Below are 69904 nucleotides of genomic sequence, written 5' to 3'. Positions count from 1 at the left end.
TATTTTACCAAAGTAAATATATAAATCATGTTTCCCAGCAACATTGTTGTATTGTGTAAACACTGACGTCATTTCCTAGCGCGACGATTACACCGGCGCGGTACTGTATCTACATAGCAGACACTGGCGATCACGGCGGTGATGGTGCTAAAAACATCATCTACATGCTCAGGGAACCGACGAGGATTGCAGACAGCGATATAAGCGCCGTCGATACGTTAACATTTAGGTAAGTGTCGTCGTTTCTTTAAGGTTAGCGATACCAGTCTCATGGTGTGGTCGAATAGTAGAGCGTTCGATCTCTAGCCCGAAGGTCTCGAGTCCCTTGGACGTGTTGAATCCACCCAGCTCTGATGGGTACCTGACTTACGTTAGGGAAAGTCATTGTGGCTGGGCATAGTGCTGAACACGTTATCCCTTCATATGTCAGGGTCGCTGAAACAGGTCTACTCTATTTCACCTTCCTCGTGGACCGTAAGGTTTGAAATGATAATTTACTATTTTTTTAACCTAACTGGTTTCATATATATATATATATATATATATATATATATATATATATATATATATATATATATATATATATACATATATATATATATATATATATATAGAGAGAGAGAGAGAGAGAGAAAGAGAGAGAGAGAGAGCTTATGTGTGCGATTATGACCAGAGTTTCTTCCAAGCATCTCTTCTTGGGGGCTCCGCTTCCCCGAATAGTCTACCGCCCCTCCCCCCGAGAATATCAAGCCCCCCCCCCCCCCCTGGAGAAAAAAGTCTGGAAGAAACACTGAGTATGACCCTGTATATCTCTGTATCTGTAATCGCCGGCTCAGGCTTTATACACGGTCCTTTGCTACAGCTGGAGCGAGCAGGACGCCGAGACGTTGATGATCGCCCCTGACGGAAGGCTGTTCATCATCTCCAAGGTCCACGGCGGTCAAGGCGCCATCGCCCAGTTGCCCAGCTCGGCCTGGGGTCAAGGCCGGGTCAGCCTCGACATGGCGCAGACGGCTAAGCTTAAGTTGAGCACGACGAATAACGACCCCCAGGGTGGGGACATCAGCCCGGACGGCCGAGAGATGCTGATCGTGGCGGAGCAGAATGTGTACTACTTCAGGTAACCTGGGCCCTTTACGGCCAGGGCGTGTAGACAGCGACATGACGAGATGGGGGTGGGTAGTCCAAGGCCGTATAATCAGTGACATTACGAGATGGGGGGGGAGTAGTCCATATCCCGTCAGGTCAGGCTGTATAGTCATTAAATCACGAGTCACGAGATGGGGGTGGGTTAGTCCCCGTCCCCCATTGGGGCGTATATTCAGTGACATCATGACATGGGTGGGGGGTAGTTAGTCCCCACCCGTCTGGGCGTATAACCAGTGACATCATGACATGGGGGGGGGGGTAATCCCCGACCATCAGGGTGTAAAGTCCAATAAATTGCGAGATGGTGTATATTATATTTAATATATATTTAACTCTGCCATTTAATGGTACAATATATAAGGTCCACTAGATTCCAAAGCCTAGTTTAAAATACCTTCAAAATATCAGGAGGGTTTAAAGATTTAAAATCTCTGCTTTTTTATTGAAGTCATGCATTTCTTTTTATTTAATTTTTGTTTGTCGAGATGGGTTTATATATTTTACTAAACCAAACCAGACGTTTGTCTTTGTTAAGCTAATCGATACTTTCACTGTTTATCAATTGGTATCGGTGTATTATAATGTGATTTTGTTAGGGATAGGTAGGGCGATGATGATTACGACAAGATTAATTGTGTGTTAAATAGTTTGTTACGTTTATGGAAATGCTATGGTTAAGTTAAAGAACAGCAGCGGCATCTCAACAGCGACTCAACACTAGCATGCTTAGGGGTTGTCCATAAATAACGTCACACTCATAGGGAGTAGGGGGCCCGTAATTTTGTGACGGTGTGTGATGAGGGGGAGGGGGGGGGGTCAGATTGTGTGACGTCACACTTTTGTATTATATAAAAGCAATGTTATAAAACGAGTTTTAGCCGTTATTTTGCGTTTTAGAAAACTTTTAATAAATTTTAATAGGAATTTATTAAAATACTCTCTATTTACAGAGTTCAGAAAATATTTTGGAAAAATACCGATGTTTTAAGAAAAATTCAACTGCAATTTTGAGGGGGGGGGGGTTTGTAGGCTGAGGTGTGACGTCATTTAAGCGGGAGGGGGGTCTGGCTTTTTGTGACGATGTGTGACGGAGGGGAGGGGGAGGTAAAAATCGTCCAAAAAAGCGTGACGTCATTTATGGATGACCCCTTACCATCATTGTGTGCTGTGTGCTGTAACACTACAACACTTATGTTTTTATTTCAGTGTCCCCAGCGGAGATTACATACAGGCTGTCCGCGACACCCCACCAGCCAGGGTCAGCTCCTACCACCCCCAACCCGCCACTGAGGCCATAGCCTGGTCACCCAATGGGCGTGGTTTTTACGTCATGGCTGAGGGAGCTAACCAGAAGATCTATTTTTATCCCAAACTTACCGGAAGTCTTCCTGTCGGCTGATTACACAAAACACCGATCATGAAATTGAGAGGAAAATGTTATAATGCGAACAATTAATTCCACGGATGTTTTAAAATCTGGAAGATACTCAATTCACAACTATTTAAGGGATTTGATTCGGTAAAAAAAATATGAATATTGTGATTGGTCTTTTTTTTTCTTGTCGTTCAATCTCAATCAAGAGAATGTTAATATTTAAAGCTATTAAAAATATGTTTAAAAATATGTTGTGATTTTTAGTGGTTGAAAGCCGACATTCCGTATGTGATACGTTTATATTTTGATACATTTTGATAGGTGACCGGAAAGATGCGCAAGGGAAAACTGCGCACAGGGCATTTTTGTTTTCTTAAGTTAAATCGAGTATTTATAGAAATGAACAAAGAGTGACTACGTGTACTCTGTAGCATAATAAAACATATTTCCAGGAAATACGACAAAAATAAAGTGTATTAGTATAATTAATTTGTATTTGTGCATTTTCTGTTTGCGAACTTTTCCGTTACGCAGTTTCCGATTGTGCATTTTTCTGGGAGCCCCTTTCATCTGTTGAGCATTCTAGTCCGTGTGTGCAGACGGAGTAGAGTTAGAGTCTCCTTTATTGAGACAACGGTATATGAATGGAGAGTGTTACTAGTAAAGCAAGCAGACACTTTTTAATTTACTTTCATAGGTCAGGTACCCGAGGGCACTAAGTTAGACAGGAGCCGAATATGCGCCATACGGCCCGGAGCCGAATGTGCGCCATACGTCCCGGAGCCGAATATGCGCCATATGGCTCCACAGTTGAGAGATTTACCACATCCCAATCCACAACACGACAGTCCTCGAACTTTCCTAGACGTTTGTTATACCAGGGTCGTATAGCCCACGACAATCTCTCAAAACATTGAAGCTGACCACACAGGGCTAAAGGAAAATAGGCATACCAAGAAAGACCTGGAGACGTAACCTGGAAGAAGACACCAAGAAGATTGGATACACCTGTGGACTGTCGGAGAGACTGACCCAAGATAGAGATGCCTGGAAAGCTCTTGTTAACTGCCTATTACCCTGAAGGGGCGACAGGAAAATCTTACCTTATATGGACCACTGTGTCTTGATGTGTCACAATCGGGAACAATCCTTTATAACCAAATCTTGAGTGTGTCTGGTCATGATTGTTACATTACTGATTGCTTGATGGCTCTCACTTAGAATAACAAGAGACTTCTTCAATTTAACTTCAGTACTGTACAACTCACAACAGACAGCTCATACGACATGTCTTGTCACCAGCTACATGTTAGTTAACTGTATGATAACACACTCGTTACACATCAAGACGGTAAACAGAGACTGAACATTCAAGGGACATAACTTAGATATATATACATAATACAAGGGGCGTAACAATTACTACCCTGACATTAGGTAACAATGATTAATATATCAATAGCATTTGAAAGATCGGAAGCTCTAAGTCAGAAAGATTATGGCACCTCAAGACGAAAAAAAAAAACAGAACTCAAACACTTCAAAAAGCAGAAGAGTTACATTAGGTTGAGGAAAAAGGCGATTCAGATTTGTTGCATTACTATTGCTATTGATTTATAGTCGAAGTTTTGAAAAATAGACTTCTGCTTGGCTTTCCTGACTAAATCAACTGTTTTCAATTTTGCGACGTCCTAATAACTGTCAAAAGATTGCAGCTAGTAAAATGTTAGCATGAGCGTCTTTTGGAAAATCGTTGCCATTTGTCTCAAAATTTTAAAAAATATAACGTAACCAAATCCAAAAAAAGCATAAATTACTTACGTTGAGTGATTTTTCAAAAGGAATATTACGTACGAGCCGACTTTACGCCGCTATTTAGTTGTTTTATTTTCTACTGTTCAGTAATTCATAATTTGTGAATTCGACATTACCAACGCTGCCACTGAAAATATTTGCTTTAAAACACTATCAGTAGCTCGTTAAGAACGATAGCCCCTCCTTCCTTTCCCCAACCCCTAACCCCCCCCCCCCCCCCCCCCCCCCCCCCCGTGAAAGTAAACTCCTCTTAGTTACCTCCCCTAAGTTTAAAATCGTTTCAAACTAAATTATCTGCCCCTAATAGGTGTCACTAAACCCAGCTCTACGATAATATTTATATAATATAATATTTAGCGTGAACCACAGCTCACCAGACCATGTAGGGGTGGGGGTGGTAGGGAGCGCGCTTACAGCTTGGTGTTTTCTATCGTCTCCAAGAAGAGAATTATATATAGATACTATGTCATTCAAATATAAAGCAAACTTTTTGTTATGAAGGGTGTCGCCTCAAAAGAGTTAGCCTTGAATAGGATAAATATATAACTATTTGTTTTTAAAATGTAAGTATTGACTTACGTTCTATAATAGTACACACCTATTTCAAGGGTTTAATGATATTTTTAAAAGCTTTATTCGCCTTAAAATTTACTTCTTTATAAATTCATTATTTTAAAAAGTATAGCCTATATATATTTAGACTAGTTCCCATTCGATAATAACAAAAGTGAATGTATTTTTAAATGTTATTTTATATACTAAGTGAGTCATTAAAAATTAATTTAAAGATTACTATTATTCAATAACAAAAGGGAGATAACAGGAATAAATGACAGCTGTAGTGAAATCAGTCCGGTGGCCGGGATTAACTTATTGTTTTCACTCTCAAGAGAGTCGGGCGTTAAAAGGTAGATAACTGAGTAGAGTTGAGATCGCATTGAAGCTACAGACATTGGTGTTACAATACATCAATACATGAATTGTTCCTTGTGTGGAGCGTCAAAAAATATAACTTTGGACATTACAAATTGTGTTTAAAAACTTAAATATCATTTTACTTATATATTTCTACAATTCGTAGATAAAAAACATAAGACAATAACATAATCGATTATTTGTTTAGATAAAATAGTATATATATATATATATATATATATATATATATATATATATATATATATATATATATATATATATATATCCGTTTCGACGATGTATAGCTGGGCTGCAAGATGAGAAGTTTCAGATGTCATCTCTGCATCACGTCCACCCTCCTCATAGACCAAGGGAAGGTTACCTATATATAGCATGGCATCAACTGGGTCATTAGGGCTGCTGAAAAGAAAACAGAGTTGGTTATCCTATCGCCTAAGGGGCTCCCTTGTGTTTGATTTCTGAGCTTTCCCTCCCAAATGGGCTTTTGTCCCCCAGCTAACGAGTCGCATCTGCTCGAGGGTTTGAACTTGGGACTTGCCCGAATATTTGATTAACGTTAAAGGTTGTGGGTCCATAAATGATGGCTTACTCCTGGTGGCGTGGGCGTTTGTGACGCTGTGTGACGACGGGAGGGGATGGTTAAGAATATGTGACATCACAATTTTTCAATTTAAAAAGGAATTAATTAATTTAGTAATTAAGTAATTTTAATGTAGGCTGTCAATATAGACTCAGTGGCTTAACAGATCAGTCCGGGGCCCGTAGACATTAAAAGTATGCATTTTCTATATACATTTCATTTTGTTTGGGGGGGGGTGGAGATGGGCGTCCCCTGTCTTTTAATGCTCACGGGCCGGCTGAACTATTACCTCAACTGCTCTGGGGCCCCGGAAATCTTGTGGACCCGGCCCGTACGTGGACTTGGCCTTCCTTGGTTAGGCCTAAATTGTTGTAATTACACTGTAAATATGTCAATAATTAGGAGGACTCTTGGACTTTCCAGTTCTTGTTTTGTTGTTGTTTTTGTTGTTGCTGTTTTATTTAGTGCATACATCTTGGCCTATTGTATTCAAATTCCGAACAAAGTTTCCCCGGTTTTCACTTTAAATAATATAGAGAGGACCCCATTCGCATTATAGATGTTTATTGTTTCAGTGCCGTTATAGTCCTTTCTCTTAGCCGGTAAACACGCCACTATTAGGCCTACTCTTTCACAAACTATATTTTGTGTCATTTTGAAAATTAATTAATACTGATAGGCCTAGGCACTGCAACAATAATTAATTACGAGCCATTAAAAATAAACTTTTAATGCAGAAGAGCACCATAAACGTGTCACACAGAGATCGGCGACCTACTTGTATGTAGTCGATTCTAAATAAATGTCTAAAAGTACTCGAGTACTACTTTTATTTTATGCTTTTTATTCAAAATTGAAAATTTACAGAGTCAGAAATATATAAATTGAGTAAAAATATTTACTGTTAAAAAAACGTAGCCGAAATTCGCAATTTCATAATTGAATTAAAGCAATTTATTTTTATCAACTATAACGATACTCGGTATTGACTTCTTCCACTTCCAACGTCAATAAACATGGCGAAAGGTAGGGTTTTGACAACGTAGCTATCCACTTTAAAATTTTATGTCTATTTGACTTTAAAAAGTACTTTTCTATTTGCAAATTATATGTTAGATCGTTTATACATTGTTTTTATTTGGGGTGGTTGTAAAACTATTCCACTTTTGAAGTTATAACAAAAGCCGGCATTGGCATGCTCAATAAATTAATTCTCACTGTAAAAAAACGTCACGTCACACAGCGGTAGACTACTAGATCTAGACTAGATCTAGAAATCTAGTTCTAATAAAACTGGTTTTTAAGCTAAGCACATGGAAATCTAGATCTATTCATTTGCTAAGATCTAGTAGAAGGTATAGATCTGGCTAGAGCTAGTCAAGTACTTTACCTACGGAAAATGATTAAATTTTGTAATGTAAAAGATTGTCATGTTTGGTCAATTTGGAAAATTGTGAGGGTAGTCACCAGCAGTGTCTAAGCATTCCTCATTACATCAACAGTAACACCATCTTGCCTATTTAATACTAAACAAAGAAATGTTTGCCACTGCAAGCAATCTTACATATTATTATGTAAGCATCAATAGGCCTCCATGTTGAAAAAGTCTTTTAAGTTAATAAATTATGAGGAACTGAAACTGGTGGTTGACCAGTTATTAAGTTATTATCAAATTATAGAGAATTGCAGTAGGCACTAATTTAATAAATTAAAGTATGATAAAGATTGTAATAATGACATACACAAGCAAACAAAATTTCTCTGCATATATTTTGCAAAAAGGGTGAGAACTCAGTGGTTTTATTTAATTTATTGGAAACAGTGATGAATAAAAACATTTCTTAACTGTTGATTTGAGCAGATGTTTATTTTTAAATGAGGTCTTTTACAAAAGGCCTATGCTGGCCGGAATAAGATATGCATGCGCAATGGAGAGAAACTACAACTTGCCATCGCGGCGATGTTTTGATGGTACTGCGCATGCGTGTGTTTACAACCGCAGAATCCTATCCCAAGCCCAAATCATAGGTCACTGCGCATGTGCAGAATTATCTTTTGCCGACTAAGTGGAGACGTTGGGGAGAAAAATCTTCTTCCTAGTAGTCACTTTGTTTATAAAAATATTAATGAGATTGAGAACTGCAGGGCTTTCATTAATCGCATAGAATTCATAAAATGAAGACATCTTGGAAGCATAAAACTGAAACATCTATTGTTTGAATAAATCAAGAACAGTGGCTAAAATTACTTGAAGAACAAATAACTCTACTTTCCATATATGAACTTTATATTTTAATATTGTTTTTACGCAAGGCATTTTATTTTTATAGCACTTATTTTTAAAGCTAAGCATAGTTAAGTAAATTAAACTGCAAATGACTAATAATTGTATTTCTTTTCAGTATTATCTATTATTGGAGTTTTGGCTATAGCTGTTGTGGGTCAAGCCCTCACCCCATCTTCATTTCTTACAACCCTTGATCAAAACAGATTAAAGTCTGTGTTTGAAGCTGCAGCGCCATATGGTGACACACAGTCTGCACATTATTCTATCCTCGGTTTGAAATTATTAGGGGCAACCATCCCTAATTCACAGGTAATTTAGACCTTTCAATTATTTTAAATATTTATATAGAGGTCTGGTACACACACACACACTGCAAAAAAATATACTTACAGTGACATTTGAAGAATATAAATATTTCAGGTAGTGTGACTCACACACACAATATTTTCTACTGTTTGTGTTTAATGTAGGGCTATTTACTATGCATTAAACCTATCTCTTTACAACAGGATTCCTGTAAAACACTATCCAAAGTTATTGATGGCAGCAGTGTAGCATCAATCTACTATGCAGCCACAGCAGCTAAAGCTTTGGGTAATTGCAAGGTAAATGTGTTCTTTGAAAATGTAAACTATCATAAAAACCTATTAATATTTATTGAATTCAAGGCTTAAAACAGTGATGTTGAATTATTAAACTTTACATGTTAATGAAAATTAGTGCAAGCTATGTTATAGCGCATCAAAATCATTTTTGTATAAATTATAATTACATTTTGTATCAATTTACTTTCTAGATTGAAGTGCCAGAGTTTAAGAAAACATTGACGGATGCTATCAAAGAAGATGCTAGTGTCCAAGATATTGTGTTTGCTTATTTAGCACTAAAAAGTTTGGGTCTTCCAGGTAATATTAGTTTAATGACATATACTCATAAGTTGGTAGCATTTGTTTATTTATCTTTATTCCAGGCTGTTGCCTAAATATAAATTTTGTTTTTTAGCTGATGATGGGGCAGTATCTAAAGCTCTCTTGGCAGCACTTAAGACTGATGATTCCCCTACCAGGTATGCATTGATATTGCAAACTTTATTTTTATTTAATTTTAGCAAATAACAGTTAATGCACATTTCATTTATTGACACCTTTTGCAACTTAATATGTTGTTCATGAACACTTGTGTAATGTATTTCCAATAAAGCCAATGTTTGAAATGTTTTTATTTTGCCTATACTAAAGTATTAAATATTTCTTCTGTGAGGAACACTTCTGACTCATCTACCATTCGTGTAATTTTTGTGTTTCAGTCATGGTTATGCCTTTTTAGCAGCAGCTGAATTATCTGGAGATATCAATAAATTTGTTGACAATATTGAAGATGTTGTGGCTCAGGCAGATGAAGTGGATGATAAATATTTACAAGTAATATTTACTTTATAAAAAAAAATTATTCTGGGTAATTTTAGTTCTTAGTTGATGTATTGAAGTTAATTCTTATTAATTATATATTCAATAAATTTTGTCATTTTTTTTTTTTTCAGTTTGAAGGTGGCCTTTTTGCCACAGCTTTAGTTGTAGACAGTGCATACAAATTGGCTGAAAAAAATAAGAAACCTCCCACAATTGCCCAGGTATTTTAAAATTCATATTTGAAATATTTTTTTATTCCTGAAAAAATTAAAAATTGAGTACCAGCATTAATACATTGTTATTTTGGATTTTTTTTTAAGGACAAGATTTTGAAGTTTGCAAACTATTTCCTGAGTCGCAAGCATGTTCACCAGCTTAAATCTGCCTACCAGTTCCTTGCAGTCATCAAGACTCTTACAACCAACAAGGTTTTTTATTTTATTTTTTTTTGTCTTTTCTGTTTCATAAGTTCCATTTTTAGTATTTAGCAATTTTATGGTATAACAGCTTACTGTAATAAGATTTCTTTTTATATTTTTTTCTAGTTTCACATTCCAGTAGCTGTATCACTTGCTAGCCCGGTGGCTGTTACTCAGGTTGATGCATCTGTTAAAGTAAGTCCACAAAGTTTTCATTGTCTTCTTACAGCTAATTAACCCATTACAGGCCTGCTGTCGCTCAGAAAATAATTTTGTGTTGTACAGTCTGGTGCGCCTTCAGTCGCCCGAACCATGTGTCGTACATTAAAGTAAAAGTTATTATTGCTGTTAAAATTAAAGTGATAGTTTTCACAAGTTTGCAGTATCCATTCTCGCTAAAAGATTTTCTCTAAAACACCCTTATGAAGTGTTAGTCTGCTGATTTTCACACAGCTTTTTCTTTTTGTGATAATCAGCTCTCAACTTTTTATTTCTAGGTCCAAGTAACCGATCTCCTGGGTGGAGCCCTTGGTGAAATGACTGTAACTGCTGATAGTGCCAGACATTTGGAAGATGGAGCTGTTGTCCTCAGCAAGAAACAATTTACACCATCTGGTTCTGACAAGTGGGTGATTTAACATGTTTGTTATTTGACATTCACTTCTACTTGAGTCAGACAGTAAATTATTTAAACACACACTATCAAATATCCGTACCATACACACAAACATTCTTATATCCGAGTTGAAATTTAAAACAATTTTTTTTTTCTAATAGGTCTCTTTATGAGTTAAACTTCCTTGAAGCTAAACCTGCTAAAGGATTTTACAAGTTAACCATTAGTGTTGTTCCTAAAAAGAGTGATGCAAAGCTTATTGGTACAACTGGTGCAGAGGTACGGGAAAAAAAAAAGATTTTTTTTTTTAAATTTTTTAAGCAGCAGTTTGAACGTTAAAAAAATTCTTTTGAAAAATTTGTTTTGAAGCCCATTAATAAATTTACACTTTTATGACCTATAGCTTGAAGTGAAAGTTACTACCAAAGTTGCAATTGAAAATGTTGAAATTGGAGTAGCTGATAAAGATCAAGCCACTGCAGCACGTACTACAAGGTATGTTTTGTATAATGTAATAATCCTAAAATACTATACATATTATGCATTTTCTATTGTTAATTTATATTAACATTGCTAAAACACCCAGTCATTAACTTTAAAAACAATCCATCTTATTTAATGTTGATTTTTTTGTGTGCAAGTGAAATAAATGTTGAATATTTTCAGTTTTGTATTTCTATCAACATGAAAACTAGAGATTACATTTATATTTGAATTTTTACTATAAATTTTAAATAGCACATTTTTATTTGATCCTAGGCTTGTCCATCCTAGTAAAGCTGCCACTGTCATAGAAGCAGATTATCACCAGAAAATTGTCATGAAATTCCAACTCAAAGACAAAACTTCTGGTCAGCTAATGACTGCCCACCAAGCTTTTATCCGGATGACCAATATTGAAACCAAACAGGAAATCATCTTTGTTACTGAATCTGATAACAGCCTCACTAGCAAGTTTGATCTGGTAGGTTGCTTAGTAAACAGTTGTTAAAGTATGCAGGAATATTTTTTAACCATCCTAGTTTTTAAGAAAAAACTTAACAAGAACACCCCTAATAAGAATAGCTTGCTTTGTGACGCAATTTTGAAGCATAACACAATTTTTTTTTACCAGGATGTTGGTGCCAGTGCTAAAGAATTTGGATCTGCATCAGGCAAATATAGCATGGAACTGATAGTTGGAGATGCTGTGATTGAGAACCCATTCTCATGGCTTGTTGTAGGTTTTATTTTATTACTGCTTATACTACATTGTTCTTAAAGCTAATATTAATGTTGTTTTATCTGTTTTAACTGATCTTCTGTTTTTCTCTAGGCTGATGTCTCAATAACCTTTGCAGAATCTAGTGAACCAGCTGCAGACAGTACTAACCAATATGCAAAGAAACCTGAGATTAAGGTATAGAACTTTTCTTTACAAAATTCTTAAATTGCTGTATTATTATTTTTTTATTAATAAATTTTCAACAAGAGAGTCAATAATAATGTTTAAATTGTGTTCTTTAACAGTGATCAATGTCCATGTCTTTTTGAAAATCCAAGTTAAATTTTAATTCTAGCACAAGTTCAATGAACCCGAGAAGAGACCACCAGCCACTGTTTCTCTTGCATTCACTGCCCTTGTTTTACTGCCTCTGCTTATTCTTCTCGTATTGGTGAGTCATTTCACTGTGTTGATGGGTTGTTGTTATTCTGTTATTAAAACAATGTATTTATACTATCATTGTTTGAAATTAACCATTGTTACAATTATTGCAGTGGATCAGAATTGGTGTTAACATTTCAAACTTCCCCGTTTCACTCAGTGCAATTGGATTCCATGTTTGTCTAGCAGGTAGCATTTGTGTTTTTGTATAGCATCTGTAAATTAAAATGCTGGCTATCTACTTAAATTTTTTACAATTGTAAATTATTTTGTATAATAAACTGAACTGTTAAAAATAGTTAATCCTTACCTAATTTGGTTTCTAATACTTTTTGTTGTTCACAGCAATATTTGGCCTTTACTACTGCTACTGGATTAAATTAAACATGTTTCAAACATTGCGTTGGTTGGGTATTTTAGCAGTTCCAACCTTCTTCTTTGGCAACCGTCTTCTAAGTGCTTTAGCATCTAAAAGGTGAGTTTTTAAATTACTGTAACCATAAATTTAAATATGGACATGGTTAAGATATATATAAAATATTATTAAATCCCTTAAAAAGCATATATAATGATCTATCACTTTTCATATTTTGAAAAGAAACTTATTAAAGAATTTGTAAGACTGGTTAAATGTGATGTCACATTTAACATCTCTACCTTTGTCAAAGTCAAAGATTCCATTCGATAGAGAATTAGTAAAGAGTGTCTCTAACAAAAAAAAACATAAGTTTACTTTAGTCAAGTCAGAATGAAGGGGAGCAGAGGGTAGAAATCTGTAATTGTTAGTGTCATACGTAATGACTGCGTCCTTAAATGTATTGTTAGATAAAAAGGTATTCATTTAATGGAAGAGATAAGTAGTGATAATAACAGATTATACATCCTCTCTATTACTTTTTCTTATTATAAATTATACTAACATATTTTGCAATAACACTGCTGTATGCATACATTTAGGGTGCTGCTTCTTAGTGGTTTATCACTTCAAACAATTCCCTTTGCGCAAACTACTACTCATTATAAAACCATGAAAAAGAAAGAAAAAACGAGATGAAAAGTATGAGTTATCCAAGTGTTGTTTGTTTGTGTTCACTTTGTTTTTCATGTTACTTAGTTCGATTTGATTTTCTAGTAGTGACCTTATAAAGAAAAAGAATTGAATTATGTAAGTGAGAGTTACTAACAGGTGTTGGTGTTTGATGAGAAATTTTTTTATCTTTTTCTGCTTTGCTGGGTTTTTTATCAATTTTTTTCTCTTGGGTTTTGACTGTTATACTGGTGATGCTTGTCTTGTCTTATAATTAGGGTGGGCGAACCAGCTTACGTACTCTATAGTATCAGAATTGAGATTTTAGTATCTAATTATTACATCCTATTCCAATGTTGTTGTTTTGTTGGGTTTTTTTTTTTTTAAATGAATAAATGGGATTTTCTATATCAGAAGGTTCCAAACTGGTTAGTGGAGATTATTGCTGAAAGAGAGAGCCGTGAGTGGGGATTTACAATTTACAGTAAAAATCATTGTTTTTTAAAAATCTTGATTAAATGGTTTCCTGAACTTTTTTTGCCACTTTTATGTCATATTGATGTAATTCTCTAAAATATATGTTGACTCTACATTAGCTGCTGTTTCACAACATATATTCTAAAGTTAGAGTAAGAATTGTTGTAGATCATTAGAATTCATATTTTCAAGATAAAATAGTACATCTAGTATATTTTTAAAATACAACTAGATAACTTTAAGTAGCAGCATTTAGCTTTGCATCATACAAAAATTACATATACTACAAGACCCCCACATACAATAACTATGGATAATGTATATATTGTTGAACTATGGTTAAATTATAATGTACTAAATTTATGTGAATGAGGGGGCTAAAGATGTGTATAAACACAAATTTTGGAAACCCCTAATCTTTATGTGATGAATAATTTAAAATAGTTACACACTTACCAAAAGAATATTTTAGTTTTCACAATAACAAATGAAAATATTAGATCTCTTGATTTATGATATGAACTTAAGCCAACGTTTGTATTCCAATTAATTTCAACATTAAACTTCAACTTGTTAAAAAGATTTTCTAAAGACATTTTTGGTGTTATTGTATAAGCTATTTTACTACTTATGTGCATTTACTTTACTATTTTGCTTCAGGCTTAAAAAACATGCCTACTTCTATTTACATGTTTTCTCCCTTATTTAAATTTCATAGTTTAGAAATAATTTTTAAAAAGAATTCAATTTTTGAAATAACTTGAAAACTTTTTTTCCCTAATGTACATAAAAACTTAAACAATACTTATTTATTTGAAAAGATTCTTAAGCTAAAAATGTATTACTATTAGCATGTAATCTTGGTAAGGACTATTTTTTGTTTTTAATTGATGCAGACTAATTACTGCAGTCCTAAAACAGGTATGATGAACATTTTAGCCCTCCTAATATTCAATATTTATAAACTTTTTTTTTTCAGTGCAAAACATCCCTAATTAGTGTAGAAGTACTTTCATCATATAGCACAGTTTCAACATTTCCTGTAACATCAACACAAGGTGCATTTGAAATCATGGACATAAGTATTTCATGACTTACACAGATGAATTTTTTTAATAAGGGTTGCTATCTCAGCTAGTGAATGAAAGGATAATATTCCTACTTATGGTTTAGTGAATTTAAGGTTATGCTGTGTTGTGTGTTGATATGTAAACAAAATAAATGCTTCTTTGTTGTTGTTTGTCTACAACTGATGTTGTTACAGCTTGTAAACAGTGTGCACAATTTCATCTTCGTCATTTATCTGTGTGTGTAAGAATGGTAGCATTCATGTTATCACTTTTAAATTTCAATATCCATGTTATTTTCACATAGAGAAAATTGTTATGTTTAAATTAATAAATATTTTTATGTTATTGACTTCACTGTTTTTATTAAGATTTCTTGGAGTATTAATGAAAATCATGTTTATTGAGTATATGGTAACTTGCAAATTTCTATAAACTATTTGCTGAGAGCAAGGGTTAAATGGTTAATAAATGGTATTTATTAATTCAGCCCAAAGATCTAGGCATTAAAGTATTACAGCTAATTCTCCATGTCATTGCAAAATCTTTTATTGATGACAAAGCTCCTCACCCTAAACACCATGGCTTTCATCTTTTCTAATGATACAAATGTTAGCTAAGTAGGTGATTTTTGTTAGAGATGTAAGTGGTTTTTCTTTTTATTGAATCTTATTTTCTTCCTTTCTGAAAAAAACTGATTTAGAGCAAAGTAACCAACCAACTTGTTATAATTTTTTTCAATATTTCATTTTAAGTCTCAATTGAGATTAAACAAATGAGATTTACTTTGAGCCATTTGGAATTGAAGCTGGTTCGCTTCAAATTAAATTGCTAGATTTGAAAACAAAACATTTGTGGAGCGGTAAGTTCACAGATCTCAAGAGCAAGTTAGATGAGGTCCAGTAAAACATGCACATTTCACTGGACAGCTCTAAATAAAATGCCACGAGTTGAGGTCCTACTATGTGACGCATGGAATATTCTTGCAGTATGCTACAGAAAGGTGAAGAAGTTGGCATTTGGAATGCTGACGATCTTCGGGTCAACATATGGGAGCAAGCGTTTTCTTGCATGAATATAATACAAAGTATAGAAGCCAACTAACAAATAAAAATCTAGAGGCGTGCTTGAAACTGAAAACAAGTTATGAGCCAGGTTTAAACAAACTTTCAAAATGCATACAAGGCGAAACTGTTGTAAATAGTATTCAATAATTAAAGTTTATTGATTTTATTATTCTAGAAGAGCTAGATGAAATACTTTAATACTTTTTCTGCAAAACGTGTGTTTTTATTTGAATAAATATTTGATTAGGATTTTATATATATAATATATATATATAAATATATATTAATACTAATAGTTTCGCTGTCTCTCTATGTATCTATCTATCTGTCTGACAAGAACGCTCTAGAGAAAACACAAGGAAATTAAAAACATGCATAGTAATTCGAAAAACGAAGTATGACGCGGTCACATTTTAACACGTTTTTCTTAACTCAGCTTCGCGTTTGTGGATGTGTGGATTTGTTTGTTGTTAAAATTGACATCGAAAATTAGCCCACTTCTGATTGTTCTATAGTTCTGAAATTTGGCATGCAGGCTACTTTCGCCTAACAATTTCAGATGCAATCATAAAAACTAGCAATTAGAGACCGTAATTAGCTTAATTTAATTACGCCCTAAGGACCATAAAATTGAGGACATGATTTCTAAAGATACCGATAAGACTGGAAGCCTATTGACACAGTTACTTCGGCCCCAATCGATGTGAGCGCGCTGGCCGTGATCGTATAGTGGTTAGTACTTCGCGTTGTGGCCGCGACAACCCAGGTTCGAATCCTGGTCGCTCAAGATTTTTTTAGTCCGTGTATTTATAAACACTTAGTCAAGTCATACTTAATCAAGTCATTAGATAAAGTAGAAAATAAACTATATAAAAAACTTTTTTAAAAACCACGTTTTTCATGTGTAGCAACGGACTAAAAAGGAGAAAATAAAATACTTAAAAAAAACTTTTTAAAAAACCACGTTTTTCTTGTGGACTAAAAAGTAGAAAATAACTATTTACATACATTTGATGAAAAAAAACGTTAGTCGGGCAGATGGGTCGGGAAATTTGATGGTGAACGTACCCACGTTTTTTGTCATCAAATGTATGTAAATAGTTATTTTCTACTTTTTAGTCCACAAGAAAAACGTGGTTTTTTAAAAAGTTTTTTTTAAGTATTTTATTGCATAGAGTAGAAAATAATATGACGTCATTGATTATCGAGTAAACATTGAATCAAAAGGAAATTTTGTCTAATCTAAATGGTTTGCGTGAAGAGTTTCTTGCATACAATTCTTCGGGTAGGGGCGAAGCCCCACCCCCCGCGTAAGAACGTCTGAGCCCCCCCCCCTCCCCAACTCAAAAGAAATTTCCTCATCGATACTCTATAATAAAATTACCGCCTAATTAATGTGTCTAATCTAAAAAGTGGTTTTCTCGCAATTTCTTTAATGCAATTCTTCGGGTAGTGGCTAAGCGCGACACCAGTGTTTCTTTCAGACTTTTTCCTCCCCGGAGAGGGGTGGGGGGTACTTGAAATTTTCGGGGGCGGGGGTAGAATTTTCGGGGAGGGCGCGGACACTGGAGAAAGTATATAATTATATTTCGTTGAATGGGACGGTAGACATGTTTTTTGGGGGTGGGGTGGGGGTGGTGTGTGTGTGGGGGGGGGGGGGTTGGGGTGGTGTGTATGCGGGTGGGGGGTGGGGATGGTGTGTGTGGGGGGTGGGATGGTTTTAGTTTAGAGAAAAGAGACAGCACTATCAGCCTAGCGCCCGTTGTATCCTTCCTCAACGGGCCATTTTTCTCGTATATATATATATATTTATAATCCTAATCAAGTATCATAATATTGAAAATAAAAATGTTAGTGGCTCTTTAAAAACTGGGATATTTGGTAAATTATAACTTTTGGCTCTTCCGTCCCAAAAGGTTGCCGACCCCTGGCGTAGGGTGTTGCAGTAATACTTTGCTATACAGCATGCTATTTTTCAAAAAATTATATAAATTAATTGGCAATAGACATGAAGATATACTATACTATACTATACAGCCAGGAAACTACTAGCATCATATTGTCTTGGAGAACTGCCAATAAAGTTTCCAAAGAATGGTAAAAATGGTAATAACTCTTGGGCATTGATACTAAAAGAAGATGATGAAGGGTGTTGGCTAAGGTGTCACCTCATTTTAGGGGGGGGGGGGGGTCTGGCTTTTTTGTGAGGGTGGGGAGGTAAAAATCATCAAAAAAAAGTGGTGACGCCTTATTACTTGTACAGAAACGCGCTAAAATGCTTATATCTATCACTATATTTGTCATTTATTTGACTGTAGTAGGCCGAGTAATGCCATTATTCATCGTACTCGTCACTACATTCTGCAGACATTTTCTTTCAGAAAAGTGGGGGGGGGGGGGGAGCGTGCTGGCGGAAGTAGATATATATATATAAAGCAAAGTGGTCAGGTGCCCGATAGGGCACTTCCCGGCGCCGTAGGCGCGTCAAATTTGGCACGAAGGTGCCTTGGGGTGATAGAACACGACGGCCGGTGACGGTTTGGCAAAAAGTCTATGGAGAGGGGGTCAAAATTGACCTCCACTGACCGGCGCCCTATATGGGCTATATTACGAAAAACAAATTCCTCCGACGACCCCCCTTGAAATTTTGTGAGGTGGTAGGAGAACACCTTGGGGTGTCACAAAAAACTCGGCATATCTGGGAAAACTTCGTAAAGGGGTCAAAACTGACCAGTTGTATTTCCCTATATAATCTTTGTATTTTATGGGAAAAACAGAGGGTCATTTCAACGCAGACTTTAGGGTACTTAAACTCAGTACATCATGCTAATGTTTTGCATACACTTCTATAGATGACTAGGCCCTATGGAAAAACTGTTGGTCAGACTCAAAGCCCTCGACCAGGGCTAAAAGATGACCGCGAGTGAAATTCTCCTTATATTGTTATATGAGATGTATATAAATAAATTGACGAACGATCCCCTTAATATTATTTGAGGTTGTAAACCGACCCTGGAGGATAACAAAAAAACTTTATTTCCGTCGGAAAAAAGCCATTGTAGTCGTTAAATATGTTCATATGTCGTATTTTCTTATATAAGAATAGCAACTGTTTGTTTAAAAAAAAGAAAACAAAGACATACTTCACGCTGTCTTTTTCAAGGGAGGTAACCTATTTAAATAATTATTTTTCAAATAATTGTATACTATTTTAAACACAAACAGAAAATGACAAAGTATAGCATTTGCTTTAGTATAAAATTGAGTTACCAATTAAGCTACGTATCATAATTAAATTAAAAAAATAATTTTAAAAGTCAATATAATAGAAATTATTGAATATACTGTTCATGGAACCTCTGTAGTTCTATTTCCATTTTTTTAGTCATAAATTGCGTACTTTCAGATAATTTCTCTGACAAAGGCTGATAAGCAACAATCAACAACATCTTCTCTAAAATTAGCATTACTGTTTAAATTTAAGCACTCCATACCTCATCCATCACTAAATAATTAGTATTCAAATTATCAACAAATGCTTTTGAAAACCTAAGCGAAGCTAGGCAGTATGCCTAGTATATATATATATATATATATATATATATATATATATATATATATATATATATATATATATATAACGCAATGTATGTTTGTATTTACGCATTACTAGATCTACATCGGTCATCATTCATCCGACTGCCATGAAACTTTGAGAAGTTGTTGAGAATACTGAATACTTATGGGCAATATTGAATATGGGGAGGTTTCTGCGGGGGGGGGGGGGGGATTCAAATTCGCAGGGGTCTTTTTCTTATACAAAAAAACGCGTAACCTCATTTATTTATGCGGAAAGTGTGTAGTCTAGATCTAAAATTAAAATATAGATCTACTATATTTAATATTTAGATTTAGTCATCCATTTTCCAAATGTATTTTTAAAACGAAACTCGTCCCATCTCATAACCGGAAGTTTGCAGTTTACAGCAGCTTGTGCAAGACACGTTACTAAAAATAGGAACAGGGTAACTAGATCCACCACCACAACAACACCGCTCTGAAATATAAAGTCGCCAAGCTGTGGCAGTAGACTAGATCCAGAGTCTAGATAACGCCATCGGAGGTCGGTCAACGCTTATAAAAAGGGTAGGCTAAGCAAGAAATTCTCAAGTTCTTAGATTAGTTAGCCTATTGTTTAACTTTAAGCCATTAGTGATTAATGATTAAATATTAATTATTATTATTAAATAAAGGCAGATAACTCTAAACTCTAATGTTAAACGAATGCTGATCTATCTTCTTAAGTTCTTAGTTCTTACTTAGATATTTAGAAAATATTAATATCTAGATCTAGAGATCTAGATTAGTAGATTTCATATTGATCTAAATCTAGATTTAGATCTAAATCTAGATCTAGATTAGTTATAATAGTTAGATTCTAGAGAATCTAGATATCTAGATCTTAGATCTATCAACAAATGACAAATATGATTTGAGATCTAATCTAGTATTAGTTTTTCTTACTAAATCTAGAATTTACTCAAATTTCAAATTAAACATGACTACTGAATGATAGACATCCATATTTAATCCATTAGGCACTAATTTTGAAGTTTTTAGTTCATTTTAAACTAAATTACTTAATTTAATATTTATTGACACTCACTGCCATGGCCAACACACCTCTCCATGACAACTCTACTTAAGCTTGAACGTAAAGAAAACCACAAATAGGTTAGACTTTTTAAGTGGCCATGTACCCAGAGTTCCCCACTAGTGATCATCAAATAGCGGTCACGTGGTTTAAAACAATAAATAAATTTGGTTGTCATTCAAAAGTCGTGTCTTATTTTAAAAAGTGCATGCAATATTTGATTTATTTCTTCATATAATGATAAAACTAATAATTCTACAACCTCCAATTCATTTTTGTGACCTCCGGGCTGATATTTTAGAAGTTCTATTAATTTGAATGAGACCGACTTTTGAATTTAGCCTCCGTTCTCCAAACCAAATTTTAAAATGCTTTTCTGGCATATCTAACCCTGCCACTTATGGTTTGTTGTTATGACACGGAAATCCCGCCATTTTGCGCGTGGTAAACATTTTTAAATGTAATTAGTTGAAGGTCTCTGGAATTTGGCCGTAAAATCGCCGGAAATCAAACGTCCGGTCCGGGCGCCATATTGTTGTTAGCAACCGACCACGCCTCCAAGTTAGAGAGAAATACTACTAGTATAGATGAGACTTAGATCTAATTATTAATTAAATAGTAGAGTAGATCTAGATTTGACTTAGTGTCAGTGTCACACTGAATGACGTATCCTAAAATAATTTAAAATATGTAAAAGCCCATGTGCGCACTTCTCTCTCTCCATCTGTCTGCCCTAATTTTTCCTGGGCTTTAAGGTAAGTATCTCACTCTTATATAAAAAGAAAATACATCAGAGCCTCCCCTGAAGATGTGCCTGGAACTGGAAGAAACTTTTTTCTTAGTGATTTGTTATGGTTTTCCTTTTATTTCTGCTGACACCTAGAGTAATCTAGATTCTATAGCAGTGGTTCCCAACCTTTTTCTAGTGGCGACCCACTTTTATAAAAACTAAGTGACCCGCGACCCCCATAGAATTAAAAAGCCGAAATTAGTATGGAAATTAATAAGCACTAAAATAAGATTTTCTAGTAGACTTTCAATATGAACTACTATTGATAACTGTTTTAATAGCATGAGTAAAATTGCATACTATTCACTAAACCTTCGGGGTTAAGTTTTTAATTTTTAAAAAATTTGTAAACGCCAATCTATGTCATTATAATTATCTTAATTTTGTTTTTAATCGAAGAATAGTGTTGAAAATATATTCTCGAAAAGTCAATCAATTTTACGTTTGGGTATGAATGGTGAATACTACACCAAAATTGTGTCTGCAGTTTTTCATCTTACACGGAATCATTCTGCAAATCAAAGAATTCATCTTGTAATTCATCGGGAATGCTGGCAACATCAAGGGAAGAAGAGAATGGGTAATGCGTAAATGCAGATTCTTCTTTTTTCAGCTCAGAGAAATAGCGATGCAGTTCGTTTTCAAGAGATTCAAGATGCCCAGAAATCGCTTCTTTCAAAATTTTAATTATCTCACAATCAGATTCATCTACCACACCGCAGAGTTTCTCAAATTTACAATATTTCCAAGATTTGTTTTCTTTACCGATTTTGCAGCTTTGATAAAAATGACCCGAGATTATCATGGAAAGTGATAATATTCGTTCATTTTCCCTGAAGCTTCAGGTTAAGCTTATCTTGATGTTCGAACACATCTGCTAGGTATGATACTCTCTCCAACGACTCTTCTCTATGTCGTTTTAAGTATACCAAAAAGTATTGTTTCCTTTGCACTTCCAAGAACAATTTGATTTCAGATTTCAATTCAAAAACACAATTTACAACATTTTGTTTGACAGCCAGCGTACTGTAGTGTAGAAGAGCAGAACCTCGTGATCTATATTAATGTTTTTGCTCAGTTCTTTGAAGGCTCCAGATTTTATATAATTTACGACTTATACTAGCAATGGACTCTTGATGTCAATTGGTTAGGGCAGTGGTTAGGGAGCTAAATCTTTTCTATTTTCTGAAAGCCCGATTTTGAGCTAAACATAGATACATAGATGGCGCGCCATCCGTACAAACCCCCACAGCCGTTCTAACCCATTTTAATCATCCAGTTTCAAAAAAGATATTTATTTTCTCCATGCTATCTTCACAAAAGAGCAACTCTTTTATCTTTGCTATCATCCGCATGAATATCGACACAGACCAGCAACTGCGAATACGAACTCACGTATGTTGATTTATCAACTTGAAAAGCAGACAATGGTGAAAGCTTAATTTAAAAATGTGTTATTTAACATTTACGTACAGGCAGCGTTTGATGAGATTTTCTCCTATTGTTTTTTTTTTTTTTTTTTGCTTGGCATTTTCTATCGCGACTTCATTTGATGCTTGCTTGCACTAATGCTGGTGAAAACTTCGTGTTCGATCAAGTCTCTGGCGTTTGCAACTAGCTTCTTATCGACGAAAGAACTCCATATATTTTTTGGTGTGTTCCGAATGACTCGTCTCAAATGACGTTTAAGTTTTGAAGATTTCATAGATTCGTGACTGAGAATAACTTTGTACAGTGCGCTTTGTTTCTTCTCTATTACATTTCCAGTGATGTTAATGAAGCTGAATTTCAAAAATTCTTCTAAATATTTATGTTTTGTTTCAAATTACTAAGGTTTAGTATACCAGTTGGCGACCCCCCAGAAAGACCTTCGCGACCCCCAGGGGGGTCGCGACCCCCAGGTTGGGAACCCGTGTTCTATAGAATCATTAAATTTATAACTACAACGTGACTATACTAACAAATTATTTGCTCTTAAACAGTGGATACACAAAAAAAGGTACAGATAGATAGTTCAGCAATATATACCATGGCGTCTGGCACCTTAAATCCTATTACTCCAGTGAAAAGCCCTTGGGGGAAGGTAGCAACGGTAGTATCTCCTTGCTCCCTGGAAGATGTGATGAGTGAACAGCTTGCTCTGGAAATGGACAAAAAACAGCATGAGCAAATAGAGACTGCCATCTTAGAGGAGCAAAGATTTTTTGATGAACTGAAGAGCAGGTACAAAGCTACTATATTTCTCAGCAATTTTCAACACAAATAAATTTAATGTTTTTTTAACGCCTAAATTATTTAAAAAGTTTTATGTTTCATAAACATTCTCCACTTGTTTTTCTTTTAAGTGAGGCTGCCTTCGTGCCAATGTCTGATGAAGAGTTGGCAGCTAAACTGGCAGCTGAAGAGCTTGGAGAAAACCCTAATGATGAAGTTTTAGCTCGCTTTTTACAGAAAGAATTTGACAAAGAATATGATGAAATGATAGATAAAGTAGAGAAGAAGCACAATGGCACCAACAAAGGTTTTATAAAAATTGATTCATTGCACAATATTTTCACCGCTTAAATTTGAATTAATGTAGAATGTGTCTGAGATTAAGAATTATAGATGTATTACTTTGAATCCATGTATAAAGTTTCAATTAAATTTTTGCAGTATCCATTTCTTATGAAAATTATAAAATGAAGCACCAACACCAAGAAATCATGGATGAGGAAGAGGACAGCTATGATGAAGACTACCCAGAATTCCCTGCCCCTACCAGCTGGGGTAATTCATTCTTTTACAATTTTGTTTTACATTTTTAACTACATAGTTGTAACATGTGTGAGATGTAAGAAGTATGTAGAAACATTTTGTCCTGTTTATTATGGTTTAATTTTTCTATACTCTTTTGGGCATTTTTAGAGTTTTGTTGACATTGTAGCTAAATACATTTTAAAATATATATTTTTGCAGACTCGCCCAAGCCTCTGATTGGAAGTAGAGGCTATTCTGGCAATGGCAAGAATATTATAACCAAACATGATGGAGATCTGTGTGCAAGGCGGAATGCAGAAAGATTAATGGATGTAAGCTGTTTGTCTGAAGTTTTTGTGCTGTAAAAGAGGTGGTTTTAATATATAGTTTGAAGTACTAAAGGAGGATAAAAGATCACATTTAACTTTAGAATATATATAATTTATCTTGGCTTCAACAGTTCCCACCTGATTTTGAAAGCGGTGATGGAGAAGGGATGGACATGCGCCTACCCAATCATGTTTACAACCAACTCAAGTCTCACTCAGTTGTAGAAAACAAGAAAAGCCACAAAATCCATGAAAAGAAGGACCACTCCACTGCAGTAAGTTCACGCAATCTGACCTTTTTTCACTCCAAATATTCTAACAGCTAGTACAAAACTGGATCAGTCTATGTACTTGTATCATGTAAATTGTGTTTCTATGCTATATAAAATGATTAATTAAAAGGAATGTTTTATTCTCTTATCAAATAGATTAAGGCGGTTGATCAGAGAACAAGAATTTTACTATTTAAAATGGTAAACTCTGGGTATCTTTCATCTATTGATGGAATCACTAGTGAAGGAAAGGAAGCAATGGTGTTTACAGCCTCAGGTGGAATGTAAGTCTACCAAATTACTCAGAAGCTTTTCTTTAACAATAGAAAATGTACATTACAATATGGTATTGACCTTCATTATTATTCACAACACTGGCAAAACAAAAATGTTATTACTTTCAGGAAGGATGAAGTTGAACTACCTAAGCATGTTATCTTGAAAGTTTTTAAAACCACAATGAATGAATTCCGCACACGAGCTAAATATGTTCAAGGAGACCACAGGCTATCAAAGGATGTTTATAAAAAACAAAATCCAAGAAAAATTATTAAATTATGGGCTGAAAAGGAATATTTAAATTTGAAGAAGTAAGTTTAATTAGCATTTCAAACAATTTTTATCAATAAAACATAAGAAATTTTTTTTTAAATGGTCTTAAATCAAAGATGAATCATTAAGTGTTTTTGATAAAGCTATTATTATAATTTTTAACTACAATTTTTTTTGTAAATAATGTCAAGGAACTTTTTAAAAAGTTGTTTTTATATTTCAGGATGCGAAGACAAAATATTCCCTGCCCAACCCCTCTAACCTTGAAGAAACACATTCTTGCTATGACCTGCATAGGTGGGGAGAAGCCAGCACCCAAACTTAAGGAGACTAAATTGGCATTGGAAGATTTACAAATAGCATATGAACAGACAGTAGAGGTATTATAAGGCATTTTATTATGTTAACATTTTTTTTCATGCCTTTGATTTTTTTTAGCTAATATTGTTTTTCTTTTTTTTTTCAGTTAATTAAAAACCTGTACCATAAATGTGGACTAATCCATGCTGACTTGAGTGAATATAATTTATTGTGGCATGAAGGTGATGTGTGGGTGCTAGATGTCAGTCAGTCAGTAGAGAAAGAAAACCCAAATTCACATGATTTTCTCCTGCGGGATATTACCAATGTTTGTGATGTAAGTAGTTTTTATACTTGAGATCAGCAGTTTATTGGTGGGGAAGTAGTTGAACTGATTTCTTTTTTTTTAGCACCAGTAATCTAATTGCCCAAACTTAATAATTTTTTAGGAAAAATACCCATTTGCCTTGCTTTCTTTATAAAAGGGAATTGGTTTTTATTGAAAAATGGTTCCAAATTGGTGGTCACATGAATAAAGGCATATTTTTATGTTATTGTAGTTCTAAATCTGCATTTACTTGTAATTATAATTAATATAATAATTAAATTTTGTCATCAGTACTTCAGACAAGCAGGGGTTCCAGGGGTAAGCACTCCAGAAGATTTATTTATGGAGGTGACAAACTATTCTCTTCAAGGCACAGGGAAAGAATTTGCAGCGCAGGTACGTGTAAATGATGTTACTGCCTGAAACTTCATTACAAGTTGCAATAGATTAGATATCTTGGTATTTTTCAGTTACAGCTTCATGCTATTCTAAAGATCATAACTTTTTTACATTGAAGTTTTTATTTACTCTTGTAGGTCCAGCGCTACAATAAAACAGAGTATGCATTTGATTACTACTTTGAGCAGTCAGAAGAAGCCAGAGATCAGGAGCTAGATAGTGAGGACAGTAGTGAAGACAGTGATGATGAGGCCACACAGCATATTTCAAGTGAAGATCCTAGTCCCGCAGAACAAAAAACCCAGTCAAATATCCAGACACAGCAGCCTGCAGATGAAAACATTTTAGATAGCTCTAGTTGATACCCTTTAAATGTAAAATAAAACGTGTATTGCATTACTGGCGTCTATTCAGAATTTTTTTATATTAAATAAGACAATTACTAATAAGCAAGATTTAGTTATCTTGAACCCTAAACATTTTATGCAAAAGCTAAATATATTAACTTTTCAAGTGAATTCCATTTGGAACAACTATTTTGATATTAAATTCAGATAAGCAGTGTTGTAAACATAAGGTATTTTCAGATAAAATTTTAGTAGCAGGTTTAATGACAATGGCAGCTAGAAAATGTGTTTATTTTCCATAAATTGGGTTTACTTTCTCACTTTTTGCCAGACACTGGGGCTGTCGAGCAACTTCTGAGGGGAGTACATGGTTACTCAGTAGTCTGTTTATTTTTAATAAATCATGTGGCAGTTAGTAGCGCTCATTTTGATCACAGGCTTGTTTATTAGCTGCAATTTTCTGCCACATGGTTGTCAGTTGCCTTACTGGGAGCTTCTTAAAAAAATGTAATTTATTCAGACCTGAAGGGGGATAAGTGCTATTTGTGTGATTAAAGCAAATATGAACTTCTACATGCCTTGGCTATTTTTCCTCTAGATTCGTGTTAGAGACAGCAGATTATATTAAATACCTGGTTACAGCCAATAGTCATACATTAATATATTATAGCAGAAGTTGTGGGCTATGATTTTATAAATTCAATATTTAGCTTGAGATGCTTTATAGTACTTTTTCAATTGCTTATATTTATCCTAAAAGAAACATGAGTAGGCCTACATAGGGTGTTAATTCAAATAGCCTTGTTATAACTTTTAGAATGATGATCTAATAAGATTAACCATTCATATGAGTTTTTATTAAGTCTGCACATATAATATAAATAAAAGTGTTAATATTCTTAACAAATTGACCAACAGATGGATTGGACATGTTTCATGTGGAGCTTTATTTACAAGTGTGAATCATAAAGACAAATGAATGATACAATAGGTGAAGAAAATGATTCATGAGTTTTAAAATTCATAACTGGAAGGCAGCTAGCTATCTGGCATCAAACACAATAACTGAAAATAATGTCAAGGATTCAAATGTGAGACAAAAACATGTAATAATGAGCTGTAGTTAATATATCACTAGACTTGCTATTACATGTTAAACCAGTTAAATATATATCTGCCACCATGCCCCATGATAATATCTTTTTTTTTGCCAGGGTATTTTACCAAACACAAATAATTTGTAAAACTGATAAATCAGCAGTCTGGAGGGGAAGAAAAACTTAAATAACATTTGTTGAAAAACTTAAATAACATTTGTTTTGTTAACTTTAACAACACCAAAAACTTGTAAAGGATACGTCTCCTGGTGCGCTTCTTGTACATGATTCTGTAACCACATTCTCTACAACGTATGGGATCTCTGGCCTTAATTTCATTTTCTGCATGGCACTCTGTGATTGAATACAGTACAAGACATGAATTGTAAATCTTAATCTAAAACTTTGGATAAATGGAATATAACAATTAAGAAAAAATTTTTATAGCTTGTTAAAAATGAAAAAAAAACAACTAGTAAAACATAAAATATATCTGAAGCTTATGTTACAATTAAAAACTTTGTTTTGGTAAAATAGATATAGTCAGGTCTACCTCCACAGATGTAAATCATTGTCTGTTGTCTGGGTGGGTTAAGGGGATTCTCCTTACCCTGGTCCATGCTAGGAGTAGCAGACATCTAAACAAGAGTAAAACATTTAATATTCATTAGGCACAGATCTAAATAACATGATAAATATGTTGATATAATTGATATACAATACATTAAACAAGCAAATAATCATTCATAAAATTTATAACCTTATTTTATTTCAAAATAAATGTATAAAATAAATATTATGAATAAATTTAATACTGTGACTATGTTGAATGCACAGCATTCACTAACTAGATTGAGCACAATCTAAAAATTGGTGTCAGGAATACTATTCAAAGTTAGATATATATTTATATATGTCTGCTAATCCAAAACTATTACAATATCACGAGAACTTTTTAATAAATTTTGTTTGGAAACATGAGATATTTTGCCTTGCTGTAAGGAAATTAATTTCCTTTAGATATCTACTGATTGAATAAAGAGTTAAATACTATTCAATTCTACACTTGGGGGTTTGACTGGAATTACTGAAGAATGTCCCAATACCATCACTTAAGCGCTCAACAGCTCATGTTTTCTATTTTGTAAAAAAAAAAATCATGATGTGCGCAAGACGATACTGTTAGTTCATATATATTAGATAACAAGCCTATAGCATATATCATAGCATTAACAATTCCTAATTAATTGATATCATCACAGACATCACTTTAATTTTTCCCCAAACTAAAATGTACTTGAAGCCAGAGTTAACATAGTACATACATAGTAATACATATGTTTATAGGCCTAGTCCCATGCATGTGAGGTAAGCAGTAGAGCTTTAAGTCTTAATTTATAAATTTATATATTATCAATATATAGGCCTACTGCCTAATGAATAGGCCTAGCCTAAGGCTTAATCAGGCTTAAACTTAATGAAAATTGAAATGTAACAAAAAAAATTGATAAAATCAATGTTTTTTAAATTGGGCCATACAGTCACAGTAGTCAAAATCTCTGTCTAGAATCTAAATTAAACTAAATTTAGTAAATTACTTTTAACTCAAAGTCTAAAATCTATGCAGCTGAGAGATATTTTGTATATAAATTCCATTTCGTTGGGGGAGGGGGGAGATGCCTCTGGTCTTGAAGATGCTCTGGGTCTGATCAGTGAGTGGATCATTTCATTCAAGGAAATCATTATTTAATTATTTTTTAAAATTAATTTTAATTAGAGTAGTTCTGGTTACTCATCTAGATCTAGGATCTGGGTTCTTTCTAGTAATTACCTTTAAAAATAAAATGTAAAACGTATGAGTGGGATCCTACATGTGTTTAATGGCAAAATCGAAACCACAACAGAAATACACAGATAGGTTATGGACCTTAGTAGTACAGGAAATGAGACAATTCGTAGCTACCAGTAAAGCATTGCATGAAAAAACCAATCCCATTTGGCTCGGGATTACGCCTAATACTATTAGTAATAGAATTAAGAAATAAAACTATATAATCTATATAAAATGCTTTTTAAAAAAGGGTTCTTTAGAGTACACCGTATGTTTTTATTTGTGCGTGTCCTTTATGCATTACTACAGCTTTCACCGGATCGCCATGGAATATTTTGTTGTTATTGGGAATACTTCTGGGAAGGTTTCTGCTGGAAACATTTTTTTTTTTAGGGGCAGCTCCCCAGAAGAGTGTGATGCGATTTTTCTTAATATCCGGTAAAAAAATAAATGTAGAATGCGGTTTGACACCGTTCATCCGATTGCCTTGAAACTTTGCTGAGATGATGAGAATACTCCTGGGAAGGTTTCTGTGGGCGGGGGAGGGGGGGGGGGTAATTTTTTAAGGGTGGCGCCCTGGCGGGAAGCGATTTTTCTCAGTATAAGGTGTATAAAAATAAAATTCGGAAGCGGTTTTGCGTCCAGAGTTCCCGAGCGGCTATAAACTATAATCTTAGCACTTGGTATCAGTTTATTTGGCGTCTTGCAAAGAGAGTTACGGGTAATACTAAATCAATGGTAAAACTCACCAGGCGTTAAGTGACCCAGAGCGTCACCGGCACGCTCGGGAGCACTATGGCACCTACGTTCATTTTTTTAAAGGCTATGCACTAATTACAAGGCGGGCTACAATAACCGTTGACAAATTGAATCAGGCGCGTCCTCCGGCGCCCAAGCAGAGTAGATTTGGCTACAATAGTTGTTGTCATATAATAGGACACGGCGGCACACGATATTCGATGATTAATCCGAACCAGGGACGTACTCATTGCCCCTGTGGTAGTGTAACCGGTGGCTCACTAGAGCGCCCCTAGACACTCTGACACATGAGCGATCGCCGAGCAGTGTTCTAACTCACTATTACGGAGGGTGATTAGCGTGCACTCAAGGATCTCATACAGACTCACGGGGCGTCTGAGAGGTAGCGGGGACGTATCCGCGCCCCAACAACTAAGATCCAAGAAATGTAACGCCAGCATTGTTTATAATAAATAAAGCACTTTATGAAAACAATATCACAATTCTAAAATGACTTTTTGTATTGCGAGGAAACCCCCTGTAGAGTTTCGTCACTTTGCAATCTGCATCTATTTTTAGACGATTAAATTACTATTTGAGATCACGCATCTAAAAATACACAATTAGTAACACTAACAAGCTACATCAGTTACTCTGACGTTTATAACATGTTTAACAGTGTTTCTTTCAGACTGTTTTCTTCGGGGGGAGGAGGGGGAGGGGGCACTTGAAATTTTTTTTTGGGGGGGGGGGGGGGGCGGTAGACTTTCTTCGGGGGGCGGACACTGTTAAAAGTATATATTTTCTATATAAATTTCACATCGTTGGGGGGGGGCGGTAGACTTTCTTCGTGGGAGAGCCCCCCCCCCCCCCCGAAGAGATGCCTGGAAGAAAATCTGATGTCTAATATTACTAATATTTTTCATCACTTAGGCAAATGACGCAATCTGCATCTTTATTTACATGCTCCAATCAGAAAACTGGTAACGCATTGATGAAATCCTCTTTAAATTCCGTTATAGGCTTCTAGTCATTTTAGGGGGGGGGTTGTCTGGCTTTTTTGTGACAATATTTGACTAGAAGGAGTGGAGGGGGCATTTTAAAACCTATTAAAGTCGTTTATAGATGGGCCCTTATTATACAACAACTATACTAAACCTTACGTGTAAACAAATTTCAGACTTCTGTGACGGTGGGTGACTTACAAAAAAAGTAAAATGTTATGGTGTATATCAAATTTCCTATCTTATTTTAGGAGGGGGGTGTTAAAAGGAGCTTAACGTTTACTGCAACGCACGATTTCTGCATGTGAACCTCGGGTCCGCGTCTCGGAAAGGAAACTCTAAACAGCTAAAATAACATGGGTCATAACGTCAGCTTGATTGACATAAACTAGAACCGGGGGGGGGGTGTGACAAAATATGAAAAACTATTAATTTACAAGTTAAACTTTGTCCGCCCTCCCCCTTGAAATGTCAAGTGCTTCTTCCCCCCCCCCCCCCCCCCCGCCACGAAAGTTTCAAGAGCACCACCATAGAAGAGTGTCTGGAAGAAATCTTGAGTGCTCTGGAACGCAACGGGTAACCTTCTTCAATGGGAGAGGTCGTCACTCATTATTGATCGGACATTAATTAAAATGATTTGTTTAATGTAACCTCCCATTATACATACATAAAACTTGTTTTGTTTGGCTGTTAAATGAAACTTAAATGTTTGGTCTACCACACATAGTTTCTTTCAAGCCACCCATTCCCCCCCCCCCCCTACCTCCCCGAAGAAAAAGATGGATAATTTATACAGAAAATATAATAATATACTTTAATCAGTGTGTGCCTCCCCCCCCCCCCCCCCTCTGAGAAAATTGTCTGAAAGCAACACTGCTACCAGATCATCAAAAGTTCCTATCAGCTGAAGCTACTCATTTATTGTGGCAAATCCAACTCCAGTAATTTAGCTTTAACTTGAGTCGCTTAAAAAATCCTGGCAAGTTTATATTTAAGCTATTGCGATTGGTTGACACATCATTGTGGCGAGATGTTTGAAAGATAGCTATTGACGTTTCTGTTCATCCTAAAAGAATACAATGAATTCTTTATAAACAATATTCAATTTACATATTAAAACGGTAAATTAAAACGTTTTGATTGATGTAGAACTAGATCTACCTAACATTTTTCGTTTGTTAAACTGATTGTTGGTGATCTCACGGAAATTCATAAAATTAATTGACCTAGACCTAGTCTAAAGTCCTAGGCTGAAAAAATGACTAAGGCGCAAAGTTGAGCTGGTGCGGGTAGTGATGTCATGTTGATTTTTAGTGACAAACTTATAAGAGCAGAATCAGTAAACCAAATTGGTTCACTAAGAATAATACTGATACTCATTAAACAATCACTTTAATAGCATTGATCAGAGTAAACATGACAAAGAGCTAGATCTCTAACAGAAAATGGATCTAAATCTAGCTCCTCATGTACTAGTTGTACAGTAAAAAAAAACTGTTGTTTAGATCTAGATTTCTAGACTAGCTAGAATCTAGATTCTAAACTCCTAACTATAGGCCGTTCGAATTCACAGCTTCCGGGTTTGTTGTTTTGAAGCCATCTCACGGCTCATGCGCTTACCAAAAATGGCGACCAGTTTCGCTTTCACTAATGGGTAGAGCGATAAAACTAATGATTACGAAGCCACTGTTAATTTAAGAAATCGGAACTATCCGTTTCTATTTAAGTCTGTTATTTAAGAATTGTCGGATCTACTTTTGGCCTAATTTCTATGTTTGTCTCGCAAGCGGCGCCTTAGTGAAAGTAGCTCTATATAATTCTTATCTTTCGAATCAAATAACTATAAAATACCGCAGGTATTTTTAACCAGACTATTGCTATTTTTTACTTGAAAGCATTAATTTTACACACATTACAATAAACTGGTAATAATTTATGGTAGGCATGAGATATGCTCTGTAAGAATAATAATGCCATTTTATTATAATCTTTTTTGGTGAACACGAAGCGCGGGAAAATGTGTGACGCGCAAGAATCCAATCATTCGGCTAGATTTATGACTGTTTTTTATGTCACACCTAAAAATAGAATGTTTACGCTTTCTTCATTGATGATCGTTTTCATTATTTTTTTAAACTGAAAGCATGAATTATTAGTTAGATTTCAGGTTTTGTAACTTGGTATACTTACCCTTTATCAAAATTAAAAGCATAGCATGCTGATTGTGAACAAATATAGTCATAAAACACAAATATAAAGTTACAAACAATGCGATGTCGGGATGTGCCACACCCCCTCAAGAAAACACGTGTTTATTAAGCTGTTTATCTCACTTTACAACAGTAATTAAAATTAATTTTCAAATTTTTATCACTTATTGGGTAAGATTAAGCACATATTTACTAAAAATGAAAAAAAAACAAAAGCAAATTCTGTTTTAATGAAGGTCACGGGTCAAGTTTTTTTTTCCTTCTGTCATGTTCAGTGGAGGGTGCCACAGGCTGACCTGACTTTGGAATTTTTTTCAGTAATAATGACTTTGCACAGAAAGTTAAAATATGCTAAATTGGCTTAGTTTACTAGTGTGCAAGCTATTATTGATACATTTTTAATAAAAAAATCATTCTGTAATTCTCATCAAAAAGCCTACTAACTAGATCTAGCTGCTAGAATAGACCCTACTTACTAGATCTAATACTTGAATCTAGTTCTAGATCTACTCGTCTGGACGCAAGACAATCATCTAGATCTAGAATTAATATATTTTTAATTAGGGGCCTAGGCCTACATAATTATTTTTTACTTAAGATTCTAGATCTAGTATAAATTTGCTAATGCAGCCTACTACTAGAATTTCCAACATTCTTTAGCACTTTAGGCCTATTCTATTATACATATTTTAAAACAGGTGGATTGTTTTAAAGTTTAACCATGACAATTCTTATGAATGAAAAGAAGTATTTTTTGTTCAAATTAGGTTAAACAAACTGAAGGCAGGACAGATATTGATTGTGTGAATTGGTCCTTGCAGCTATAGGCCTATTGTTTGTTCTAAAACTTGTGATTATCTGAGTGTTAGACTAAATTCTAGATGGTTAGGTTGAGCCTCTGTACAATTATAAACACAATCCCAAAACTGTTTGTCTTTCTCTGTTTCCATGTTAATTTCTACTAGAGTAACCCCATACTATCTAATGTTGTAAGTTATCAAAACTAAACAGTTCAGCTGCCTTGTGAAGTCTCCTTAAATTAAGCTCATGAGCTGAACGCAATACTTTAATGGATATTAAGAGCTTGACGATGCCATCTTATTTTTTTTATTATAGTAGTTGGCGTACTATATTATTTAATTTCATGGGGGGGGGGGGAGGAGGGAAGGGTAATCTGTCTTCCGGATGAGCATCTGCTCCATTGATGGGGTTGTTGTAAATATTTTCAAGAGAAAATTGTATGGTGCAATTTTAACTATTTAAGTAGGCCTGATGAATTTTAATATTATTCATTGTAGATGGATTATCAGACTTCAACTACTGCTCAGACTGAAATGAGAAACAGTATGGAAACAGATTCTGTTGAGATGACAGCTGACAAAGAAGGATGGAACAAGGATGTTCATTATGATTTCAAAACTCCATCACATCAACAGATTGGTCATACAGATCTCACTTCATGCCTGGGCAGCGCATGCAGCGACAGTGGGTATTGTGATCGAACCCTAGAATGGACATCAAGTTCTGTTAGTTCTTCATCATCATTCCAAAATTTGGCATTATCTTCTAATAGAAATAATGTCCAGACAAACTCTTCAGACTATGAATTTTCACCAGCTTTAGAATCTATTCATTTTAGGAAAAGAAGGCCTAAAGTCTTTGATTCTAGACCACCCCCTCTACAGTTGTGTTTTTCTGATGATAAATTGTTCATTGATGATGAAAGTATACACACTACGAATACAGAATTAGGAAATGATAATGTGAATCTATTTCAAACTAAAGTAAGAAATGAAGAGAAAGAAATTATGTCACAAAAGGACTGCGATGATGCAGATAGTGGTGGGAGTTCACCTTTGTCTGTATCCACGGATGATTTACAGATAAGTTTACAAGAAATGTCACTGGATGAGATGACATCATCATGGTCTTCTAGTTCTAGAACTTCACCAGATTTCTCTAGGCATCTAATCTGTGATAAGTCAACAGAAACAATGATTAAGTGCAATAAAGAATCTTTAAATGTATTTCAAGGGGAGCCCAACGATTTATGTGTTATACAGTCTTTTAAAGATACCAAAGAGCATTGCAGTCACAGTGTTGAAGATTCTGAATGTGAATTGAGAAATTATCCAACCTTATTTGTAGACACATCAACTGAGGGAGACTTTTCTTCTCAGAAGCTTCAGTCACATGGTGTGTTCCTGTTGGATAATGATCAAACCAACCAACAGATAAATCATGACTCACTGTTTATGAAAAGTCCAAATAAACGCTACAGCAGTGATTCAGATCTTAGTGGCTCACATAATCCAGTCAAATGTAAAAGAACTCATTATATATCTGGGTTGCAATATGAAAATGATTTATCAACAAACCCAGATGGTGTTGATACCACAGTTTTACAACACGCGAATGTTGACTTTTCATTAAAAAAAACCATGAAGAAAGCTGAGATTTCTCTATTAGTATTAAATCCTCACTGTGATGTTGAGAGCCTACAAGTATCTCAGCCTATTTGTGTCAGCAATTCTGAAAAGGATACCTTCAACAGCAAGCATGTGCACAATATTTCCCTCAAAGCAGAGAGGTTGTCAAGAATAATCAAACTTCATTCGCCATTAGAAAGCTCGCGCCTAATTGGTCGAAATGTAGGACTTTGCAAATTGGATATCATCAAGAGACTAAGCTCCAGTTTTCCGTTGCTTCTTGGGAGAATATTTACCTACTTAGACACAGCTGACTTAGAAAGGTAAACAAGATATAGAAAATAACTTTTTCAGTACAAAAATTATTTTTTACTAAATAGGCCCAAAAGGTAATAGACATATATTGTTTTCTTCTTTTTTTTTTTTTAGGTTACTATGTCTTTTTTAAAAAATGTAATTACTATGCATTTGTGAAATATATATATTTATCTTTATATGCAAATATTGATTTAAAATTATTTAAATACTGTTTTTAAAAAATGTAACATTCCATACATGATTAGTCAAAAACATGTATATTTTAGTGTGGTTGAATGCAGAAGTAATGACTTTCTTTTCTTCATAGTGTTAGCAAAGTGAGCCTGGAGTGGAGGCAAGCCCTTCATGATGACCAGAAAGCTTCAAGAAGATATAAATTATTTAAAGAACAATTAAAACAAAACACCCAGACTGTCAAAGAGGAAAAGGTGGGAAATATTTACATTTTGGTTTAAAGTTAGCTCAAAATTAATTTTATCAGCACAAAAAAGTTGTAGGATACAGGGTAGTTATTGATAATTGGCAGGTTTAAGACAATCTTTAAATATGACGTAAGTTGCAGTATTATTATTTTTAATAATAGAGAAATTTGTTTGCTTCTTCTCCCGCGACGCAGTGTATAAATGTCTTTACAACTATTTTCACAGGAGAACTGTGGACAGAAATTTTTGTCTTCAAGTTCTGAACACAAGGAGCTGACAGTTTCAAAGGGGCGACTGACTTGTTTACAGTCTCAAGCTGCTAATGCTATGATCCCTACTGTCCCCTCTGTCGCGGTAAGCGTTTTATCTTTCCTCATTCATAACATAATAACACTTTACTTATATACCTGTTAAAGGGTCTCCTTCAAAAGTTATTTCTTTCAACTTCTTTTTATTCTTTCTACAGACAAACGACTCTTTTCTAACCGAGGATCAGCTTCGTAGATGCCCCAGGTGTCAGGGCTCTGCTATCATCAAGCCTAACCAGGATCGAGCAACTTGCCTTGATAGTAAATGTGGCTATGATTTCTGTAGCCGATGTTTTGCAAGTTTTCACCATCCCAAGCCCTGTAAACCTCTATGTAGATCTGCTTCCACTGCTGGTGTTGCTGGGACTAGAAAGAGTAAAAAGAATTTAAAGCGACTTTGACAGTTTAAAACATTGCTCAAAAACACTAGTCCAGTACTCCGTCATTTTGTCTTGTACTGTTGTTTTATAATGCACAACAAACAATTCCAATTTTTAAAATATTATGGGTAATTTATTTGTCAAACAGTGTATTAAGTAAGATTAACATTAAGTATTATTTTAAAGACTATTAACTTTTAATGACATAATGCTTTTAATGTTTGTCAAAAGTAATGATGTATTGCTTCCTATGACCTGTTGAAGAGTGCCAATAAAATTTATGTGATAATGAAATGATTATCAGTCATGAATGAGTGTGGTGACAGTGTGTCCAAGAAAAACGTGTACATTTTTTATATGAGCTATGTACAAATTTTGATATTTTTATTTCATGTCAATTTGTTGACCTGTAGATGTGTACATTGTAATTCTATTTACTGCTTGTTGATGTTTTTATGCATTTTAGATATTCATTGATTTTTACTTTTAAATCTTAATATATTAAACAAATGAAATGATACTTTTCTTTTATTGTTAATGTACATGGAATTCAGTTGTGTCAAAAAGATTAATTAAACAGGACTGATCATAGTGTTTCTAAACTAATGTTCCTAATGTACAGTTTGGAAGACTTGGCATCTATTGTGATAAAAGTTTTTAGTAAAACCTGCACAAAAGAAATTTAACAGCTCCAATTTACAGAACTTTCAAAATAATTAAAATAATTAAAAGAATACTAGTCAAAACAAATATAAACCAAAAATTTGTCAGCGTTTGTTATAAATCTGCACTATCTAATATACAATTACTACTTAGCCATGGTTTAATTTCTTTAAATAAAAAAGTAGTTCTGAAAGATTAGCAATTTCTCAAGGATCCAAAGTTCAATTAAATCTAGCTCTTGTGAAGAATAGAGAATTGTTGGAAAAGTTACTTTAAACAAATTATAGGGCTTATAAGTCAGTCTCTTGTTCAAAATCCTGTTAGCCAGGAAGAAATATTAATTTTTGAAATTTATTAATTATTTTGAACAATTCCCATTAAAAACAAAAAATTGTGATTTGGCTTCTATTTTAAAATAAGTACCCAAAATGCAACTTACTATTGCAATTATAACTTTTTGTACTAATAGAATTAAGTACCGGTAAACCTAGGCTATTAATATTGTAACTACTTATAGGACAACTTGATAGCAGAAAGAACTTCTCTATGAATTTATTTTGTTAACAGATTTAATAAAAGTATTCATAATTGGTTTGAAAAATATTAGCTACTAAAAATATTAAACTACTTATGCCTATTGTAATAATAGTTAATGTATAACTACAATAAAATGTCACCAATAAAATATAAGCTCTTGTTTATTCTAACATTGAGTCAGCTGCACTGTTAAAATTGCTATTCTTTTCACAGTAGAAACAGCTTTTAAAACAAATTCATTTTGTACTAGTTTAGCCCATAATTTGTACTTTCTTATAGAAACAAATACACATTTAGATGCTGCCCCATCCTAGTTTGCTGGCTCAGAACTAGTGCAGGAATGGCCGTACTTACTATATAAGCATTCAAGATATTCCAGTATGTAGTTAAACGGTGAAACAGAAATTAGCTGTTAATCATAAAAAGCAAATTCCCATCTCCACAAAACCCACCTAAGAAGCTAATTGTATACGGACTTCCTGTTTGATTCTTGTCGACCCCGTCCTCACAACACCACCAGTCACAGGGTGTTCAGTAATGTAGTTTCATCCCTTATTTAGATATGACACGAATGACTCTACTTGCTTTGCAAACATTTTACATAGATAATCAATTGTGGATTTTCCAAAGGTACATAAATTACCTAGGTGTGCGAATAACCAAGATCTTCAAGAAGGTTAAGTTATGCAAATTTCAAAAATTTGAAGTCAAGAATGCAATAGAAAAATTATTATCTTCCATTTATTTAACAGTTTTTAAGATTAGACATTAGACTTAAAAGAGATTGTTTTTTAAGACAGTCTCCAGACCCACAGATACAACACAGGAACAGAATAAAAGACTAAATTATAATTTTGTAAAATCATCAGTCTTAAGATGATGTAAAAGTCATCAACTGGTACAGACTAGACAACACAACGAAGTAGATGAAAAATTTATTTGCTATTTATGTGATCCCAGTCCACTTTAAGGAAGTGTAGACAACACTCTTGCTTCTGTCCACAGTGCAGAGTAAAGCTGTCTTCCTCACGTTGGATGCCAGCCTGCCGAGGGTGACAATGTCCAGACAATGTATTTCCTCATGTTGGGTTTTGCAGATGGCAATATAATGTGAGTGATAGCGAGCTGGGTCTCCTGTGGAGATGTGCATAATAGATATTAATTTAACCAACTATTTTTTTTAACTATGATACAGAAAATTCAGTTTAACTTAATCATACTTATATAAGAAAAAGAAAATTACACTATGTAATAGTAAGACAGAAAAAAAAATTTAATGGAGAAAAAAACAAGTAAAAAGCAGATATTATCATTATGCAATAGTTTAAAAATATATTTTGTTTCAAAAATAGAAAAGTCCCAGATAATCAAATACTAAACTAAAGCTGGAAATAAACATCACAGATTAAAATAAGAACATTCTGTTTAAAATGCAGATATCTTTATTCCATATTAAACGTTCTTTACAATCTGCAAACTTAGTACATCTTAATGGAAATAAGTTGTGGTCAAAATGAGACAATCTTTGGAATTTAGGTCTTTAACAGTGTATTAACATAAATAAGTCTAATATTGGACAGTAAGGCAATATTTTACAACCAGTACATTTATTTCCATACCTGGGTAAACAAGGAAATCTCCCCCGAACTTTGACCCTGATGTCAGATAAAAGCCCTTTTCCCACAGGTCTTTGAACACACAATATCTCAGCCTTTCCCTTTCAGTCATAGGAAACTTCCAGTCTTGGCAAGGGCGAACACTATGGCGCCAAGGATTTTCTAAAGAAAGTAAAACATTTTAAAAATAAACTTATCCTTTGCTATAGAAAGCATCATGAGATGGTGTGGTTGGGTGCCAACTCAAAAGTCTCGAGTTTGGATCTCAATATGGACTAAAGTCTGCAAGCTTTCCTTCGTTTCAGCCAGCTCTGATAGGTAACTGACTCGTGTTAAGGCACCTGAACATAGTGCTGACCAGACCATCACTTCAAATGTTGAGGTCAAGAAACATGAACTCTACTGCATCTGCCCTATGGTAATAAAAATATATTGCAATAGTGTCCCCTATGAACAAAATGCCTGAAGAAGATGGTATCGAGAAGGTGGGAAGAGAAAAGTTTACAGGACTTGTCAAATTAAAAAAAAAAAACTTCCAACATAAATATGAGGTGCATTATTGTATGAGTGTCTATGAATAAGCTTTAAAATGAAAATAGTACTTAAGGCACTGACCAGTAAAAATTTGCACCAAACAATGTTTAGCTGAAGTGTCCGGCTCTTCCTTGAGAATGTCATCAACCTCTAAGTTGTCAACTTCATCACTGTCTGAACTGTCTTCACTGTTGTCATTGCTCCCAGCTGTTTCATTTAACTTCCCTCTTTTAGGACTGGGGCCGTCCAGATTTGAATCGGAGTTGGTACATAGGTTTTCATTTGCATTGAATGTGTTACCTGAATGAAGCAGGCTATCAGCTGTATTAGATGTGTTGTTTGGATTTTTTGGGCTTTCTTCTGCATTGGTTGTACTAATATGGTTTCCATCAGTATTAGATATTTTACTTGGATTTTGTGGGCTGCTTGCATCTGTAGTTTGATTACAGAGGTCTGCATTTGTTTTGGATGTGTGGGTTTGATTAGGGGGGCTTGACTCAGAATCTACACTGGAGCTGATGATGGAACTGCCATTTTTATTTTGTGTTAATTGTTTTTGTTTTTTCGCTTTCTTTCCAGCAATGATGTCTTTAAGACGATGCTGGACATCCTGCCTTCTGCTGTTCTTGTAAAGCTGTTGCTAATATTTAAATAATCAATTTGTGAATTAATGTATTTAAAATTTTATATGAAGTTAATTTGAAACCTTTGAGAAAACACAATACATAAATCAATATTAAATAATCAACCCTTATAGTAGAAATTGGTTTTACTTGTAATTCATTCCACATACAGGTAAAAGCACTTATAATTAATTAGATATACTAATATAATAGTTTACAATCTGTGAGACTAGTACAGTAGCTTGTCAACAAAATTATTTTTAAAATTAACGTAAAAAATCTTGGAAATAAGTTTGATATAGGAATATATGTAAAACAACAGTAATATAATGCTATATAAGGTGGATCAATAAGACCCTCTAACTGTTTAATTAATTAATTGAAAACAGCATTACCGATCATAAATTTTGAATGAAGTTTAAGTACCTGAATTTTGATATTTTGCTCACGCACTCTATTGAAAGCAGTGTCTCTCATTTTTTGTAGGCTTGCTGAGACAGTATCTTCGTCAACAACAACAACTGCAGCATCTACACACAAAAGCAATAACAGAAATACATTTTCATTAAGTTTTAAAAACAAAACCATCTAGAAATAATAAATGATAGCTCTTCAACATTAATAACTAGTTTAAAGAGATCCATACCCATTACATGTACATATATTTTATCTATATTTATAAGCAGAAAGACTCAAGCCAGTTTACCTAATTCAACAAGGAGCTTGGCCTCCTCAGGCATGAGCTGTAAAGGAAGACCTAAATGATTGTTCTGTCTTGGAGCACGAGGCAAGCTGCCAGTCAATTTGCCTATTATTCTGCATTCTTCCCTTAACATCTGTGCATCTAATAATGAAAAAAAGCTTGCATTAGTTAAAGGAAAATTAAAGAAAATACACCCTTTAAAAAAACATAAGTAAAAAAACTCAAGTAATTAGTATGATAAATGTTAATTGTGCATGAGCACTGCAAGTTTTAATCAGAAATAGTTGATGATACCATCTACCCCTAGTCACTACAAAGGAAAGAGCTGAATGTTATGGTACATTTTTTTTTAAAATGTGGTGATGCAATATAATTATGTCTAAAGAGTTGCAGACAATTGGTCAAATCTGAACAAGCCACCAGAATGATGACCAGCCATGGGTCAGAGTCACATGACTAGAACATGTGAAAGGGCTATTCATTTTGGCACTTGCAGGTGAGTAAAATCCATAAGTCAGGGAGAAGAATTTATAAAGTAATACCAGTCATCAAAAGTAACTTTGTAGAATGTTCAATAATGGAATCAGAGTTAGTTTAATAGGAGTGTAAACAGAGTGTAAAAATAGGTGTAGTTCATTTAGATACAGTATTTTGTGTTCAAGGGAATAAACAATGCATTTTTAATGAGACTTTAGAGTTTGTATATGACTAGATAAGAGTACACAAAACAGACAAAGGATAAAGATTCTCTTTCTTCATATAAACCAGAAAGATATTTTCTTTTCTATCACCACATATATGAACTTTAATTTAATACTTTTTAGCTAAGAGGCAACACAGTATGTTTTGAGATTAAAAGGCAAAAGGTAGATCTGTGAAGTTTTGATGCTATTGCAACCGATAGGGTTATGTCATTGTAAAATCATACGGGAGTAATTATGGGAAAAGAAGTGTAGTTTAGTGTGGCTTCTTAGTAGCTTGTACACTAGCTTAGTCTTTACCTTCTGCATTCCAGATAAACAATGAACCATGACTGTAAAATATATTAACTTTCCCATCTATGGTACAGGATTCATCACTTTCATCCTCACTATTTTCTGTATCTTCATAATCTTCACTACTATATTCTTCATCATCTTGCTCAAAGTTATTATTTTTTATCGAATTACTGTCATCGCTACTAACAGATAAGTGAGAAGGTAGCTGTTGATTTTCATCACCCTCATCATCAGTAATTTCTAAAATATCATCATCATCGATGATAACAGGATCATTGACAGATTCAAAATGTTTAGCATTATAATTGGTAATATCAGGTTTGATTGTAGTTGATGTTTCATTGACTCTATGTGACTCGTTTACACTCTGTGACTCGTTGATTTCATCAACTTTAGTCTCATTATTAGTAGTTTTTATTGTATTTTCATTTGGTTCAGTTTTACTTTCGACATTGGGTGGTGAAACTGACGACAACAAAGTTTCCTCTTCTAAACAAGTTATATCGTCAACTGCTTCATTTTTTGATACTAGATCTTGATCTTGATTTGAGCTTGAATTGCCAATACCTAGAAGCTCGTCATCACTTTGTTCACTTGCCATAGCTTTGAGGTGACAGTAGTTACTAAACACTAACGTAATGATAACAATAACAATAGAGTTGTTTTACATCTTTCTTTACTCAGGGCGCTGCCATTTTCGACATAGATGACAAATAATAGAAAATAACCGGATCCACTGAAATCCGTAACGCTCTGCTATGTTATTTCGTTGATTTTCGGGAATTGTAAAATTTTCCCGCGAACTATCACGTGACGTAATTGGCGCGACGTTAACTGTATTTGTTGGTAGGGCCCAGCTTGTTACTGGGCTTATTTTGTATTCATTCAATATCCTTTTCTGTTTTGATTGTTTTTTTAAATTGTTCAAAAACATAGCGTTGATAAGCAATGGCTACCGAAGTAGATCAACACTTAAGGCAAATTCAGAGTGAATACCTAGATTTTCTAGATGATCAAGTAAGTAAATGTTGTATTCACCAGCCATTAATGACTAGTGGAGTAAATTTGAGTAAAACCAAGGGAGGGCAGAGTGACCAAAGGGGTGTAGTCTACTATAGAATAATATAAATTTAATAATAGGCCTAGATCAGTCACTAGATCTAGATCTATTTCTACTATTTCACAATAGTACAGGTAACAGTACAGTTGCACACTTGACTTTGAGCTACATTACTATAGGGATTTTGGTAAAAAAGCACTAATCATCATATAAAAATAAAAATTACATATTCTTGTAGAGCTCAACAAAATGAAAACAAAACAAAAAAGATTTTTTGTCTAGCTCAAATAGTTTTTTTTCTGCGAATTTTTTTGTGAGGGGTGGAATCCCCTTACTTTTGCATTGGCCAATTGTGACAAGTCATGGTATACCTGAATAAAATGAGCATAGTTATTTTAATTGCAGTTGTATTTTGTTCATATTTGCAGAGTTTAGCTAGAATGATATATAGAACTTGTAAATGTTGTTGAAATGAATAAAAATAATACAGAACTTATATTTTTGTGTTGGCTTCCTCCCATAACCCAAAAAAACTGTGTGCTGCGCAAATATGAAAATGTTTCTAAAGCCATATTTTATATAAATACAGCAAATGAAAGAACTACAAAGTTTGAAATCTAAAGTAAATGACTTGAACACTGTTATGTGCATATAATATTATAATTGCCTCATTATTTTGGGCAGGTGAAGTAGAGTCCATCTTTAAGCCATTTTGTTATAAAACTGCTGCGCAAATATGAAAATGTTTCTAAAGCAATATTTTATATAAATACAGTGAATGTAAGAACTACATAGTTAGAAATCTAAATGACTTGAACACTGTAATGTGTATATAACTACCTTGTTATTTTGGGCAGGTGAAGTAGAGCCCATATAAGCCATTTTGTAATAATTTAAATGAAGTTATCAGATCAATGTTTTTATGTGTGAATTGTGTATGGATTCTGATTTTCAGCATATAACTATATCTAAGGGTAAGTAGAACTTGAATACTTAAAATTACAGTTAGCACAATGCTAGTGTATAGCAACAGACAGGTAACCTAGATCTAGGTCTGACTCTTGTCAGTCTAGTCTGACAAAATTGGATTTTAGGAAAAACATTCTGCAAAACTAGAACTAGAGCTGAAAAAATTAAAGATGGGTATGTAAATATATTCTGAAATAAAAAATTAGGAGATTTGTTTGCACATTCCATTAGAATGCTGTTGTTAGTTGATCAAACTTAAAGGCCGGAAGATCGGGATGAAAAAATATAACAATGGTGGCAACGCGACCTACATTATCATACAGTGACCACCTCTAAACGAGTATATCTAATGTCAGAGTCAAAATATCCAAAAACAAATATCATTTCCACATATATAAGATATGTCTGCTCAGTAATCTTCACTCATCTAGAATAACCTTTTAAAAAATCGTGATTCCAACGTATTTGAAACTAGCCTTCATACAGGGGGAAGACCAAGGCAGAGACAGCGTGCAATCAGATCGCTAAGCCATCAAAACAATGGGAAAACCATTCTACTTTTCATTTAACATTAGGAAATGACCTTTTAAACTTAATTAATTACCATAAATTAAAAACTTATTAGTATGCAAAACCAAATCTCGTGCGCCCGGTATCAGAAAGTAATGGGCGATTTCGGGTCATGTTTTTACCGCGATCTCGGCCGATACCGACAACCCTAATTACTATAATTTTAAATTAAATTTTAAACTGTAGGCCTAATCTAGATTCTAGTCTCTAAATTTTTTAGATCTATTCTAGATGTGTACTCTTCTAACAAATCTAGATTCTACCTCAGCTCAGATGCAAAAGATATTGCATAGGCCTAATTAAATAATGTTTTGTTTTGTTCTTTATTAATCTTTATGTTGGCCCTAAACACACAGCTTGCGCATTTTTTAAATCATAAACATATTTTATTTTTACAGGATGACCAAGGGATATATCACCAGAAGGTTAGAGATATGGTGGCAAACAATGATGTTCGGATTAAAATAAATATAAATGATCTACGCCGAAAAAATCCAAAACGTTGTAATCTGTAAGTATCTACACTACACTCACTGAGTGACTAGATCTATATTTATCAGCCTTAAACAGCCTTTGAAAAATTATGCCTTAATCCACTGTATTTTTTAATCTTACATTTGTGTTTTGAAAAAGCTAAAAAAAACTGCCCTTAAAATTAATATTGGATCTCTAGGGCTCCTATTGTATAGTCTATTCAATTTTCTTAAATAAATAAGACTAGACATTACATTTTTGCACTATATTGTATTTTTAAACTTGTAAAATAATTCTGATTAGGCCTATTACATAACAAAAAGCAAAATATAGAATATTGCCTTAATGAATTAATTTTATGCTTTATACGTTTGTTACAATTTGTATCATTTCAGACTTTTAAATGAATCTTTTGAAGAACTCATGTGTTTCCAGAGGGCATTGAAAGATTTGGTATCTTCAGCAGATCCACTTTATGGCAAGCAACATGAAGAATTTTTTGTAGGCTTTGAAGGAAGGTAATTGTTTAAATGCAATAATTTTAACCCCATACATTAAATTATGAACTATGAAATTTTAAATTTTGTTGTTAATTTATTAACATGTTTCTGTTGGTCTTATTATCAGCTTTGGTGACAAACATAACACACCACGGTCACTAACTAGCAAGTTCCTGGGCAACATGGTGTGTGTTGAAGGCATTGTGACCAAATGTAAGAAAACTTGCATTTTATTTCTCTTTTTTACTGAAATCCTCAAAAGAAAGGCAAAATAAATTAACACTATGGTATATTCTATTGTGTTTATACAACCTTTAGTTAGCATCACACTTGTTTTTTTGTTGTTTTGTTGTTTTTTTTGTACATTTTTATAGTAAACTTTGGAACAAAACACTGTGTCCTTGCTGAGTAGTTTCTAATTTGAGTTGTTTTTGTGAACTTCATTTATAAAATATGTTGTTTTACAGGTTCATTGATAAGGCCTAAAATTGTAAGAAGTGTCCATTACTGTCCAGCAACTAAGAAAACAATTGAACGCCGTTACGCAGATATGACTTCTCTTGATGCACACCCCACCAGCGGAGTCTACCCCACTAAAGTGAGTTTAGTAACAGCTGTCACACAAGTATTAGATATTAGCACTGTAGTTACCTCAGTCAGCTGTAATTCTAAACATTTTACCTATTTTGCTTAGGATGAAGATGGAAATCTTCTTGAGACAGAGTTTGGTTTATCCGTTTACAAAGACCACCAGACTTTCAGCATTCAAGAAATGCCAGAGAAGTCGCCTCCAGGTCAGCTGCCAAGATCTGTTGACGTTATAGCAGATAATGATCTTGTTGATGCTTGCAAGGTGAGTTTGTGGACCATTCCTGCTATATTATCTGTTGCTTACATAAGTAATTTTTTTTTTTTACCCCTGTTGATGTGACACAACTTTTCTACAAACCTGTGTTTTGTATAGCCAAAAAGACAAAAAGTCCAATAGGTAGTGCTAGCTATGAGCTATATTTTCACATAGTGTCTCCCAACCAAGCATCATCTTAATCAGAGAATAAAATTTCTGTGAGGTCATGGGAATAGATTAACTCTACTTCATCTGCCTCATGTTTTGCTGGCATGATTGAGAAAAGATGTTCTAGGTAACAACACAAATGGTTGAAGTTGATCAGACTGACATGCTGCTCTGTATTTGTCTTGATTGGAAGAGTCACATTTCAGCTCCTCGTGTCCACATTTTGATGAATGAACATTCAACTTCAAATACTTTACTAATACCAGCAACACCTTTGTTTTTTAATCACATTTTTAAAGAGAAATTAAGATACTACAGTAGCAGAAGTTTCTTTTATAATTGTTCTAGTTCATTTGTTTTCTAATAATAATATACATGTTTATATAGCGTTAATACTTTTAGTTGTAATTTACTTGTGGTAAAATAGACACCATCCTCATGGCACTTTAACCACCAAAGCACTCGTCTTGAGAAAGTCTCAAATAATTTCTTTATTTTCAGCCTGGTGATAGAGTTCAAGTTGTGGGCATGTTCCGTTGTTTGCCAGCTAAGAAAAATGGATTTACAACAGCAACTTTTAGGTGAGCTATTGCACAACTGCTCTTTTACTACCTGCTTGTATTGGGGGGGGGGGGGCTTATTTAAATTTCTTTTTAATTAAAGCAGCTTAACTTGAGCACTTTTGTTCATTTTATCCCCCACAAATATTGAGTTATATCCATTAAATTAATCAAAGGAACCATTTTGTTTTGATGTTGCTTACATGTTTTATTTTCCATTTCAGGACAGTGTTGATAGCAAATAGTATTTCATTGCTGAGTAAGGAAGTTGAACCCCTTTTTTCTGCAGATGATGTGGCTAAAATTAAAAAGTTTGCTAAAGATAAAAAGCATGTATGTACATACTTGTACTTTATTTTATAAAGACTGGTGTTTGACACTTCTTGTTTTGATTCTGTTACATGCTGAATATTATTTAATCATTTTTTTTTTTTAGGATGTTTTTGAAGCTTTGGCTCGTTCGTTGGCACCATCTATCCATGGCCATGAATACATTAAAAAAGCTGTCCTGTGCATGTTGCTTGGCGGAAATGAGAAAGTTTTAGAAAACGGAACTAGGTTGAGAGGAGACATCAATGTGCTTCTTATTGGTGATCCATCTGTTGCAAAGTCTCAGATGTTGAGGTAAGAAAACAAGATTAGAACTCAAATGTTAATTCTAATAAAATTAAATATCAAGTAAATGACATTGTTTACCTTGTATATTTTCAGGTATGTGCTGTATACAGCTCCACGCGCTATCCCTACTACTGGTCGAGGCTCTTCGGGTGTTGGTCTTACAGCAGCTGTCACTACAGATCAAGAAACAGGTGTTTGTTTTTTTTTAATAACTAGTCATGAAAGATTTTAGGTTCAAATATTTATATAGAGAATTTGTTTTAAAGTTCAAAAAATGTTTTGCTATTTTCACAATAAATGCCTAAGTAATTGTTTAGTATTTTATTGATTTCAATATCTATATTTGATGTTTGAATTGTTTAGGAGAGAAACGTTTGGAAGCAGGTGCTATGGTTTTGGCAGATAGAGGGGTTGTCTGTATTGACGAGTTTGATAAAATGTCGGACATTGATCGAACTGCCATTCATGAGGTGATGGAACAAGGGCGGGTCACTATCGCTAAAGCTGGTATTCACGCCAAGTTGAACGCCAGGTGCAGTGTCCTTGCTGCTGCCAATCCAGTTTATGGACGGGTGAGAAAACTTTAACTGTACACACCTTAACTAATCTTGAGCCCGCCCTGTCATTTCTCCCTCTTGAGAACACTAACATTTTCAATTTATTTTTCTAATTGACTACTGTTATTTGTGCTTTTAGTATGATCAGTTCAAGACTCCAATGGAGAATATTGGTCTGCAAGATTCACTTTTGTCCCGTTTTGATTTGCTGTTTATTGTATTAGATAAGGTAATTCTACTTTTTATATTCTTCATTAAGCTGTATGTATTTGTTACTGTATACATCATTATTATGGCTTATAAAAATATGTTTACATAAATGTATGAAAGAAATTTGTATTACCATGAAATGGTAGCCTACATTTGAAGAAACATAACAGTTTATCGTCTTAGGTATTTAATTTTTGTTGTTGTATTTTTTAGATGGATCCAGAATCTGATAGACAAATATCAGATCATGTCTTGAGGATGCACCGCTACAGATCTGCAGGAGAACAGGATGGGGATGGTGAGTGTTTAGGCACTAGGAGTACAAAAAATTCATTGCCCTCCTCTCCTATGGCTTCGTTTTAAAAATAATTTCTCCTTGTAAAACCTAATCCAGTTCTGCCAATGGGGAGTAGCACGATGATGTTGGCCACCCAGGATCCAGAGGCTGAGAATACTGAGAACCAGGAGACCCCTGTGTACGAGAAGAGGGACACATTCCTGCATGGCCCTGGGAAGAGAGGGTAGCTGTTTTTATTCACACACCCACACAAAAATTCTTTTTAATTAGTAGCTGTTTTGTTTTTATATTTAACGCTTAGCATTAGTATAACAGAAAATTTTCTTCTTATTTTAGAGACAAGATTGTCAGCATGCAGTTCATGAGGAAATATATCCACATAGCAAAAAATGTAAAACCTATACTAACAAGGGCAGCTTCAGATTACATAGCTGAGGAGTATGCCAAGTTAAGGAATCAAGACAATCTTACACAGGATCATATTGCTAGGGTATTGTACTATAAACTGACCAATATTTAATGGTCTTAAATTTTTTACATCTTCAAGTCACATCTTTTCTTTAATCTTATTTCATACACAACCTAAATTAAAGCCCCTGCAAAGACACCATAGTTCTCAATAACACAAGTATTCTTTTTAAAAATAGTTGATTATTCTTTCATCACTTTATTCCTCCTCCCCACTACTTATACATGGGAAGTTTTTTTTTTAAATAGCTCGATCCAAAATCGTTAAAATCTTAATATACTACAAACAACTGCTGTAGATTAATTAGACTTAAGGAATGATGTATAAATTCATTTTTAAATCCATTAATTTTTAGCGCAATTTCCATACTGACAATTGCGATTATTAATTCGTTCTGGATGGATGTGTGTCCGAGCTTTAAGTCGTATCTCCTCCTCAACGAAGCAATATCGAGGACTAGTTCCAAAAGCAAATATGTTAAGCAAGTTCCGAGGATGATTGTGGGCCAAAAAAATTCCCGGAATTCCTTCCTGGATTTCCCGGAAAAGCCAAAAAAACTCGCAAAAATGCAGTTTTTGGCAACCAGACCATTTAGCGACTTGAAACATTTACCAATCGATTCCTGCCATAATTTAGAACAATATTGCCAAAGAAAGTTTTCAAAAATATCCTTTCATTCGGTCACTTTTTATTAACTTGTTTTTTGTCCTGCAGACACAACCAGTAACTGCTCGAGCTCTGGAAACAATCATTCGTCTTTCCACTGCACACGCTAAGGCTCGGCTGAGTAAAAATGTGGAACACATTGATGCTCAAGCTGCAGTGGAGCTGGTGGAGTTTGCTTATTTCAAAAAGGTCTGAATTGCATAATGAAAAAGATATGTTCTTATCAATAAGAAGTTTGATTACTCATTATAGCACCTATACTACATCCATATTTTGAGAGGATGTAAGTGTATTGTGTGCCTGTAAATGCTGTATGAACTAAATATAATTTTCCTATTCTTTAACTTAATTATCTCAATGTTTTTATGCTAGGTGTTGGAGAGAGAGAAGAAATCTCGCAGAAGGGCCAAAAACAGTGATGGGGAAGAAAGTCAGGATGAGGAGGAAGTAGAAAAAAGCCCAGCTCCTAAAAAAGCGTGAGTGGTCTTCTCATTAGACTTTGGCTGTCTAGTCTGTCCTGTTGTCTAGTAGACAGTTGACACCTATCTGTCCTGTCTAGTCTACCTACCTGTCCTGAAGTCTGGTAGATAGTTAACACCTAAAGTGTCCTGTTAACTGGCTGTCTCCCATTCCTCAGTCCTCCACCATCTTCAGTGGCCTAGTCTGTTTTGAGCCTGCCACTTGATCTTGTACTCTCACTTTTTCTTTTTCCTCACCTCATGGATTTAATGTGTAGAGATAGAGACTTCTTTGTGACAGTTGTCTTTAATGTGTAGAGACTTGTTAGTGACAGTTGTCTAACTTACATTGCAGGAGAACAGCTAGAGCAAAAAAATCAGCTCCAAAAGAAGACGGAAGTGCTGATCCATATGATTTTGAAGAACTTGAAGAAGAAAGAACAGGTTAATTAATTTTTTTTATCAGCTGATTTTATCTTGTTCACTCTATTTTAAGCAAGCTGTATTAATTAGTCCAAAAATCTAATATAAATTATTTTTAATCACCCAACAACAGAACCTGCATCGCTGGAAGAAGAGCGAAGGAAACGACGCGCCTCTGGATCAGCACCATCAACCCCAGTGTCAACACAACTGTCAGATGAAAGGTAATGTTTTCATCTTTTTGTTAGCTTTTAAATTTTATCATTTGACTGTCATGTGTGTTCACTTAGTATATTTGGCTGCTGTCATGCAATTTTCAATATACTAAAAGGTAATTTTTTTAAAAACTTAAGTTGGTAACAGGCACTAAAAATGAGATCAATAAAGTTTTCTTAACAATTACTTACCTTAAAAAAACTTGTATTGCTCTGAAGTTTAGGAAAAATTTGTATTTTACCTGTGCAATTATATTGATATATATGATTACCTCATCACTCTTAGTGGTTAACATTACAATCTATATAATAGTACAGCTCTACCACCTTCAAGAGTGAAACACATTGTTATAAGAATAATTTAATAATTTGAATTTAATCACATTCAGTAATTAAATTAGGCAATTTTAATAACAGGCAGTTTAAAAAATTATATAGTTTAGTAAGGTAAAATTATTCAGCCTGTGAGCTTTTTTTTTAACTCATACTTTCTGATGGACGAAGTGGTCTAGCGGTAGAGAGCTGGACTGCTAACCCATATGTCTCAAGTTCGAATCCGGGTTCAAGTCAGTAAACCGTCCCTGAGTCCACCCAACTCTGATGGGTACATAACTCACGTTAGGGAAAGTAAAGGCGGCTGGGCATAGTGCTGACCACGCTAATCTCTTCATACAGAAACAAGTGAACTCTACTTCACTTGCCCTATAGACCATAAAGTTTGGAAAGGGAACTTTACGTACCTGCTACAATTTCAGATTAAAAGTTTTCCGGTCCTCACTGTACCAGCTGTACAAAAAAGAGCGGGCCCAATCAGTTCAGCTGGACCAAATAAAAGCACACATGTCAGCGGAGCACAAAGACACGCCCTTTTCTGAGGATGAAATCATGTCCGCCATTGATAAAATGATGGATGAAAACCAGGTCATGCTATCAGACAATATTGTGTTCTTGGTGTAGTCAAGTGGTTGTCTTGGTTACCAGCTGTGTTAGTGTTTAAGCAAGGAAGACAACTGATCTATACCACACATCAACATCAGTGATTCCAGTTCTTGTGTTGGCTTGTGGTATTGCAAAGAATGAGAAATTTAATAGTTCAGCAGTTGATTAAATTATAATTGTTTAAAATTATTAATTTTTGTCAAGAAAAATTGTATTTAAGTCTACTGAACAACTTCTGGCATATTGCTGATAGATGTAGAATTACATTGTTTTTGCTTTTGTACATACAGTCAAGCAATTTTTGCATTTGTTTCCAATGAAATATGTTATTCCATTATTATTTTTTTATAACCTTTTTGTCTAAAACATTAATTGTAGATCTTACCATCATTGTCAATGTTTATTTCTGGGCTAATTGTTTTGTTTATCTCATTTTTATATTTACAATTTACTTGTGACATAGTGTAAAAACAATAACATTTTAAGTAAAATAAATGATTTACATGTATTTTTCATTTTCTGATGTGGCAGTACTTTTAAAAAGCAAACTGTTGGTTAAGCAAGTTCTACTAAAAAAAGTAGATTGTAACCTTTTGCTGTGACAGTGATAGCTCATAGATGATATTCAGCCCAGTGGATACCTTCATTTTAAAAAGGAATTCATCCACCTACCTAATACTAGGGTTATATCAGTCACAATTTAGTTGACAGCTACATGCAGCAGAAAAGGTGTTATGGAGTACTATTGTCATGTCCCAAAAGTGTAACTTGAGGGACTGGACCGGAGTCTTCCTCAGACTTGTCGAGGGCATTAAAGCAGCGTACAGATGGCAATCTGCGTTACGAGAGGCAGCAAATGTTCCCAACAACCACCCGAGTTAATTAGAGGATAGGTGCACTACATAATCTAAATGTCTGAAAACTTTTGATATGCTGGGGTTTAGATGAGTATTACTAGAGATGTACCAATAGTTATTTACTTTGATGGATTCAACAATAGAAGGTTACTCGTTTGAATAGACTTTTCCGCTATTTGGGACCAGGGTATGGCTAAGCCAATTGAACATAATTGGTACGTTCAGCTTTGAAAAAAACTGACATTTAATACATCACACTCATATTCCACTGCTTCATCAATTTCGCGTGATTGGCTATTTTTCGTTAAAACAAGGTAATTAAAAAGTCTAGTGACAATTTTAGCGCAATTTCCTTATGTTATCTAAAAAAAATTCTGTCGTAGCGTAAATCAAGAGCAGGGTTAGTAAAACCATTGGTTAAAATACATGTTTTATTTACAATAGAGTTACATGACTAAAAACCATTGCGCGCCTAGCTACCGAATGTGATGTCGCAGCCATTGAACGTGATGGCGCAGCTATTGAACGTGATGACGCGTGTGGTGTGGTAGGATAAAAATGCCTACTAATTCGGTCCAAATTTTAATTAATTCAAAAAAAATTTTGTGACCGAACGAAAGGATATTTTTGAAAACTTTCTTCGGCAATATTGTTCTAAATTATGGCAGAAATCGATTGGTACATGTTTCAAGTCGCTAAGGGGTCTGGTTGCCGAGATATGGGCCAAAAACTGCATTTTTTCGAGGTTTTTTTTTGGCTTTTCCGGGAAATCCATGAAAGAAACCCGGAATTTTTTAGGCCTATGTTCATCCTCGTAACTTGCTTAACATAATTGCTTTTGGAACTAGTCCTCGATATTGCTTCGTTGAGGAGGAGATACGACTTAAAGCTGCGGACACACATCCATCCATTCATTCATACATTCATACATCCAGAAATGACGGGTTAATAAACGCAATTCTCCAGAATGGAAATTGCGCTAAAAATATGTATTAAATATAATGCAATATTTTTACGCCATGGGATCGTTCGTTGTTAGCATTTCATACAGTAGATTTAAAAATCAATATTTACAAAATATTCAGTTTAAAAACAATCTATAGTCATTTCTTCATTCAATTTTCGATGCTCAAAACCTAAACAAGATCCAAAAAATTTGGGATATTTTTCTGGATAAATAATTGTTTCGTAATTTAACGATTCGGTGTCACCCGCTGTCCCCCATCTTGTAACGTTATCACTGTTTATTACCTGAGTTTCTTCCAGGCTACCTTCCTTTCTCTCTCTCCCCCCCCCCCCCCCCCCCCCCCCGAAAATATCAAGTGCCCGCCCGGAAGAAGAAGTCTGGAGGAAAAGTTTCTTTTCTGATGCTGTGAATGTGATGGTCTACGGAATAGTGTTACCTCCCTTTATTTGCACACCTTGGTTATTTCCCCTAAGTGGCGTGAAAAATGAAAGCCGACAACTCTTATTTAAAAAGGCCTATCGCACGTGTTCAGTAACTATCGCTATTATTAGGTGTACTATAAAGAAAACATTCAATATTTTAGTTATATATATATAATATACCACGGGTTCCCAACCTGGGGGTCGCGACCCCCCTGGGGGTCGCGAAGGTCTTTCTGGGGGGTCGCCAACTGGTATACTAAACCTTAGTAATTTAAAACAAAACATAAATATTTAGAAGAATTTTTGAAATTCGGCTTCATTAACATCACTGGAAACTTAATAGAGCTTGTAAGTCTCTTTGCTTCTCTTACTTAAAGTTTGAAATCTCGTTAGCCAGGGTCAGGTGAATTCTCAAAGATCATTATCAGTTTTTACGATTTTAAATAACTTAACAATAGCGTAAGTAACTTTTATTTATTTGTTACCGATTTAATAAACATATTCACAATTGGTTTGAAAACTACTAGCTGGCTAGTATAAGAAGATGGTGACCTACTTACAAGCCCTATAGAGAAGAAACAAAGCGCACTGTACAAAGTTGTTCTCAGTCACGAATCTATGAAATCTTCAAAACTAAAACGTCATTTGAGGCGAGTCATTCGGAACACACCAAAAAATATAGATCTATGGAGTTCTTTCGTCGGTAAGAAGCTAGTTGCAAACGTTAGAGACTTGATCGAACAGGAAATTTTCACCAGCATTAGTGCAAGCATCACATGAAGTCGCGATAGAAAATGCCAAGCAAAAAAAAAAAAAAAAAAACAATAGGAGAAAATCTCATCAAACGCTGCATGTACGTAAATGTTAAATAACAAATTTTTATTGAAATTAAGCTTTCACCATTGTTTGCTTTTCAAGTTAATAAATCAACAGACGTGAGGTCGTGTTCGCAGTTGCTGGTCGGTGTCTATATTCATGCGGATGATAGCAAAGAAGAGTTGCTCTTTTGTGAAGCTAGCATGGAGAAAATAAATACCTTTTTTGAAACTGGATGATTAAAATGGGTTAGGGGGTCGTCCATAAATGACGTCACACTCGTAGGGGGGAGGGGGTCCGTAATTTTGTGACGGTGTGTGATGAGGGGGAGGGGGGGGGGGGTTCAGATGGTGCGACGTCACACTTTTGCATTATAAAAAAGCAATGTTAGAAAACGAAATTCAGACGTTATTTTGCGTTTTGGAATACTTTTTTAATAAATTGTAATGGGAATTGATTAAAATACTCTATTTTGACAGAGTTCAGACAAGATTTTAGAAAAAATATCGATATTTAAAAAAAAAAAATTCAACTGCAATTTTGAGGGGTGTTGTAGGCTGAGGTGTGACGTCATTTTAGGGGGGGGGGCTGGCTTTTTGTGACGACGTGTGACGGAGGGGAGGGGGGGGAGGTAAAAATCGTCAAAAAAGCTTGACGTCATTTATGGATGACCCCTAGAACGGCTGTGGGGGTTTGTACGGATGGCGCGCCATCTATGTTTAGCTCAAAATCGGGCTTTCAGAAAACAGAAAAGATTTAGCTCCCTAACCACTGCCCTAACCAATCGACATCAAGAGTCCATTGCTAGTATAAGTCGTAAATTATATAAAATCTGGAGCCTTCAAAGAACTAATCAAAAACAATAATATAGATCACGAGGTTCTGCTCTTCTACACTACACTACGCTGGCTGTCAAGCGAAATGTTGTAAATTATGTTTTTGAATTGAAATCTGAAATCAAATTGTTCTTGGAAGTGCAAAGGAAACAAGACTTTTTGGTATACTTAAAACGACATAGAGTGGTTGGAGAGAGTAGCATACCTAGCAGATGTGTTCGAACATCAAGATAAGCTTAACCTGAAGATTCAGGGAAAATGAACGAGTATTATAACTTTCCATGATAATCTCGGGGCATTTTATCAAAGCTGCAAAATCGGTAAAGAAAATAAATCTTGGAAATATTGTAAATTTGAGAAACTCTGCGGCGTGGTAGATGAATCTGATTGTGAGATAATTAAAATTTTGAAAGAAGCGATTCCTAGGCATCTTAAATTTCTTGAAAACGAACTGCATCTGAGCTGAAAAAAGAAGAATCTGGATTTACCCATTCCCTTCTTCCCTTGATGTTGCCAGCATTCCCGATGAATTACAAGATAAATTCTTTGATTTGCAGAATGATTCCGAGTAAGATGAAAAACTGCAGACACAGTTTTGGTGTAGTATTCACCATTCATACCCAAACGTAAAATTGATTGACTTTTCGAGTATATTTTCAACACTATTCTTCGATTAAAAACAAAATTAAGATAATTATAATGACATAGATTGGCGTTAACAATTTTTTTTTAAATTAAAAACTTAACCACGAAGGTTTAGTGAATAGTATGCAATTTTACTCATGCTATTAAAACAGTTATCAAGAGTAGCTCATATTGAAAGTCTACTAGAAAATCTTATTTTAGTGCTTATTAATTTCCATACTAATTTCGGCTTTTTAATTCTATGGGGGTCGCGGGTCACTTACTTTTTATAAAAGGGGGTCGCCACCCGAAAAAGGTTGGGAACCACTGTAATATACATTTAAGATACAGGTTAAAGATTTCGTGTGTTATTACATGTAGGCTTGAGTATTTCAGTATCTTATTTTGACCTGTGACCGTCCACTTTGACCCGAACCCCCACCCACAAACGCGTCGACACAATTAAAATCTTTCGGCCACCCCCCCCCCCCCCCCCCAGACCTCTTCGTGGGCTTGTCATAATAATAATTGACCCCTTTACTCGGTAAGTTCAATGACCTGCATTGACCCCAGGGTGTCGCCAACACGGTTAGCTAATTTGTTTGATTAACCTTTTCAATTAATGCTTCACACCTGTTGTCATCCCATGGCTGTCTGGGCAGTCCAACCCCCCCCCCCCTCCTTCCATCGCCCACCCGGCTACCGTTGTATACGAATGTCTCTATTGCAAATGGCCATCCCGTGTACGTCTGCCATCAACGTCATCGTATTGTACGGCCGGCAGCCATGTTTGAAGTAAGGTCACGTGACACAAGCAGTAGAAAATACCACCGTGGAACATACTGACCTACAAACCAGAGATTTTTGTTGGCTATAGTTAATATAAGTTAAGTCCCTGTATCAATCAGCTATTGTGTGTATAGGGAACGGCGTGATCGGTTGATAGAGCATATGACTGCTGACACGAAAGTCTTAGAGTCAGTAGAACTTTTACAACCAGTTCTGATGGGTACCAGACACACGTTAAAGGCGACTGGGTGAACTCTAATTCTAAATCCTTGGAACGCCTTGTTTGAAGGGCTACTTTACTAACTTACTTGTTATGTATGTATTAGATAACGGCGTGGTCGAATGGTAGTGTTTGGCTCGAAAGTATCGAGTTCGAATCTCGGTTATATTGTATTATATGGGTTGGTGGTAAAGCCATGGATGATGCAATGTAACACTGTCATTGGATTTATCTATCTATATATATAATTCTCTTCTGGGAGCCGCTAGAAAACAAGCTGCAAACGCGCCTAGAAAACAAGCTGTAAACGCGCTCCCTACCTCCCCACCCCTACATGGTTTTAGTGAGCTGTGTTCACTCAAAATGTTTACAAGCAGAGCCAATGATTTTAAACGGGGGGGGGGGGGGGGGGGGGGGGAAGGAACGGGGGGGGGGGGGGTTATGGTCCTTAACGAGCTACTTATAGTGTTTTAAAGAAATATTTTCAGTGGCAGCGTTGGTACTGTCGAATTCACAAATTAGGAATAACTAAAAAGTAGAAAAAACAACAACTAAATAGCGGCGTATGTTATGCCGCGGACCGGCTCGTATATATAATTCTCTTCTGGGATACGCTAGAAAACAAGCTGTAAACGCTTCTCCCTACCACCCCCACCCCTACATGGTCTTAGTGAGCTGTGTTCACTCTAAATGTTTACAAGTAGAGCTGGGTTTAGTGACGACTATTAGTGGTAGATAATTTAGTTTGAAACGATTTTAAACGTAGTGAGGGAGGAAGGGGCGTGGGGGATATCGTCCTTAACGTGCTACTTATAGTGTTTTAAAAATATTTTCAGTGGCAGCGTTGGTACTGTCGAATTCACAAATTATGAATTACTGAAAAGTAGAAAAAACAACAACTAAATAACGGCGTATGTTATGCCGCGGGCCGGCTCGTATATATAATTCTCTTCTGGGAGACGTTAGAAAACAAGCTGCAAGCGCGCGCCTTGCAGTCCCCTCTCTTCCTCTCTAACGCTACCACTCCCCCACCCCACCCACCTCACATGGTCAGGTGAGTTGTAGTTCACGCTAAATGTTTATAAAACAATCGTAGGGCAGTGTTTGGTGACGGCTATTAGGGGCAGATAATTCAGTTTGAAACTATTTTAAACTTAGAGGAGGTAACTAAGAGGAGGCTGCTTTCACGTGAGGGGGGGGGGGGGGGGGGGGGGGGAATGGGGGTTTAGTGTTTTAAAGCAAATATTTTCAGTGGCAGCATTGGTACTGTCGAATTCACAAATTATGAATTACTGAAAAGTAGAAAAAACAACTAAATAGCGGCGTATAATACACCGCGGGTCGGCTCGTTTTATTTACTAAACTAGGTGGGCACAAAGACTAACACGCCGTGTTTCTTCCAGACTTTTTACTTCGGGGTGGGGGAGGAGGAGTGGCCGAACTTTGCATTCCCCCCCCCCCCCCCCCCATCCTCCAGCACAATGTTGTATCCCCCAGCAAAATGTTTTATCCCCCCAGAAAAATGTTGTACCCAGTCCAGTTTTTAGATTTGAACGTTTTGTTGCATTGGTCTTTGCTTCACACTGTTCATTTATGCCTAGCAGAGTCTCTTTCATGCACTTCTCTGAGAGGTGTAGGGTGGGGAAGTGAAAGCAAGTCTCCACCCCCCCCCTGACGATAAAATAATAAAATAATATAGCCTGTGATTTATATGCCCCCCTCCCATTCTCACACGGATAAAAATGTCGGAAAGAAACCCTGATGCCCATGTTTGGACAGTCTAAATGTGTCATTACCATTGGTACACATATCTGGAGAGTCACTGGTCATTGATGACCATATTTGGTCAGCCACTGGTCATTGATGCCCATATTTGGTCAGCCACTGGTCATTGATGCCCATATTTGGTCAGTCACTGGTCATTTGTGCCCATATTTGGTCAGCCACTGGTCATTTGTGCCCATATTTGGTCAGCCACTGGTCATGTGTGCCCATATTTGGTCAGCCACTGGTCATTTGTGCCCATATTTAGACACTCTGTTTTTGGTCCTTGGTGCCGTATTTGGATAGGCAATGGTAATTTATGCCCATATTAGGACACTGGTCATCGATACGCATATTTGGTCAGTCTGTCACTGGTCATTAATGCCCATATTTGGTCAGCCACTGGTCATTTGTGCCCATATTTAGACACTCTGTTTTGGTCAATGGTGCCGTATTTGGATAGTCAATGGGCATTGATGCCCATATTTGGTCAGTCTGTCACTGGTCATTAAAGCCCGTGCAGTCACTACGACAGCGGCGCCCCCCCCCCTAATAAGACACTTCATGTCATTGCCCTGTCCTTCCTACTTCAACACCACCCCCCCCCCACACACACACACACTTCCTAGATTCAAACAGCCAACGTCAATCCCTATAATTGAACACCATGGCTGTTTTAAGCGTTTAGTGCCTCGCACCAAATCCGGCCGTGAATCGCATCAACCGGCGCGGCTAATGCTCGGCCACCTTCTGCAAGTTTTCAAGTTTATCTTTCCCATGAGCACTTGCCCACGGGAATTCTGGGAAGTATTCGACGTAATTTGACACCATACCTCACCGCCCCAGCGAGTCAATTCAGTGTCATTTTTATTTTATTTTAAGTCTGTGTTGTCAATTAGGAATAACTTTGTCGTTCAGAATTAAATAACAATTGCAAACTAAAGCCTTTTCACATTAACTGGAACATTAAATCCATTTGTTTTAATTTAGCCCATAAATCACCTGGAGTATTGTGGATGGGACAAATGGTGGGGGGGGGGGGGGGGTGTGTGCTAGCGTTCTGTGCAGTGTATCATTAACTCGGCTCTGAATGTTTAGCCTCTGTTATGCTTGCGTAATGTGGGGGTCACGATTTAACTATGTTTTAAAAACAAAAGTACCCAAATTATTTAGGGGCTTTTCCCTCTATTTAAAAACCAAACCAAAAAACAACAGCTCTCACCCCTCCCCCCCCCACTCCCTCATCATGAAAACTTTTCGGACGAGCAATATATTATAGTGGGTGCTTGATAACCCAAATGTCTCGAGTTTGATTCCGGGGTCGTCCAAAAATGATGTGGCGTTATTTTAACTTATTGCATTCAATTTGTCAGCCTACGCACTTTTATTGTCACTTGTCATTACATATATGCCAAGTTCCTCGGGGGGGGGGGGGGGGGGGGGGGTGGCGTCACTCTTTTATGACAAGTTTGGGGTTAATTTTCGTTTGAATTAAAATTAGCAGTGATAGACTGGAGCCGTGTAACGTCGTTTTTAAGGGAAAGCAGTAACACCACACGGCTGGGGTGGGGGGGTGGTCCGCACCGAGTGACATCATCACGTCGAAAAAAAATTAATTTTTTGTCGAAAAATGTTTTATAAAACAGTGTGGGGAGAGGGGTGACACCAAACCGAAAATGCGATATTATTTATGAATGTGTTTGATACCCTAAGTCACCGCTGCGGGTTTCACCCGTCCTAGTGACGCCACTGGTGGAAAAAGGGGTGCATTTTCGGCAATGTATTGTTGTATAGGCCAAACAATAAGGGTATATAATAGAGTAGCGTATTATTGATAACATTTATCTCTACTTCATATTTTTTCAAAATATATAAACTAAAATACAATAAGGGGTCATCCATTAATGAAGTTACGCTCTTTTTTACGCTTTTTACCCCCCCCCCCCCTTCCCCCCCACCGTCACACATTGTTACAAAAAACCAGATACCCCCTAAATGACGTCACACCTCAGCTTACAACCCCGCAAATTGGCAGTTTACCTTTTTTTTTTAACATCGATTTGTTTCTAAGAATATTGACTGAGCGGTCAACATAGAATTACAATTTACAAAAACAGTTTTCTAAAACGCAAATTAACGGCTCCTATTCAGTTTCTATCATTACATTTTTAACATGCAAAAGTGTGACGTCACACTATCTGACGCCCTCTCCCCTGCCCCTCAACACACATCGTCACAAAATTACGAACGTCTCCCCACTAGGAGTGTGACGTCATTATGGACTACCCCCTATAGAGGCGTAGCGACCCTTCCCGGCGCCCGGGGACAAACTTTCGATTTGCACCCCCCCCCCTTCGAACTTTTCATTTGCACCCCCCCACACACACAAACTTTCGATTTGCACCCCCCCCCCCTCGAACTTTTCATTTGCACCCCCCACTCAAACTTTCAATTTGGCGCCCCCCCTAAGGTCGGCGCCCGAGGACATATGCCCCCCCCCCCCCTCGCTACGCCTCTGCCCCCCTATTATCGTTTAAAAGTAATTAACTATTCCTTAGTTTTTAACTGCTAGTTGAAGTTACAGAAGCAGCGGGTGACCAGCGAACACATATCACACGAGGCGTGGTTCGAAGGGATAATCGGAAACTGGACTTCCCCTTGAGTGGGTGGGAAAAGGGAGGGGTTTGAAGGGATCAGCGCATTAACCGAGATGTCTTATAAAGACTGGTTGGTGTGATCTGCGCTGCCGTCGAGTAGTGATTCTCTGAAGATTAACGTCTGCAACATTTCTAAATCAAATCTATAGGAGTCAGACGATTTCTGCACCGCTAGCTTGAAATTTAAAAATACTCAAAAACTTTTATATAACAACAGATTAGGTAAGTTTCTTTTTCTTTTTATAATTCTTAAAATGTTTTGTGACAAAATAAAAATAAAATTAAAATGTGTATAAAAAGGTTTGGCGCTTTTGATAATTGTCAGTAAGATTTAAAATTATTTAACTGTTATTTCAACTCAGAATCTTTAAAAGTCGTTTAAGTAAGCATTCGTGTAGTTTTTTGTGGTGCTTTTTCATAGTGGAAAAAGTATTAACTTATTATAATTCTTGTTATTTTTAATCTACAACTAACTGTATGTAAGTAAATCTATATACGACATCATGGAACCTATTTTATTGAGTTCTTTGTCAAAAGAAAAGTTTATAATATAGATTTTATAGTTAGTCATATACAAAGTTACGATAATTTCATGCTATAAAAGTGATCCGCATGCAGGTGGAAAATAATTTCATAGATTTTGAGGCAATAGGCCATTAGTGATCGAGCAAAATCGTCTAACACAAAACAAAGCCATATTAATACATAGTCATAAAACAATGTTAGAGACTACTATCTCAGATTATGCAACGTCTCTTAATTAACCCCTCCCATCTACAGCGATTAATAGAAACGTCTAAGTAATGAGATTAACTAAATTATAACAAAATTTAACAAAAAATCTGGAAAGCCTTATTCGACGTTAAAAGAAACAAAGTATACGTATTGATTCAATAAAAAAAAAAAAAATTCTCTAGAAAAAGAAACGAAATAATTTTTAAAAATCATAGTGTTGTTTAACACTGTCCTCTACTTAACGGTTAATCCATATAATACAACACCGTGATAAACCACCCAAAACTTTGCTGGGTTCAGTGGGTTGGGGGGGGGGGGGTGATTAGACTATATAAAAAAAAAGCTCTATTAATACACAATGTGAACAGTCAACATCTTTATAGTTAGAAAATTGATAATTGTCTTATTTAGGTTATTGGTAGGCAGGAATTTATCATGGGGTTATAACCCTCCCCTTCACACTCCATGCTTACGCTACTATCCGTTATGAGAAGAGTTTCTTTCAGGCATCTTTCCCATGTGGGAGGGGTGGGGCGCACTTCCACCGTCCCCAGCCCCTTCCCCCACCCGGACGAAAAAAAATAGAGCAAATATATTATCTACCATAACCATTGTCCGCTTACCGGAAGTGTAAGGCCCCCCCCCCCCCCCCCCACGGAAAAATACCCGAAAGAATACCCTATATCGGTTATCTATTTGTTATGTCTAGGTGAGTTGAATTCAATTACTAAAGTCACGCACATGCCATGCTATTTTTAATCACCCTTTGCTACGTCACATCATTATATCATGTGATTTACACAGACCAATCGCTCGTCTGTCTGCACTAATTAATGACCAGATGGCCTGCACGTGCATTTTTTGGGACTATGATTTAATTAGCAACGGACACGGTTTTATTTTTATTTATTTAAACCTTGATTTGCATTTGTAATGCAATGTCATTCGCCAGTTTTTGTACGGGGCCTCCATAATTGATGTGAAGATTATAACTGAACGATCCTTGGTAGACAATTAAATAGTCCTCATGTGTAAGTTACGGGACGGAGTGGCCTAGCGGTAGAGAGCTGGGCTGCTAACCCGTCAGTAAGTAGACCTGAGTCCACCTGAGTAAAGGCGGCTGGGCGTAGTGCTGACCACACTATATTCACTTGCTCCGTAGACTGTCAGGTTTGATAGGGAACTTTACTGTACATGTGTAAGTTAAAATCTGTTTTAAAAACAGTGGATTTAATTTATTTCTAAATAATTTTCTCGCTACTTGATTTAGTTACACGAACCTGTAATCTAGTCTGTCACACTTGGTCCATAACTCCATTTCACGGTCGTAGAGTGATGCACCAACACATATAACACCAGTAGGTTTTTAGGACTTGCAACATACAAATATTACATGTTTTACCATATTTTACCGTCACCTAGTCCCGTGTGAGTTAATAGAACATTTCCATAGAGCCTCTTGTAATATAACATTTTTAGGAATACACCGTTATATAACATCTGGATAGACCACAAGCACTCATGTAATATAACGTTTTAAGAACACCCTTAACACAGACACCACCCGTAAAACAAAAGACAACATACCCTATTTTGACAATAAACTATAACATCCTATCCGTTAAGCATGCTGAGGTATGGACCACCAACCTAAGATCCCCAGAGTCCTCTGTCCTGCTGGGGTATGGACCACCAACCTAAGATCCCCAGAGTCCTCTGTCCTGCTGGGGTATGGACCACCAACCTAAGATCCCCAGAGTCCTCTGTCCTGCTGGGGTATGGACCGCCAACCTAAGATTCCCAGAGTCCTCTGTCCTGCTGAGCTATGGTCCTGTGCCATTTTCTCAACTCGACTCGAGACTAAGCCCACTTTTGTATTTTGCTCTTCCAGGTCCCGTCGCTAGGTATTTCTTATTCTTGTTCGACATTGTTTTTTTTTTTTTGCGCTTTGGTTGAGGATTCCACCTTGGTTGGCTGTGAGCGCGGTGTATGCCTTATCCAAATACACCTTCTGTTGCGATCTGGTCCGTACAGGATCTATTCTGTGGGAATCCTGCTTGCTCGTCTGCTTGCTCAGGGTCAAGGACAATTCTCATCCTATTCAAAAGTGCCCTATTAAAAAAACTATCCCAGGTACTGAGAGGAGTGTGTTTCCTGTGTTTTCGAGTATTACATGACAAAAATATTTTAGTTCTTACACGACCAAAGTTCTAGTTTTAGTTCATATAGAATGAAAGTTCTGATTCTAATCTAATATGACACCAGTTTTTTTGTTACTAGTTAAAGGACAAAGTCGAATACCTAAAATTCTCCACACGCATTCGAGATCCATCAGATGCCTTATGTATTGTTCTTGTGTGAAATTTCTGATGATTTACTGTGAAGCGATTGTGTGGTCACTACAAATATCAACACTCAGATGACTTAGGCGCGTCCTTTGCAGAGTTTCTTCCAGGCATCTCTTCGGGGGGGGGGGGGGGGCGGAGCCCCCTAGAAGAAAGTTTACCGCCTCCCCCCCCCCCCCCCGAACAAAATGAACTTAATATAGAAAATATATACTTTTAACAGTGTCCACCCCCCCCCCCCGAAGAAAGTCTACCGCCTCCCCGAAAATTTCAAGTGCCCCCCCCCCCCCAACCCGGAGAAAAAAGTCTGGAAGAAACACTGGTTTTGAGCCAGTAAAAAACTCAATACTTTTGTGGCCAACCACACCTGTCCATTATCTGACATATTTATTATTATTGTACGATTTAATTTAAACTGATTTTTTTATGATTTTTTCATGTTTACATTTCAGGTCAAGATGGCGTCTCCACACCAATGTTCACTCTCCCTCTGCGTCATCACTCTTGCCGTCTGCTGCCTTTCCAGTTTCCAGACGAGCAACCAAGCGTTGGCCAAAAGTGTCCTCTCAGAATCACGTGACCCAGAGCGTGCTTCTCACGTGGACAGCAAACGTGATTTGAAAGACGTGCTCGCGTGGACTGGCGACGGCAGAGGCGCAGCGATGGACGGCTGGGTTCCCATGTACGACACGGAAGATGACATGGACGACACTTTAGAAAAAAGGGCCAGGATTAGGCTCTACAAGAGACGGCAGCCGATCAACAAACGCCGTCTGCGATTTCACAAGCGAAAATTTGCCTTCGCAGACGGATTCGGCAAGCACGAAGCACCAAAGCAACACCAGTATCAGTGGAGGGAGTTTTCAGGCGACGAAGCTGGTCACTCGAGATTAAAAAGATGGGCTGGGGAAAAAGCGATGGACGCTAATCCCGCCTTGAAACGACACCGCCGGTTCTCCTTCAACGCAAACATGAATGTTTTAGCGCAAGCGCTTTTGGCAGAGGAAGCGCGTGAACAGCTGGCGGAGTTAGAGAACCTGGAAGCGAAACTTCGGGCCATCGGCTAGAAATCTAGATCTAGTCAACTCTGTCTCCAAAACAAAACACAAAATACAAGTTTTAAAATTCAAAGAAGACTTTTGGCAACACTTATAAAGTATTTTTATATTATCTATAAGAAATAAAAATAACTATTATATGCTCACACTTTATTGCATAAATTACATAAATTACGTGATTTCTTTAACATCTATAAGTAAAAGTTCTCTTTTTTTAAAAGATTAAACATTGAGTTTCCCGTCCCACTTCTTTCTTTGAGTACGGCAGTTCTGTAGTTTTAACATTGCATGAACACAACAACAACAACACAACACAATAACTGCATCATCTCATCATCTTTTGCCGTTCGTCCCCAAAACACACGGGGCATACGAAGTAGAGTTCATCTCTTTCAATGACCTCGGCATACTTGACAGAGGCGTAGCGACCCTTCCCGGCGCCCGTGGACAAACTTTCGATTTGCACCCCCCTCGAACTTTTGATTTACACCCCCCCCCCCTCAAACTTTCAATTTGTTTTTCCAACCCATTTTGGCGCCCCCTTAGGTCGGCGCCCGGGGACATATGTCCCCCTCCCCCCTTCGCCCCCTCGCTACGCCTCTAATGCTAGAGGATAGTATGAACACTATGCTCAGCCCCCTTTGATTCCCTAACGTGAGTCAGGTACCCATCAGAGTTTGATGTTCTCAGAAACGTCGTACTAACTAGAGCCCGAACTCTACGGGTTAGCAGTCAAACGCTCTACCATTCGACCACACCTTCCCTCTACAACTGCATAGACCTACTAAAAATAAGTCGGCCCACGTAAGCCATGAACCAGCCTATACTTCAAGTTATTTTGGAAGTAAATTAACGACTGTTAATTTTACTCTCAGTATCCTGACTAGCTTTAGAATTAAAAGCTTTACATATTTTCAAGTAATTATACACTTAGTACCGCTTAACTAAACAGCGTCGGTATTGATTGTCACAGAGTTTAGTGGGCTAAAACAGTATGCACAGTGGGCTAAAACAGTATGCACAGTGGGCTAAAACAGTATGCACATTGGGCTAAAACAGTATGCACAGTGGGCTAAAACAGTAAGCACAGGGGGCTAAAACAGTATGCACAGTGGGCTATAAAAGTATGCACAGTATGCACAGTGGGCTAAAACATTATGTACAGTATGCACAGTGGGCTAAAACATTATGTACAGTATGCACAGTGGGCTAAAACAGTATGTACAGTATGCACAGTGGGCTAAAACATTATGTACAGTATGCACAGTGGGCTAAAACAGTATGTACAGTATGCACAGTGGGCTAAAACAGTATGTACAGTGGGCTAAAACAGTATGCACAGTGGGCTAAAACAGTATGCACAGTGGGCTATAAAAGTATGCACAGTATGCACAGTGGGCTAAAACATTATGTACAGTATGCACAGTGGGCTAAAACAGTATGTACAGTATGCACAGTGGGCTAAAACATTATGTACAGTATGCACAGTGGGCTAAAACAGTATGTACAGTGGGCTAAAACAGTATGTACAGTGGGCTAAAACAGTATGCACAATGGGCTAAAACAGTATGCACAGTGGGCTAAAACAGTATGCACAGTGGGCTAAAACAGTATGCACAATGGGCTAAAACAGTATGCACATTTAAGTTTGTCCATCAGAGGTGTAGCGATGGGAGCGGGGGACGCGGACGGCACCGGGTGATGCCATTTAAGGGGGGGGGGATGACACCAAGGCAAAAAATAGCAAAATATATTGAGAAAAATGATAATTCCACCTAATTAAGTGATTAATTCGAGTGTTAAATAGTCTTTTAAGAGGTTTCAAATCGAAATAGTGGGGGGGGGGGGTTCAAATCGAAAGTTTGAGAGGGGGGTGCAAATCAAAATGTTTGAGGGGGGTGGGGGTGCAAATCGAAATTTTGAGGGGGGGGGGTGCAAATCGAAAGTTTGTCCCCGGGAAGGGTCGATACGTGACACCCGACCTCGCTACGCCACTGTTGGCCATTATAATCCTGTAACATTCTGGTGCTAGTACTACATACAGTTATTTAAAAACTTGCAATTAGAAAATATCTTTCAATACAGTAAAAAATAATTAAAGTTACGCTTCCAGACCATGCGGCCAATCAAGCAGATGTAGTAGAGTTCACCTGTTTCTGGGACCTCGGTTTATAAAGGGATGGTGTGGTCAGAAATATGCCCAGTCGCCTTTACGTTCCCTAACGTGAGTTAGGTACCCATCAGAACTGGGTGGACTCAGGAGCATCCTACAAACTGGAACCAACATCCGAACTTGAGAATGTTAGGGTTGCTGTTTTATTGTACTTATTGAGTTAGGGTTATTATATGTTCGCATAGAGTTAGCAAACCACTACATGAGTATTCGCCTCATTGTATTAGAGTTAGCATACCACATGTAAATTCGCCTTTAATATTTGAGTTTCTGTTTGCAACCACCTCGTGAGTATTCCTCTCCTTGAGTTGGTGACTTTGTATTGTCATGCTTGTGATTAGCTTAGTGCGTTAGGATTACGGACTGTGCGCATTATTATATAACACAAACATATAGCTGTTGACTGTTATATTGACCACTAACCAATATTAGCCAATATAGCTTTATAAACCATTACCTCAGGCCACCCACATTTCTTGAAACCACACAATCTACGAAACAATTACACAACCGAAAAAACTATTTTGTTCAAGGGAATAATTTGAGTCGCATCTTCATTGAAAAGTTGTGAAGGCATAATTATTAGGCATTAAAAAGAAAAAAAAACGGGAGTGATCTCCCCTAAACTTTCTGGAATATTCTAATATAAA

The 69904-nt window shown here is 36.0% G+C and overlaps 7 protein-coding genes and 1 long non-coding RNA gene across 12 annotated transcripts in view; 6 read left to right on the top strand and 2 right to left on the bottom strand.

Annotated features, from left to right (window-relative positions):
* Positions 1–2745, top strand: part of LOC131942968 (uncharacterized) — a 6203-nt gene extending 3458 nt beyond the window's left edge. Inside the window, exons 4-6 of the mRNA XM_059302953.1 lie at positions 80–229; positions 863–1120; positions 2356–2745. Of these exons, the coding sequence (XP_059158936.1) occupies positions 80–229; positions 863–1120; positions 2356–2548 (601 nt within the window). The 3' untranslated portion in view covers positions 2549–2745. The remainder of the gene's footprint in view (positions 1–79; positions 230–862; positions 1121–2355) is intronic.
* Positions 2746–6742: 3997 nt separating this feature from the next.
* On the top strand, positions 6743–15154 carry LOC131942967 (dolichyl-diphosphooligosaccharide--protein glycosyltransferase subunit 2). 4 transcript variants are annotated; one of them, XM_059302951.1, is made up of 20 exons: positions 6743–6881; positions 8258–8451; positions 8652–8747; positions 8939–9047; positions 9145–9208; positions 9449–9563; positions 9683–9772; positions 9872–9979; positions 10097–10165; positions 10468–10595; positions 10748–10865; positions 10990–11081; positions 11346–11550; positions 11701–11805; positions 11902–11985; positions 12146–12241; positions 12345–12420; positions 12577–12706; positions 13367–13396; positions 14715–15154. In XM_059302951.1, the coding sequence occupies exons 1-19, from the start codon at positions 6872–6874 to the stop codon at positions 13389–13391; spliced, it is 1914 nt and encodes a 637-aa protein (XP_059158934.1). In that variant the 5' UTR covers positions 6743–6871; the 3' UTR covers positions 13392–13396; positions 14715–15154. The 4 variants fall into 4 exon arrangements, with proteins under 4 accessions (XP_059158934.1, XP_059158933.1, XP_059158932.1 ...); XM_059302950.1 differs by having other exon boundaries at positions 13364–13396; XM_059302949.1 differs by lacking the exon at positions 13367–13396 and adding an exon at positions 13189–13288.
* A 4697-nt stretch (positions 15155–19851) lies between these two features.
* LOC131942978 (serine/threonine-protein kinase RIO3) lies at positions 19852–26631 on the top strand. Of its 2 annotated transcripts, none has more exons than XM_059302966.1 (12): positions 19852–19992; positions 23296–23536; positions 23659–23834; positions 23969–24082; positions 24272–24384; positions 24513–24656; positions 24810–24937; positions 25058–25243; positions 25429–25585; positions 25672–25842; positions 26125–26229; positions 26370–26631. In XM_059302966.1, exons 2-12 carry the CDS (start codon positions 23343–23345, stop codon positions 26592–26594), a joined length of 1713 nt encoding a protein of 570 aa, XP_059158949.1. In that variant the 5' UTR covers positions 19852–19992; positions 23296–23342; the 3' UTR covers positions 26595–26631. The 2 variants fall into 2 exon arrangements, with proteins under 2 accessions (XP_059158949.1, XP_059158948.1); XM_059302965.1 differs by having other exon boundaries at positions 19852–20015.
* A 1364-nt stretch (positions 26632–27995) lies between these two features.
* On the bottom strand, positions 27996–29604 carry LOC131942979 (uncharacterized). The gene is made up of 3 exons (XR_009386832.1): positions 29548–29604; positions 28230–28314; positions 27996–28030 (listed from the first exon to the last, which is right to left on the bottom strand). It is a non-coding gene; the product is annotated as an uncharacterized LOC131942979 (long non-coding RNA).
* A 2646-nt stretch (positions 29605–32250) lies between these two features.
* LOC131942976 (uncharacterized) lies at positions 32251–38002 on the top strand. The gene is made up of 5 exons (XM_059302963.1): positions 32251–32370; positions 34758–36211; positions 36514–36634; positions 36854–36982; positions 37095–38002. Exons 2-5 carry the CDS (start codon positions 34758–34760, stop codon positions 37335–37337), a joined length of 1947 nt encoding a protein of 648 aa, XP_059158946.1. The 5' UTR covers positions 32251–32370; the 3' UTR covers positions 37338–38002.
* A 1436-nt stretch (positions 38003–39438) lies between these two features.
* On the bottom strand, positions 39439–43714 carry LOC131942977 (tRNA-splicing endonuclease subunit Sen34). The gene is made up of 6 exons (XM_059302964.1): positions 42994–43714; positions 41996–42133; positions 41716–41819; positions 40748–41306; positions 40136–40294; positions 39439–39650 (listed from the first exon to the last, which is right to left on the bottom strand). Exons 1-6 carry the CDS (start codon positions 43589–43591, stop codon positions 39463–39465), a joined length of 1746 nt encoding a protein of 581 aa, XP_059158947.1. The 5' UTR covers positions 43592–43714; the 3' UTR covers positions 39439–39462.
* A 96-nt stretch (positions 43715–43810) lies between these two features.
* On the top strand, positions 43811–53492 carry LOC131942975 (zygotic DNA replication licensing factor mcm3). Its single transcript, XM_059302962.1, has 20 exons — positions 43811–44007; positions 45988–46100; positions 46459–46581; positions 46691–46776; positions 47031–47161; positions 47258–47416; positions 48080–48159; positions 48363–48471; positions 48575–48762; positions 48850–48947; positions 49120–49328; positions 49453–49542; positions 49737–49821; positions 49918–50044; positions 50158–50311; positions 51005–51145; positions 51329–51432; positions 51770–51858; positions 51971–52061; positions 52808–53492. The coding sequence occupies exons 1-20, from the start codon at positions 43939–43941 to the stop codon at positions 53007–53009; spliced, it is 2448 nt and encodes an 815-aa protein (XP_059158945.1). The 5' UTR covers positions 43811–43938; the 3' UTR covers positions 53010–53492.
* Positions 53493–62974: 9482 nt separating this feature from the next.
* Positions 62975–67234, top strand: LOC131942973 (ovulation prohormone-like). The gene is made up of 2 exons (XM_059302959.1): positions 62975–63165; positions 66476–67234. The coding sequence occupies exon 2, from the start codon at positions 66482–66484 to the stop codon at positions 67088–67090; it is 609 nt and encodes a 202-aa protein (XP_059158942.1). The 5' UTR covers positions 62975–63165; positions 66476–66481; the 3' UTR covers positions 67091–67234.
* Positions 67235–69904: the final 2670 nt, after the last annotated feature.

The sequence above is a fragment of the Physella acuta genome, unplaced genomic scaffold, assembly GCF_028476545.2.
Source record: "Physella acuta isolate Inbredline_101_S28 unplaced genomic scaffold, ASM2847654v3 ptg000436l, whole genome shotgun sequence".
In the NCBI taxonomy this organism is placed as follows: Eukaryota; Metazoa; Mollusca; class Gastropoda; family Physidae; genus Physella; species Physella acuta.
This window is presented reverse-complemented; position numbering and strand designations above follow the sequence as displayed.

What these genes read in the sequence shown, in the direction of transcription:
- LOC131942978 (XM_059302966.1), top strand. Translation starts at nt 23,343, where the DNA reads ATGGCGTCTGGCACCTTAAATCCTATTACTCCAGTGAAAAGCCCTTGG. An exon ending in ATGCAGAAAGATTAATGGAT is followed by an intron (nt 24,385 to 24,512) that starts GTAAGCTGTTTG and finishes TGGCTTCAACAG; the next exon opens with TTCCCACCTGATTTTGAAAG. An exon ending in CATATGAACAGACAGTAGAG is followed by an intron (nt 25,586 to 25,671) that starts GTATTATAAGGC and finishes TTTTTTTTTCAG; the next exon opens with TTAATTAAAAACCTGTACCA.
- LOC131942975 (XM_059302962.1), top strand. Translation starts at nt 43,939, where the DNA reads ATGGCTACCGAAGTAGATCAACACTTAAGGCAAATTCAGAGTGAATAC. An exon ending in ATCTTGTTGATGCTTGCAAG is followed by an intron (nt 47,417 to 48,079) that starts GTGAGTTTGTGG and finishes CTTTATTTTCAG; the next exon opens with CCTGGTGATAGAGTTCAAGT. An exon ending in ACACAACTGTCAGATGAAAG is followed by an intron (nt 52,062 to 52,807) that starts GTAATGTTTTCA and finishes CTACAATTTCAG; the next exon opens with ATTAAAAGTTTTCCGGTCCT.
- LOC131942973 (XM_059302959.1), top strand. Translation starts at nt 66,482, where the DNA reads ATGGCGTCTCCACACCAATGTTCACTCTCCCTCTGCGTCATCACTCTT.
- LOC131942976 (XM_059302963.1), top strand. Translation starts at nt 34,758, where the DNA reads ATGGATTATCAGACTTCAACTACTGCTCAGACTGAAATGAGAAACAGT. An exon ending in GACACAGCTGACTTAGAAAG is followed by an intron (nt 36,212 to 36,513) that starts GTAAACAAGATA and finishes TTTTCTTCATAG; the next exon opens with TGTTAGCAAAGTGAGCCTGG. An exon ending in CTACTGTCCCCTCTGTCGCG is followed by an intron (nt 36,983 to 37,094) that starts GTAAGCGTTTTA and finishes TTCTTTCTACAG; the next exon opens with ACAAACGACTCTTTTCTAAC.
- LOC131942977 (XM_059302964.1), bottom strand. Translation starts at nt 43,591, where the DNA reads ATGGCAAGTGAACAAAGTGATGACGAGCTTCTAGGTATTGGCAATTCA. An exon ending in CAAGCTCCTTGTTGAATTAG is followed by an intron (nt 41,820 to 41,995) that starts GTAAACTGGCTT and finishes TTTTGTGTGTAG; the next exon opens with ATGCTGCAGTTGTTGTTGTT. An exon ending in TTTGGTGCAAATTTTTACTG is followed by an intron (nt 40,295 to 40,747) that starts GTCAGTGCCTTA and finishes TACTTTCTTTAG; the next exon opens with AAAATCCTTGGCGCCATAGT.
- LOC131942967 (XM_059302949.1), top strand. An exon ending in TGGATGATAAATATTTACAA is followed by an intron (nt 9,564 to 9,682) that starts GTAATATTTACT and finishes TTTTTTTTTCAG; the next exon opens with TTTGAAGGTGGCCTTTTTGC. An exon ending in TGCTTATTCTTCTCGTATTG is followed by an intron (nt 12,242 to 12,344) that starts GTGAGTCATTTC and finishes CAATTATTGCAG; the next exon opens with TGGATCAGAATTGGTGTTAA.